This window comes from Amblyomma maculatum, chromosome 6, assembly GCF_055883805.1.
Source record: "Amblyomma maculatum isolate TAMU_Amacu chromosome 6, ASM5588380v1, whole genome shotgun sequence".
In the NCBI taxonomy this organism is placed as follows: Eukaryota; Metazoa; Arthropoda; class Arachnida; order Ixodida; family Ixodidae; genus Amblyomma; species Amblyomma maculatum.
The window spans coordinates 37315191-37367373 of record NC_139349.1 but is presented as its reverse complement, the minus strand read 5'-3'; the positions used below and the strand labels follow the sequence as shown (position 1 = coordinate 37367373).

At 45.3% G+C, this 52183-nt stretch overlaps 3 protein-coding genes across 3 annotated transcripts in view; all 3 read right to left on the bottom strand.

The window, feature by feature from the left end:
- Positions 1-1460: 1460 nt before the first annotated feature.
- Positions 1461-31079, bottom strand: LOC146185540 (sperm-specific sodium:proton exchanger-like). The gene is made up of 17 exons (XM_084606485.1): positions 30815-31079; positions 28109-28252; positions 25916-26087; positions 21653-21919; positions 18114-18200; positions 17564-17658; positions 15249-15309; positions 12928-13206; positions 11373-11576; positions 10435-10647; positions 8756-8893; positions 7872-7997; positions 7667-7762; positions 6230-6409; positions 5620-5757; positions 4801-4998; positions 1461-2165 (listed from the first exon to the last, which is right to left on the bottom strand). The coding sequence occupies exons 1-17, from the start codon at positions 31072-31074 to the stop codon at positions 1965-1967; spliced, it is 2859 nt and encodes a 952-aa protein (XP_084462611.1). The 5' UTR covers positions 31075-31079; the 3' UTR covers positions 1461-1964.
- Positions 31080-31579: 500 nt separating this feature from the next.
- Positions 31580-42069, bottom strand: LOC146185539 (uncharacterized). The gene is made up of 6 exons (XM_084607853.1): positions 42011-42069; positions 40819-40877; positions 37327-37581; positions 34778-34918; positions 32063-32161; positions 31580-31587 (listed from the first exon to the last, which is right to left on the bottom strand). The coding sequence occupies exons 1-6, from the start codon at positions 42064-42066 to the stop codon at positions 31580-31582; spliced, it is 618 nt and encodes a 205-aa protein (XP_084463979.1). The 5' UTR covers positions 42067-42069.
- Positions 42070-51606: 9537 nt separating this feature from the next.
- LOC146185538 (kinesin-like protein KIF28) overlaps positions 51607-52183 on the bottom strand; it is a 15199-nt gene continuing 14622 nt past the window's right edge. Inside the window, exon 13 of the mRNA XM_084606483.1 lies at positions 51607-51687. The gene's annotated coding sequence lies outside the window, so the exon portion shown is untranslated. The remainder of the gene's footprint in view (positions 51688-52183) is intronic.

Below are 52183 nucleotides of genomic sequence, written 5' to 3'. Positions count from 1 at the left end.
GTTTAGTAAAGCACTGTGATCTAAATTTGTTCCAATCCAAACTGTTCCCGAAAGCGCTCTCAAAGAATTGCGTTTTTCTTTTTTTGACGAACCGAAAGGCTTGCAATACACGTTGGCAAACTCCGGTGTCAATACGTGGTGATGGTAGAAATGAAGGTGATTGGACGCTAAACTTAGAAAAAGGTGATGCTTACAAAAAAAATTGCATCTAATTACTTGACTAGGCGTTGCTCATTACTAAATAGGCTGCTATTCGTAAAGCAAGGGTAAAGGAGCGCACGTCCCACAGGCGAGTTTAATGACAGCAGTAACGTTTTGCCCTGCTACTCATGCAGTTACCATAACATCAAATTACAACTTTATGCGGTGCCTGGTGCCTCAATGCTTACTGCCGGCATTAAGCCTTGAGGCACCAGGCTACTAGCATGATCGTTCTGACACGTGCGACACGGGTCTTCCTGAATAGAATGCATCAGCGAAATACGACCGGTTCTCGATATCAGGGAAGTAGCCAAATGATCTCATTTTTGGAGTCTGTAGCAGTCGCTATCATTGGTCACTCGGTAGCCATATTTTTTATACCAGCTGTAAATGTCGCAGATGCCCTTACATTCACTTTGAAATCCACGTGTTATGTGTGCGCTCTCACAGGTGTGGGTTCTACTTCGATAATAACTTACGCCATACAATGATGCTATAGTGCAGGATAGTATGGCCGTGCCGGGTCCAGTTCCTTTTAGGGAAGTGGCTTTAGGGATGCAGCAACCGGGCTGATATTGCTATCCTTTCGGGAGCGAATCAAGTTGAATGAAAAAAAAAAGCTCGTTGCACACCCTTAATAATGCAATATTTATATTGCAATCGGAACGGGCCTTGAAGCGTAAAAGTAACGTAAAACGCCGACTTGGAATGAATACTTATTGCGGAATGTCTTGATCGTCCAGACCCTACGAGAGCGCACTACGGGACCGCAAGATCGCTCCCTATGTCTGATTGGTCTGAGAGGAAGCAGCCGCGTTCTCGCTATTAGGGCTGATCAATTTCACTCCTCTGTCGGCTCTGTTCTGGCAGATCTGTCGTCTTTACAAGTTCTGCGTTATATGCCGCAGATACTTTCGTGAATAGCGATTTTCTTTGCTTGCGGCAAGTCGACGATTACAACTAGTCAAAATGGGAAACTTCCGATACTGACGGCGTCAAACTCGCTGTTATTTTTACTCTGCTCCTTCGCTTTAATACAACTTCAACTGGGCTGGCTATGTACTTACGTAAAATATAAAAGCAGCCAGAGAAGCACTTTTGCCATATTTTCTGGTCCAGCATGTTTTCTGAAAACAATGATTTCCGCTTTGTTTCTATGCGAGACATTTTTCTTCGGGTAGCCTATTTGCTTTCCCAGTTGTGTTTCATACAAAAATTCAGCAAAAATTAAAAATAAATAAAAACAAAAGCATGCCCAAGGACGACCGAGTAACTGCGGCTATGAAAACAAAGATGAAAGGCTGTGAAACTTGTCAGATTGAGAAAAACCTTGCTTCTATTTAAAATATTTAAAATAAAGGGCGGCAATTTATTTCTGCGGAATAAGGCGTTTTATATGAGCCAGTGACAACCTGTTCATAACTGATAACTGCCCATAAACGGCAAAATGTTTTCAACAAGAAGTGTGTTTATTTTAAAAACAATACATGAATCATGAAAATCCGCGCAAATCGCAAACAGTGTTGTGTGTGCTCTCATTGTAAACGTCGCAAACATGATATCTGAAATAACGCATGCAGATCTATAATATATAAAGTCTAGAAAGAAAGGCACAGATGAAAAGGGGGTGTTCAAATGCCACGTTCTGTTATGAACGCTAGCGATGCCCCTTCATAAAAACTCCTCTTCCATGCATATCTGCCCCTCTTTCGACACGAATGTTGTTCAAGATGCATGGGAAGGGAGGCGCCTGAGGCCACCTATCAGTGCGTCCCCCGGCCAGATTCGGTTGAGATGTCTTCCTGAATGTACATCTGGTCCTGCCCGAACTCTTGCTTCAGGTACTCGTCATAGTTGTTCTCCGCACCTTCGGTGCGCTGGAGCCAATCGATCTCCGGGGGAAGGCGGTACCGTTTGTCCGCCATCACGATCAGCACCGGTCGGACGCGGTGGTGGAAGATGCCCTGCGGAGTGAAGCTAGAAGTTAGCGAACAGTGTGTGGAAAGAAAAAAAAAACACAAACTATTGAACAGACTGCGCTGTCACGGCGTCCATGGAGTGCTGGCTGCACCTTTCGCAAAGAAGTGAGGTAAGAACAAAATCGCGGTCTATTATGCAAGCACATATGCACACGCACTTGCATTTTGCGGCCAAAAACGAACACACACAGGATAAATGCACACGCATTGAAATGACCACAGACTCAGTTGAGATCCGTTGTCTGCATAGTGCTAACGCCTGCAGAAGAAAGGAGACTGGTAGTGCGTAGTTTTCGAAGGCAGGAAAGAGCCTTCACAAAAGCAATGCTTTGTGGTATGCTGCTTATATATGCTTTAAACACAAAAAAATGAAAAGTTTTCAGGACGACTTTAATATTGAACACCAGACTGAATGAGAGGTTGAGGGTTATTTTCATTACATAATAAACCGCGATAAAGTATTCAAGAGGGATATCCATATGTTGATAATTTAGGGAGCGCTCTTCTTACTTTTTAGCTTGTAGCATCACCACTGTTGCGGAAGTCACCATCATCATGAGCCGAATTAAACCCACTGCAGGGTGAAATGCTCTTCCATATTACTCCAGTTAACCCAGGTGCTGTGCTAGCTGCATCCACTTAACCCCTGAGAACTTCTTAACCTCATTCGCCCACCTAACTTTCTGCCGGCCCCTGCTACGTTTTCTTTCTCTTGGAATTCGATTTGTTCCCCTCAGCGAATATCTGTAATCCTCTCTTAGCACTACATAGCCTGCCCATGCCCATCTCTTCTTGAAATCCACTAGTTATTTCTCTGACCTATGTGACGCGCTATGTGACATCATACCATCTGTGTAAAAACGGGGCCCCATCACACGCCGTCGCCTTGCGCAGCGCATAGCCACGGCCGCGGCCTGACTCCCGCTCTTCTCGTCAAGCCCATGAGATGCCGCCTCCAGCCTATACGCTTAGGCGGGTTGCAAAGAGAAAGCATCAGCGAGCTACGGAGGCAGAAGAAGAACGAGAAGAACGGCTTTCCAAGCGACGAGCTCAAGATGCAGCCAGGCGAAAAAAACGCTCAGCGTCTTCGGCAGCAGAATCAATGGCACAGCTAGTGAGGAAGTTACAAGTTTGGCCGACAGTGTGGAATGTGCATCTCGTTCCAGCACTACTAGTTCGGTTTGAATAAAAGATGAAAACGAGTAACATGTGTGTGTCGTCATTCGTGTCTGTGCGTGTTTACCCATGCCAAACATAGCACAGCCAAGAGTATCACCATAGCCATACTAGCATAAGCATAACCAGAACATCACCACAAGCGGTACAATAACAGAACCCACGTATTGCTTCGCAATTACCAGGCTTAACCAAGCTAAGCCACAGCCAATTTTTTTGACCTATTCAGAGATTTTTATCTGTTGTAGGCCGTAATTGCACCCGCAACCGCTTAGGTGGTGGACGACGGCTGCTGCGGCGCGCGTCTTTCTCTCCCTCTTCTTTTTCTTTCTTCTCTACTTTCTCACTTCTGTCCGCACGAGGCAGAGGAGGTGGCTCAGCTACAGAGCCAGTAACAGGCCCGTGCATTTTCTTTTCCTTCTTCCTACAGCCACAACAATAATCATTGTCTTTTCGTTCCAAAGCCCTCCGCCTCTCGACCCCACCATACTTGGAAGAAGCGGTGCGGTTACGCTGCCTGGCGTCGCAAGTCATATTGAGTGCGATGGTGTCATCCTGCCTTTTCCTCCCTATACGAGTTAATGTCAACATATATCTGCTGCAAATATCGAAGGGCTTTGAACTGGAAATTCATAATTATTCAATGATAAGTCTGGCACATTAACGGCTGAAACTTATCTTACATGAGGCTAAGAATTCCCTTAGCCTTTGGTTTCATTTTCTTGGTTGCTTTTGACAACTGATTTCACACTTGCTTCCACGTGTTGCGAAAGATGTAAATTTCTGCGTATACTTACAACTCTGCATAAACAGTTTGCGGGCAAACGAAATCCGGAGGAAGCGTCTCTCTCCGTGCTTGACATAAGCCTAGTCAGATAGCTTGCACGTTTGGACGTTTGTACGTTGGTATTCAGGAACACTGTCGAACTACGTCTGAGCTATTTTTGAGAGACATGTTTCCGGCTCAGAGGAACAACATGGCGACAAGTAATGTAGCCTAAGCCGGCCAACATAGTGAAGCCATTGACCGCCACCTTGTTAGTTGACCTTTAGTGTGGTATCGGAGGTCTCCGTCGATCTGTCTTCGCGAAGTATCACCGAAGTTAAAAAAGAACAAGCTACTACTTGAATTACGGAAGAAGAAATTTATGTCAACGCGGAACTCGCTGTCACATCTATGGATCTACCATAGCCTGCCGTGCTTTTACGCAGTCTAAACTTTACTGCTCATGATTTGTAAAAGCAGAGACGGACGAAAATAAACAATGTAGGGGACCGTGCTGGAAGGTTATGTCTTGCAAGCGAATACTTAACCTGGCGCCGCGAACTTTCTTCAGAGGGTAGAAACTTTATAATGGGAAACGAATCTGAGAGTATACATGGAGAATATTCAAGTCCTGAAAATAAAAATTGCTCAGATTTTGTCACAACGTGCGTGTCTCACCGGGAAACTGAGTCTGCGGGTGCTGTGGGGCACGTAGCGAGGGCCGATAATGCTCTCCTGCGTCTCGCTGTCGATGGCGACACCCTGAATCAGGATGGCGTCGTGGATGTCCGACGTCAATATGAACTTCGTCGCAATCTCCAAGTTGGGCATCAGGAATGAGTCTAGGCGGCGCTGGATCTTCTCCAGTGGCCACGTCTGGTGAAGCCGGAAATGGAGATAAATTGTCACGGTGAGACGTCATCAGATGTTGCATCGCGTCGAAAACTAGACTGACCATTAGGCTAAACAGATTACGGTAAGCTTAACAGGATGTGAACCTGTTCCACGACTGCAGCTTGTGTGTGTGTGTGTGTGTGTGTGTGTGTGTGTGTGTGTGTGTGTGTGTGTGTGTGTGTGTGTGTGTGTGTGTGTGTGTGTGTGTGTGTGTGTGTGTGTGTGTGTGTGTGTGTGTGTGTGTGTGTGTGTGTGTGTGTGTGTGTGTGTGTGTGTGTGTGTGTGTGTGTGTGTGTGTGTGTGTGTGTGGGTGTGTGTGTGTGTGTGTGTGTTTATTGACGTTTTCATGAGCGATGTGAGGGGACTGACAAGTGCAGATATTTCCGAAGCTATGATTCGCATAAAGCGCGGTTGGAATTCGAGAGGCAATGATGAGCGATCATCAAGAGTTAGTGAGCTAAATAAAATAATTCTAATTTATTTTGATTGCTACTAAGGGTCGCTTTTAACCTTGAATTTTCCTAAAGGTTCTGCTAACCACTTGTTATGAATAGGCTTTGCATAAGAGCGGTAAACTCCGCGATGTTTTGATGGGACACTTGCCTGGTACTTGGGGTGAGTTTGAAGCACCAAGAGACCGATGTTCTTCGCTATGTACGCCCAGATGTCATATAAAAAACTCGGTGCGTTCGTGAAGATTCCTATAGCTTCAATCACTCGTTCTCTTGGGATCATATAGGCCTGGAAGAGCGGATGAAGAAACGGACATCAGTGCAGGCGCCGTCAGCACCTGATGCTATAAAGTGATTTCATTAAGCAGATGAACAGACGCTACAATTTACGTTCCATGACACAAATAAGTAAAAAGAAGCGGATGGTCCGTGTTTCGGCAGTGTGTTATAAGAAGAACCAGTGCATGCAAAAGTGAACGGAGCACGCTATTTCCTTTTAAAAATGTTGCGGATGTCTACAAATTAGCGGAAGCCAAAAGGCGCTTTCAGTTGAGCGTAGACGACCTTTTATTTCAGTGACAGACTTTTCCGGCAGTTGGCGACAAAATTAAGTTAACTAGCATATAAAACTTATGGAGATCTATAATTTAGACTATCACTTAAGCAGCCAGGTCCAAACCTTTGTCAGCTTACTTTTGTGCTAGATTAAGCCTCATATATAAACACCGGCATGGTGTGGGAGAGGAGGTAAGGCTACTCACGTTGACCTGCGTCTGGGCGATGACGCGCGTGATGGAGGCTTCCTCGGTGACGAGGCCGAGGTCGCCGGTGCAGGCGGGCGCAGGCACGTAGTCGACGAAGTAGCCTTCATTGAAGAAGAACAGTGTCGACGCCGAATTGGGCAGCGACCCATCGTCACGTTCCTCGTACTCGCCTTCAATCTGCGCTCGAAAAGAATTTGAGTTTAAGCTAAGTGTAGACTGTCCGCCATTCTAAACTTCGGCGTGCATTAATTAATGCCGAAATGAATTATTTTAATAACTGCGAAAAAAATTGGCAGAGTGTCGGAAGGGCAAATGTAATAAAAACCGTTGTGACTATTCTGTTTCGCTCGCTCCACACACCGGGCTTTGGCACCAAAGAAGTGCTTGAGAAAAGACCAAAACAGAGAACGCTATCTACAAACAACAAAAACGAAGAACAGAAGCTGAAACAAAGGAAACTGCTTGACTTACAATGTCAGTGTACAGCCGTATTGCCGCCAGAAGAAAATGACTTGGACTTACGCAAATTAGGGATGATCCAAGAAGTGTAAAAATCCTTATACGTAGCTGGTGCTTGTTATGTTAGTTCTGATGGGAGCGCCAGTGACGAATCTTAGAAAAAATTACTTTGACGCACTGCTTAGGCTGGCTTCTCACCAGCCACGTGAAAAATATGAATTTAGCAGGCGTCTGCTGTTGCGGAAGCTGAACGCGCGTCAACGCTTCGTTGTCAAGCGCCAAACACACAAAAGACACAAAAAATCGGTTTTAGCCTCGGCGTGCTCAAGACATCAACTGTAAGGAATATATTTGAATCCTGCTGAATAGTTATGTTTCGTCAACATGGCTCAAGGCCCATGTGCTTGTCACAGAAAAAAAAAAGCATTTTTTTGCTATGCTTCTGTATGATTAGGCAAGTAGAGGAGAAAAAATAATTGTTTTGGCGAGCCGAGTTATAAATTGACCGTGACTCCACATCGCAAACCTGCAAGCAGACACTTGTGTTGCTATTATGGGCGTATTCGCTAAGTGTGCACTTCAAAGAGCGCTAGGTAAATCGTAATAATATGTTTTAGAGCTCTGTTGTAGAACGAGCCCTTTACATTTACTCTGAACGAATAGGTTGTTTATAAGCCAGGGACGAACCTTCCCGTGCAGAACTCTTTTACGCTAATTTTAGCTTATGTCGCTGTGTTGCGTTGGGTTATATGGCACACAAAAGGCTAAGGACGATATGCCCCAAACTATCGGCTAAAACTTTTTGCTTGTGCTTTCTATAAGACCATGCTACTAATCAAAAGAACCACGCACTATGAAGCGGCTTTATTTCACCATCTTTAACCGCGCTTACTCTTGCTATTTTGAACTTGTACACCTCGTGCCTGGTTTCTGTCCCCTCACGACGAACACAAGATGACGGGATCTCCCACGTACCTTTAATATGCCGGAATACGTCAGTATAATGGGGTTTTCTTCCTCCCGCTCCACGATGACTTCGTTTGGAGCGAAGGACACCGGTCGGATTCTTATCTGAAAGATGATTGAACACAAACCTTTGCACTGTGGCATAGCAGAGGCAGCGACATAACGAAAAAACACTTAGCTTTTAACGTACACTCGACCCGAGCCACCAACTCACCGCTAAAAATTGGCGAATGCTGTCCGAGTTGATCCACGGGATGACTCGGAGCATGGCGATCGGTTTGTAGCTGGTTGGCAAGCTACGCGCTGCGGCCAAGATGCTCATATGACGAGACTGTATGGCCTGAAGGACAAAACGGGACATGTTGGCGAGTATGAGTAGCCTGATTAAGAAGTAACGGAAATCATCGGGTCGATTGGTTGGCATAAGCCGTTTATACGAACGGGAGCTTCTCTTTCCGCGCAATAATTACTGTACAATATATGCGCCTCCAACGGTGTAGCCGCTAACATTCATGCCGATGAGAGAAGAGCTGCACGATGAATTTGATGGCACAGGCATTTAACATGAACCGCTCATCATGGCCGGCAACACTCCACCACCGAGTGTTTTGCGAATTTCGATTCCAACGAAATGCTGTCGCCGCCGCCGCAAACGGCATCGAACCTCTGTGCTTATATGCGGAAAGTCGGTGCCATTAAGCCACTATGGTGGGTGGATAACCCAGTAACTGCCGTCACTCAAATGATTTAATCTTACGAAGTATATAAATGGTCTAGTGCTGATGTAGTGATGATCTCAATGTGTGATCGTTGATGACGTTATGCTTTCGTTATTGCTATGGAGCGTCTGATCCCTGTGGACTACAAGTTAGTGTCCCACTGCATGCTAAGAGAATGGAGTTGCTTCTCCTGTGGAGAAAACGGTAAGTCCATTTTTTTTCTATCGCGTTCAATCTGCGCTGCTTTTCACCACAACTAGCGTCACTAAACGAATGCGCTAATTGCACTGACCTAAACTTTGCCATTAAAATTGTTACTATCGTCGCTGCGCCGGGAAGCTTTACGTAAGACGAACGCAGCCATGTCAGGTTGCCTCACCTGGCACAGGTTTTTGAAGTCCTCGGAGTCGAGAACGCCGTCGCGCTGCATCTCTTTGATCTGCTTGGACAGGTCGTTCAGGATCGTGCTGCTGGCCTGGCGACTTCGGAAGGAAACCATTATTCCCGGGAACAGGGACTGTGGGGCAGAAGAGACAACAAATACCGGTCTCTTCAATTCGTTGCTTTTAGGAAGAGTGCCGTTCTACTGACCCAACACAGAGTACTCGCGTAAATGAAGTCCGTAGAATTTGACAGGCGTCCGGAGGTGGAGCTTTCCAAGAGTTCTTCGGGGATTTGCCTCGATTCGCAAGCGATCTAAGGCTCTAAGAGTCCAGGATTACCTTGCACACACACATGCACGCACAATATGACTGTCACTGAAGGCGGCAGAACTCGAACTGCCATCTCGGAAGAAGTTCATGCTACGAAGGCTGTGATGGAGACTATACTAGGAAGTGCCATGGTCAACCTGCCACCGACTGCTCGTGCGGAATCTTTATTAAACAGCACCCAACTTTATTGGATAATTTTGAACAGTCCTTGTAACGGTTGCCACATCTGTTGGAATTATATATACATTTAGACCCCAAGTGCAGGCCAATGGTAAGAGCCACACATGTGCGTATTACCCGTCAGAAGCGAAACGTTGCTATTTCAGTTTCCATCTGTAGTTTAGCTCTTGGGATTGTGGAACTAAGAGGCGAATCACAAACGCAGTTAGCAGGTTTCAATTTGGTCAGGAAGGGAAAAAGTATGTTTGCCAATCAGTGAGCAGTTTCTTACAGTATTTCTGTCAAGAACCAGTAGTCAGTAGAAATTTGCGCTATATACAATAAAGGCAATCCAGCCTTTGGCAGGACTGTTTGCAGCATGTGTAGCGAGGACAACAGCTTGAATAGAAAGAGGGGTAAACAAGAAATATTCGACCTGGACCCAGCATTGAAATATTGAAATCTGATTCATGCCTAGTACCCAGAAATGTGGCGCAACACACACAATCACATGAGAAACACAACACAGGCGCACCATATACCAACTGTAATATGGATCTGAACACACACTTTCTTTTCAGATCTATATTACAGTTGGTATTGTGTGCCTATGTTGTCTTTCTTGTCATGTGATTGTGTTTGTTGCGCCACATTTCTGAGTACTATGCAGCACCAACTCGCCCCTTATGCTGTTAGTTTGTGATTCATGTACCCCCCTTCTCCGCCATCCCATTTATGCGAGAACAGCAGCTAAATCCTTCACAGCGCGTTCGGCGAAGTCACGGACCAATATGAGAACGCAGTCTTTTGCACTCAGAATTCAACAATGGCAGTCTCCAGCTGGGTTTACACTCAGCGCTCTATATTTTCGAGATTTTTCAGGCCGACGATCTCCATAACTTCATGTCAAAAGCCGGTAAAAAGTTAGACAAATTCGGCATGCGATCTATATGACTCGTTCGGAGCATATACAAGTAGTCTAAACAGAGTACGCGATCAATACATACAGGAGGCCCGGATTACGGGCCGACTTCGTCTGAAGAATCGCATTATGCGTAGGTGATTCGCAAAAGCACATAGAGAAAGTACTTAGAGTGCGGAAGTTTCCGCATATTTTCCCACACCATACGTAATTTATGCTGAATAATTTCATACGCGACGGAGAGTTTTCGTAGGGATTCCGCACCTGGAGGTCAGCGAGCTTCTGGAGGACTAGCAGGCGGTTGTACGTGGCTCTGCCGCGGATCTCCATGGCAATGTCGGCCGAGTCGACGAACTTCCACACGTTCCTCTGCACTTCCTCTTCGCCGGTGACGATGGCATGGCCTGCCTCGTACGCAGAGTAGATGATGGCGTCCAGGTACCGGTGAATCATCTTCGAGCATCGGACCAGGAGCAGCTGCGCCCAATGCGCGAGCAGCAACGCCCGTGAACTGTAGGCTCAAGTACCAGCGCACTACATAAAGCGCGAATGAAAGAAATTAAAGCAACGCGTCCAAAAATTTCACCACCCAGAGTGAAATAATTTCGCAGGAAGCTTGGAAAAATATCCATTCCTTTTTCTGCTGTCTAGTCGCTTGATTACTTCAGAGAAGAGAGCATGCCAATTCCATTATGGCACCCAGGTAATTAATTTATCCGGCTTGCCAGACCATGCAGAATTCAAATTTAATTTCTACCGATTGGCAGCTTTCTACGCCACAAGGAAAGCCTGGGAATCGCATTACCTATGCATGCTTTTATTGTGCGGTCCCAGAACCGCGGTGTTGGACGAAAACCACGACATTTAAGGAATTATTTCACCAAAGGTACAGGAAGGTGTATACGTTCTGACACAACACAACTTCCTACATTGGTCCCGATGCAGTTGAAACAATTCACGATTAACTTTTGTTATATCCGATGCGAGATTTGAGTTGTTTATAGCCGCTGGCGAGACTATCTGCCAGCTTATTAGCGCCTCTGTAATTTACCGAGACTGTGCATGAAATGAGAAAACGAAAGACGAGGTGCGGTAACATGGGTTAAAACAGCCTTTTAGGGCTGTTTCCGTCGCTATAAACAAGATGCGCTCTAAGTTGCATTACGCAGCTGACATCGTGTCCGGGAGAGGAGCTCGCGCACCTCGGCGTATTTGATGGCGTGCGTGAAGCGGGCCGAAATGACGACGATGAAGAGGATGCTGAGCATCTGCTCGTAGCCGCCACCAGCGTTCAGAACGCGCAGCACCACGTGGACCAGGAAGACCACCGTGCAAGACGCCAGCAGGATCAGGTCCAGCTTGTTGTAGTTGTCCAGGTTCACTACCTTCTGGCCGTACGCTGACAGCTGCGCGCAACGCGTTTTGAGTTGTCATGAGTCTTCCAATGTAATAAAAAGAAACAGTTACTTTAAGGCATTGTGGGAAGGCAAAACAATCAGCAATCAATACATACAACCATTAGCAGTCACATACAGCCTAAAATACGTTAAACAGCCACGTTAAATGCAGAAAAACAAAACAAAAACAAAACAATAACGGCGGTAGGTGATTAATACACTAGATAATGCGAAATTTGAAGAGATATGATGTAACAATTTCAGAGACACGTTTTTGAATTTCTTCTCACAACCGTCCTACAACTGACAGTCCCAGTATTTCTTGACTGATTTAAAGGAGACACCCGGTTTGACAACTGCCGACAGCCTCACTCCGTGCCTCGTTGACCTCGTCTCGAGCGGCACGTGGGTGAGGTAGGCGCTTCTCTCCGGCTCAGTCATATTGCACAGCGGCATATTACGCATCAGCAGACGCGAATAATGCGAGTACTCTTCTCAGCTGCCACTCTACACTTTCATGCATTTTCCACTTTCAGCTTCTAGATTGAGAGGCAACAGTTTTTCAATCTTTCGCCGCAGTCCTCCTCACTCTTCACATCACCCGTCTCCACATTTTGTTTTTTACCGCTTGTGACTACACGGCAACGGGCTCTTGCACAGCACTAACGAGCGGATATGTTCCGCTTGTATATCGACGGGCCTCTAAAGGCGAGGGGAGTTTGGCTTTTTTTGGGGCAGAAAGCAATATGTTAAAAGATCTCGTAGGATACAAAAGTATTCATTCTCTCCACAGTATGGGGCGCCTGTGTTGCAGACATTAAGGCTGTTTGCGGAAGGTCAAATAAAAGTTTTCGCTCGGTGTTGGCTGGTGTCAACTGTGACAGTGTGGCCATCTGCGCCACCCTTGTTTCGCGCGCTCACCGCTCACGCAGACGGCGACGCTGCTTATGCTAGGAATAGGCGCCTAAGGTTTGAGCCGTAAAGAGCTTTCATGTAAAAATACCGTTTTTCAAATTCCATGTAATACCATTAAAAATATCAGCATAAAAGAGCGACATTCATATAGGAATCTGATAGAATTCATCGTTGTATCTCAAAGTAAAAAAAAAAAAAAAAAACAACAACAACCATCGGCGCACCTTGGTTATGATAGTGGTGTGTAAGCCAAAAAATGTGTACCTCTCTATTCACACTTAAGAGGTTTCCAGGCAATCGACTTCTTGAAACGTTCGAGGTTTTCAACAGAGGCCTTTGAGGGTTTCAATAAATAATTTGAACACCACGATGCCGGCTAAGCCCATGGGAAACCAGGACTCGGCGCGAATGCATTTGTTGGGCTATAATGACTGCGCAGACTTACCATGGTAGCGACCTCGATAAAGAAGGCCGCCTGGTAGATGAACTCGACCAGCATGACGATCGTGAAGTATCGCTCGTTGCTGTAAGTAGCGGCTCTTAGCAGCCCTACCAGGAGCAGCACGAAGGCCAGCGTGGTATTGGTGATGATGACCTCGTAGCATTCGTGCTCGAACAGGTCCATGAGGCGCTCGTTGAGCGGCTTCACCACCTTCTCGGATAGCGACGCCGACTCGTCGTCCAGCTCGGTCTCCTCGTGTCGAGGCTCGCCCAGTCGATCTTTCTGCGAGAGACCACGAGGCACACAGCGCTGACACTCGCGCCTGAGCACCGCCTTGAAATTTGCTGGTCGACTCCAAAAAAGGCTTCGTTCTCGAAATTAATCAGCTTCGAACAAACTTCACGCCGTCTTTCTTGTTTACCAGGTGAAGTTTCGAGGATAAAACTATGGGGGGGGGGGGGGGGGGGGGGGGGGGGGCATTTGAGCTCTGCCTTGGAGCATAAAGTGACAGCGTTACTAGCGTCTATATGCGGATCCTATTTACAGCTTGTTTAGAGGACATATTCGGACATGGAATGGGAGCGCTGTTAGGCATCAGGGTTCACGAATAATATCTAAGTAATCGGCGATTGGCTGATGACATTGCCTTGTTAAGTGACTCAGGGCATCAGTTGCAACGAATGGTTAGCGATCTAGAACGTAAAATCAGAAAGGTAGGTCTAAATATTAATATGCAGGAGACTAAGGCAATGCTCAACAGCCCCAGGAAGGAGCAGCAGTTTACGTTAGGTAGAGAAGCACTGGAAGTAGTAGGCAATATGTCTACTTAGGATGGATAATAAACGCAGATCCGGACCATGAAAGACAAAGAACAAGAAGAATAAGATTCGGATGGAATACATTTCGCAGAATATGACTAGTAGCTTACCGGTCTGGCTCAACAGGAATGTGTACAATAGTTGCATCCTACCGGTACTCACCTGTGGGGCTGAAACATGGAGCCTAACGAAAAGGGTTCTATTTAAGTTGAGGACAACGCAGAGAGCTATGGAACGGATAATGCTGGGTGCAACTTAAGAAATAGGAAGCGTGCAGAGTGGGTCAGAGAAATAACTGGAGTTACTGACATTGTAGTGGAAACCAAGAAGAAGAAATGGACATGGGCAGGAAATGTAGTGTGAAGAGAGGGTAACCGATGGTTGCTTAGGGTAACAAACTGGATTCCAAGGGAAAGAAAGTGTAGCAGCGGGTGACAGAAAGTTAGGTGGGTGGATGAGGATAGGAATTTCGTAGGGTTCAAGTAGTTGCATCTAGCACAGAATTGGATCAATTGAAGGAAAATGGGAGAGGCCTTCGCCCTGCAGTGCGTATAGTCCGGCTAATGACGATGATGACATGATGCTCGTGTTGTGAATCCCACTTCGCGTAGATGCATTACCTACTCCCTCAATCACTGGTTTTTTTCATTAGTGTCTCTATTACCTGCAAATGCTCATTAGCAAACAGTCGCAAGTATTTGTAAAACATAGCACGGCATAAATGAAAAATCCCGATCTCATAATGCTGTATGAACCTGCCTGCGTGCCCCAAAGTACCGGGTCTGACTGTGAATCCACGGGTACTGCCGGGTTCGATCCCCGTCTAAGGTCCCAAGTCAAATAAGCTCAGTTTGCAGTTACTGCCACCTCAATCAAACAATGGGGTCTCAGGAAGATACATGGCCAACAATCAACCAGCTATGTCACCTACCAACTACAGCCGGCGACGTTTAGCTCATAACGGCGGCGCCGACAAAGGCAACCCCGTCACTGGATTTCCTACAGAACGCGGCCTTTAACGCTATCCCGTTAAAATTTAATTTTCTGCTAGCAGCAGAGCCAGGCTTCCATAATTTACAGTGGAATGTGCAATATAGTAACATGAAGATCTGTAGGAGCAATGCTATAATTAATATTAGGATACAATAAGCCGAATACTTGCTGGGAATCTGGAGCTCTACATTGAAAGCAGGCGAAGTGGTCTTTGTGGCTCTTCTCCGGCTAGATAGACAATGATGGATATGCTTTACCTCAGTACATTGCCAACCGCCTGTGTGCACAGGTTAAAACTAAGTAGTATTAACTAGTCAAGCATAGAATACTCCTCTAAATGCTGAGTATACTCTTAATCTGGTTCCACATGCGTTCCGGATATAAGTAGAATTTTTAAAGAAGCTCCACTTATAAGCGAAACTTTTTGAAAGTTCCAATTATAACTGGAAACTATGAGCAACTAGATAAAGAGTGTACAAAACGACCATTATGCGAAGAATTTACGAGACTTACCACCCAGAGAATCCATTGTGGAATATCGACAAGTGAGTTGATTATGTCCGTGTCCAGGTATCTGAAGGAAGAAATTTCACAGTATTAGTAAGATGAAAAAGGTGCCTGTTCTCAATTGTAAGGTAGATCATTTTCCTATAGGAAGACACCTTATGACATCTTCAAACGAAGCTGCAGTATTTAAATAAAAGAGAAAATGTGATTGAATAAATGAAACCTTTATTGGAACGGAAGGGATTTGTTCTCAGTCGTGCTTTTAAAAAATAGGAAATTGGTAATTAAAAATGGCCAAGGTTTAACCCTGCCAAACCAAATTAGGCGAAGCGAGGGCGTCGTTTTGCTTAGTTTTGCTTTGGTTAGGCTCGGGCAGACATGGGCAGACAATGTTTTGCAGCGATGAAATTTCCGATACTATGGAGTCGAGTACGCCGTCAACTAGGAGAGGGAACACATGATGCTGTATCTGCCGCCAAAGCTCAATTGGGGGTGCACCATAGGTTGTATCATGTTTCAGATATATATAGCCACACTGTGACCTCTGTCTGGATCGTTGAAAATCAAGCGGCCTGCCAGGTTGACCTTGGCTGATGAATGGCGTAGCGAAGCTTTCGCTTCAATGTGAATAGATATATTTCTGAGGAGACCACTGAAACAAACGGATCTACTTCTTAGCCGTAGAGGAAAGGTATCAAACGCTAACACTGGATGTTTCGTTTAGACCAGTACATTTGGGAAAAAGTGTTTGAAATTTAGTTTTGATGAACTTGCACTTCCATAAAACAAGGAACCTTTATAACTGATAACTACTAAATGCGCTATGAGATAACTAATTCGCTATTTCGGATCTATTGCGAATTCTGCCGTTTTGATCGCAGTCGTCAATGTGCTCCGTTCTAGATCATTCGTAGCCACCAGCTTTTCGTGCTGTCCTCTCCAAAACTGGCTCTGCATGCTTGTGCACAAACCTCCTTTAAGTGCGGCATGCTGCAGGCCCGATACAGATCTTATTGAATTGAAAAAAAAGGAAAAAAAGAAAAGGGATTCGTGACGTTTGTGGGAGGGATCGAGACCTAGGTAAACATGCGTTCGGATGCAGTCCTTTCAAAGTTTCACGGGAGAGCAGGGACCGGTTGCACGTGGTAAGCGCATCTCTGAAGTAAACTGACGAAAAGCTGGCATATTCTTCCCTACCGCATGAGATTTACCCCAGGCGGATATCCAGGCTTTTTCCCGGTGTAGCACGTGCCATCACCCGGCGATGCCAGAACTGTCCACTTCACGCCGGATTTTTCTTCGGCCGCTCGCTGCGCGTACACTCACAGAAACGAATGATGCTTTAGACTTTACCCGCTTGCCATCTTGTCCACACCAGCGAGTTTTCCCGACGAAATGACTTAGGTTTAGGGAATGCATCCTAATAACCCCTTGACACTCGCTGAACTGAGCGCCAAGTACTGTGGGAAGGACATTGGGCCAGGAAAGGAAGAGACATTGAATTACATTCTTTATTTGCATCAAATAAACTACACGACTATGGCGTTCCTAATAAGCCATGCCGTTTTGGGACGTTAAACGCAGTATACCACGTACAACAGCACATACTGATAATATTGTCACGTTAATGACGACGATGAAGGATTGTGATGGTGTGGCAGAAGAGGATTCATCGCACCATATTGTATCATCACCCATCACTTCCTGTTAAAGCTATATGCAGCAAGCTAACCAAGACGAATCTGTCATGAAGCGGATGGCCCTTGCTTCTTAAAGAGCCCCGTGTACCCTGCCTCAAAAGAGGAAGGCTAGGAACCGCTGGGGGGAGACCTCATTTGTATAACGAGGAATCTTCTATTTTTTCGCTTTCATTTATTTGTCGGGGTAATGTTGGCCAGAAAAAAAAAATTGATAAAACCAGTTAAGGTTTGCTACTACGTCGTGCATCACGCGACTAGTAACATAGCTACAAATATTAAGCGATGACTGGTTACGAAGCGAATTTCTTCAAATCTTCAGAAAATTCGAACAGCGGGTTCCGTGCTTATTACCAGCTGCCTTTTAGTGTTCAGAGTAAGAAAACCACTGTTCTGGAAACTGATGAAACGTACAACGCTTTCACAGCGTTATACCAAGACCGAGGGAGGCGGCACGCTTTGAAGACGAAGGTGGGCCGCTGGCAAAACGCGATTTGGTGTTCATTTATCCAAAGCCGCGCGGCAACACTTTTAATTGCCAATTGCCCAAGATTAACAGGAGCTCGTACAAGCCTTCCGGCATAACTTCAGAGTGAATGCTGAATGTTTCTATTTTGTGCTCACATTCTCTTGTCGTACGGGTACTGCAGCGCTGCAAGCAGGGCCAGCATCGTCTGCTTTTGGACCACTCCTTGCCTGTACTGCCGAGAGTAGCTCACCTGCGACAAAGGTGGCATTGAGGCATCTGTAAAAAAAGCCCTGGTGTAGCCAACCATGTCTGACGAGCAAGGAAGCTGCCAAAATGTCGATGGATGAGCCAAACTATGACGCGTCCCTGTTTAGGTTAACCGGTTTATAATGCTTGGTAACTCTTCGGTAAAAAAATTAAGAAATAATAAAGATGACAATAAATAATAATAAGAAATAATTTTTCTCGTTTAAGTTTCTCAGCTCGAGAACTGCCGGAGAACTAGTCAAGTCGAACAAGCGATGCTTTTGCGGTATATTGTGATATGCTACATAGAACTAATAAATAGAAGCGAGAATACAAATGCCACAAAACTGCGAAAAACCTAAAATACATTTTTTTTTGCAACAGATGCCGAAGCAGTTGGGTGAAAATATGGCCGATGCTCAGGAGAAGTAACTTATCTGAGCCACTTTGTCTACTTACTGATTCGATGCGTAGGACGTTCTCCACCGCTAGCGCCTCGGCGTGATGCCTCCTACGGGCGCTGCGCCAGTGGGATTTGTCCTGCTTCTGAACAAAAAGAAACAAGAAAAAAGTAAGTGTTCCCCTTATGCTTACAAGGCATGTAATATGCGATGTAGCGTGTAAAATGTCAGATTTGAGCATCGAAAACAACTTAAACGTTGGCGTCACGCCGCAAAGTATGTGAAAAAGGGATGACCCCTTTCACCACACAAAGCAGCGGTTTCAAGGTATGGAAATATTTCTCATTGATTTTGTGGTTAACTTAGAAGGAATACTATGTATCTGTGTAAGTTCACTTCGCGAAATCATTGCATTCAAAATACAGCCTAGAGCCTACTGTTGGCCTGTGATGGGCATAGGTCTACGACTGTGCAATACATACTGCGCTATATAGAAACACAGGATCTTTGAATCGTTCCTTATTATAATGGTTTCAATAATAAAGGTGCCTACAATAATCTTGTGCTGTTTTTCCATTTGGCATTTGGCATAGGATATCCCCCCCCGCCCCCCCCCCCCTCTCCCACCCACCACAAACACACAAAAAAAAGGTGCAAATTTAGAGGCAAATTGCACTCCGGATGGGAATGAGTTTAATAGATCGATTCCTGATAGCACAGTGGCAATCGTTTCTTCTTTATTTAGAGGGAAGAGAGAGGGAACAACCAGTAGGTAGAATTGCCAATGCGGTCAGATTTCAGTAATATGCACTTACTCAACATGATTTAAATTAGTAACAGATGCCGTACACTGAAAAATGCGCCGAAGCTCAGAACCGAATTTGACGCGCATAAACATATCTTGATTCGAATGTCTGGGCAAAATGAATTTTCTGATTGCTGTGGACGGACAAGCAGACAACGAGACCTAGTCTGCATGATAGTTAACTAGCGTTTTTTTTTCGTTTAAGTGTAAGACGTCCGCTTCCTAAGCTCCTCAAGGAGTTATGAAGCGATAGTACCGCCTATAAAATGTGTGAGGAATTTATCACTCGCTCAGTAGATCGATTTCGAAATGACAAGGCAATTAGGACACAAGCTGCAGTAGAGGGCGTGCGGTAAATTTTATCCCTGGGGTAAGGTTTCTTGAGCGCTGAAATATCTGCTTGAATATACACAGGATCAGAGAAAGTGTTCATAAGTAACTTCCATTAGAACAGATGCGCTTGTCTAAATTTTTGCGACAAGTGTGACAAAAATATATATTAATTATATTGACAGAGCTTCAACAGAAGAAGATGACCTCCTGATCATAGCGGCATCGGTGGCCGACCCCTTCATGACTGCAGAAGAAATCCGCAAGGAACTTGCACTGAATATATCTGCTAAAACTATCAGGCGGCGGCTCAAAGAAATTGGTCTCCGATCGTGCATGGCTGCCCAGAAGCCGCATCTGACAACTAAACAGCGCAAGGAACGGCTCGAGTTCGCCAACTCTCTGAAAGGGTGGACTGTGCACGACTGGTCCGAAGTTATATTCTCGGACGAGTCTTCTTTTTCCACCCGCTGGGACCAGAAGTGCCGGGTTTGGAGGCCAGTGAATTGCAGGTATGGATACCCTTTTTTTTGCGTCTAAGTAAATCCTCAATATTTTATATGAAGAATACGAATAAAGTAGGATATAGCGGCAAACTGCTGTCTTCGTGTTCCCAAATGAAATATACGTCGTAAACAATGCCGAATACTCCTCCTCAGCATGCAATATCTCGGAGGTGCACGATGTTGATAGAAGCGCCCTTCCGAAGAGAGTCCATTAGCAAACGCTTCTTAGTGCCGATGCCGCAATTTACTCTAAAGTAATTGCTCTTCCGAAACAACTCTTGTCATTTAGTAGCGTGGTTCAAGTACTAACTATTTAGAAACGATTCACAGTTGCTAATCAAACCTTTTTACACGGAAAAGTTAGTTTTCACTCGCGCTCAACCTGATGTATAAGACCCAAATTATAACTTTGTACTGATTTTCTTCTCCTATATAGATACGACCCGCCATACGTGCAAAATGTGTTCTCCAGTGGTCGCTGTTCCGTGGCTGTATGGGGCGCCATGTCAAGAAATGGACTGGGGCCTCTGGTGAGAGTCGATGGATCCTTCACCTCGGACGCCTACGTCGACATCATTGAGAGTGTGTTAACGCCATATGTCCTTGACGTACCATTCCCAGATGGATTCTACCTTTTTCAACAAGATAGGAGTCCTGTACACACGTCTCGAAAAGTGAGCGCTATTCTCGACGCTCGTGGCGTGCGGCAGCTGCCATGGCCTCCGAAGGGAGCCGACATGAGTCCCATTGAAAATGTGTGGGGCCTATTGAAAGCTCACCTGATGAGGTCTCACATTGGGAATGCCAACGCAGACACACTCTGGGAAGCTATCAGAGGTGAATGGGAAAGGCTTCGTGCGGACACAGATGTGGTTCGTTCCCTTTACGAATCGATGCCACGCCGGTTGGCAAGCGTCATCGCTGCTGATGGCGGTTTCACCAAGTATTAGGAATTTTTCGTTTGCCAGTGATGTCTGCATTGTTTTATTTTTATTTTTTGTTTTATGACAATAAACTTGTTGCTTAAGGATTATTTCTCTCTTTTACGCTTTTGGTCGGCACAATAACTATGAATGAGTTGCGATGCACGCTAACGCTCGCAGTTGAAGCATAAGGACCGAGTGTCTTTATCGAGATGTTTTCATCGCAGTGGGAAGTTTGCAGAAACGAGACCTTTATCGCATGCCAGAAGTTATGTTATTATTGAAAGAAAAAAAGAAACAGATCTAAATGATTCGGTATAAAGGTGGCGGGCCCCGTGCACGAGCGCTGTTATCGCTTTCGACTGGCTGCACGCCGAGCACGACGGCCGCATAGCTCGAGCGGCGCGAGCAGTAAACAGCGCCAGCCGCGCCCAAGTGCGGAATAAGCAGCGCTTCAAACAAAACGAGCGAGGAGAAAGGCCAGCGGACGCATATAGGACGGGCATGCGCCTAGTCATCGGCCCGCGCAACCTCGACGCGCGCACCACGCCGCCTAGTGGCCCAGAGGCAGCTTTGAAACGGGGCTCCGGCGTCTCGCAAAATATTGTCCATGACTGTACGTTTCCCAAGTGCAGAGGTAGATTTGGATAACTTAATACATGGAGTACTCATTATTGGCCGCAGAGACATATTCCTACCTCATAGCATAGTAACTGGATGCAGTTAGTGATATAAAGAGGACTTTAAAGGCAGCGTTGAAGTTTATGTGGTCAGGAACTTAGTGATGACAGAAACCGTGGTTAAAAGATTGGCAACCGCAAAAACTTCGCATGCGTTGACGAGGGAGTCTTAGTTAACGGCCATAAAGTATTCCGCATTCTTCATGATGGAAATCTGCCTCAAAGTTTAGGCAGGATATCCTGCCCCCAAAGAGGAGTGGGCTAGATGACAGTTAATTTCTTTTTACTCACTGCAGTTTCTTGCGCCACGTTACGCTGTTGGCTACCAGCGAGGAAGAGAAAGGCGCACTCGCCTTGAATCGGGGCATGACTTCGAGCGGGTTCCGGATGCGTGTGTTTCGCATAACCCATGCCTTGTCGGCCACCAGGAAGTAGGGGTTGTTGCGGCTGACGTGCGCCGCCACGTCCACAGCCTCCTGCAGGTACGCCACGGCGTCCTTCATCGTGTGCCACTCCACTTCAGACACGTCCAGTATGCCGAGCACCTTGAGAAGGTACGGAGCGATGGTGCCGTTTATGAACTCCGTGAGGATCATGTCCGTCGCGACGTACATAAACGACTGGAAATGAAGGTGGAGAGAGTTAAGTTAGCAGCATTCACAGATCATTGCTTTGAGAAGGCGATTTTCAAATTATCACCTCCAGACCATAATGACATATGATAGAAGGCTAGTTCGCCCTATAGGCAACTTAAGTGCCAAGTTCGGCCTGTGCGGGAAAAGCCTTCCTGCCAGCGGGATAACTGGCCTTTACCGTATGGCGAGCAGGATGAAAGCAATCTTAAATAAAGAGCTCGAGATAATGACGTAACTCGAGTTGATGACATTCTAGTGGAAATGAAGGAGAAGAAATGGGCATGGCAGGGCATGTAGGACGTAGAAAGGACAACTGATGGTCGCCTAACAAACTGGATTCCAAGGGAAGGAAAGCGTAGCAGGAGGCGGAAGAAAGGTGGGTGGATGAGGCTAAGAATGTCGCAGGAGTCAAGCGGATGCAGCTAGCACACTACCGGATTAATTGGAGGAGTATGGGAGAGGCCTTCACCCTGCAGTGGGCCGACTGATGATGATAATGAACGCTCAAGTATTCGCCCATATAGTTAAACCTGAGAGATATGTCAGATATTTTGAATCATTCGGTATATCAAAGAGAAGCTATATCCCCATAAAAATCATATTTTAAAGTAGGAAAGTTGTGCAATATAGCCTAGTGAACGCTAACCATGCGCCCTTGTGAGCGGCGCGTTGTATCAAGGCCCTCGATCACTATCCAGAGTGGAGATGGGCAGCTGCGCTGTCTTGGGTACCGCTGACAATAGTAGCGAAAAAAAAACAACAAAAAAAAACAGCGTAACGAGTTGAACGTACGGACTGTTTTTGTCTACTGCGGTCCGTTTCTGCATGACACAGCTGTTGCGCAATGAAGGCCCAGCGGCAGCATGTGCCTTCGTGCTTCGCCCCCGAAATTGTTGTGTAAACAAAATTTACATAAATTTAATCAGCAGTTATTCTACTCATAATGTACTGGTAACATAATTAACCATCTCATAACAGGTCGAGGCTAATTATAAATTAACGTGTGCTCCCAGAACGCCGGAAGATGGCACGTCGTTGCAGAAGCGCGTAGTTACCACGACTGAATTTTATTCTTGCTTCAATGTTGGCAACCAGCTATCTCTTGTAATTTTCCCCTATCGCATTATTTACACGATAAGCGCTGTGCAAAAAAAAAAAAAAAAAAAAAGAACGGCTGTACTTATATTAGAGAAATTGATAATCTGTCTATTATAAGTGCTTACATTAGAGAGATTATCAATCTCTCTAATATAAGTGCAGCGTTTTTTCTTTTTTTTTTTTGCACAGCGCTTATCGTGTAAATAATGCGATAGGGGAAAATTACAAGAGATAGCTGGTTGCCAACATTGAAGCAAGAATACAATTCAGTCGTGGTAACTACGCGCTTCTGCAACGACGTGCCATCTTCCGGCGTTCTGGGAGCACACGGCGTCTGCTCGCCATGTGTTCTTATACGCAGTCGTCGCGTCATGAATTTGCTCTACCACGGCGTTTGCATCGTTACATAAATAACATTCGTTGCCAGTGCATTTTCACACAAACTTCCGGGTATCTCCAGTAATACATTTTTGTTGAATAACTGTTCAAACACTATAATAACGCGCTGGAGATCTTGTTTAAACTTTCGAGCACGGCAGGCGACACAACTCGGAGCGCGCGGCTTGAGGTCATTTGGCGTTAAGAAGTTGCTTTTCATTCTGTTTATTTTTCGATATGAAATAATGTTTAGTGCCGGCTCGTCATCATGATTTTCGTGACTCACGCTACCATTCGCACTTCAGCATAGGAAGCGAAATATGTTTGACGCAATCCTGTAACAGCTCACTAGCGTAAGCGCAGTTCTGTACATTATTATGCGTTTAATTGTCAAGCAATTTCATAGGTTTTGAGAGCAGAGCAAAAGATGAAGCTGATGGACGTGAGGTGCAAGACTATTTGGGTAAAACACGGTGCTTCGACTCTCATAGTACATGTTTCTACTGGCATGTACGATGCTTGTCGAGAGTCTTTTGGGAAAATATTTTCGGGCTATTCCCAAATTACGTATGCATTACGAAGCCTGAAGTTTACCGAAGGTTGCAATCGCTCACTTTACCGTGTTTCATGCTTTTACGGCTGCAAACACTATGAGTTGTTTACATAGCCTGATGTACGCCGAAGCGGCTAATTGCTATCGGTGGTGCTTAAATGATGGGGACGTTCAATAAAGCTTCGCTTCTAAAAAAGAAATGTGATTGCGTCGTCGAGACCCGTTCGCATCACGTAATCACTAGGTTCACCTTTATTCAGCTATAACGAAACAAACCTCCATCGCCTATGAGCAGTGTGTCGTCCCGTAGCTTGAAGGTCCTGGGTAAGATTCCCATCACCCCCCACCCCTTCTCACACACACACACATTTATTTGTCGCTTAATTACTTTCCTTTACAGTAGTTTCATTTAGAATTTGGCGTCAGTCCGAATGATTTGATCCTGAATTTTATTGTTCTCTCAGGATTTTTCGGTCGCTAACCTTAAACCACAATTACGGCGAATTATTCGACACAGGGCTCCCAACTATGTCGCAATAATATTGTGTGAATTCGATCGGTGAAGCGATAGTTAACTGATGGCACAATGTCTTCAAATACAGAGGATCGGTAAATTAAAAACACCAGCCGGTGAAGCTTATCACAGTGAACCTGGGATCAATATTGTGGCTAGCTATTTAGCGCTTTGTAGGCAGCCGCTGGCACGCATGTGGATTAGTTACTTCTAGATGGCTGCGCTGTCATCAAAGTTTTTGCTGCTATACAGATGGGTTCATTTTAGCTGTAGATATCGCAGAAGAAATCGAAAGAAACAGCCTCTCACGTGCGGAGAATGCGTAAGCCTGCCAAAATTTGGGTTGGCCCAACTAAACTTCAAAGTCACCATTGAGTTGGCCACAGTGAAATAATGTTGGACACTAATTTTGGTCAAACTCGGATGATGCCAAACTCTGGGGGCCTAGTGGGCAAAGGTTTCTCGATGGCCCACTTAAATTTTGAAGTCAGTCCTGCGTGGGCCATGGCCTATTACTAAATTTACCAATTATGTAGTTATTGAATCTTATTGGTTTGCGGACACCTTCTGCGCGGAGAGACATTTCCGCCTCATGATCCTGCTAATGCTTACGCATTGAAAGAAAAAAAAAAAAACGCACGCGAACGTCGTTTGTCCATGCAGTGGCGTATGAGCAGGGACCACTCGTCTCCCAGATACACTTTCCAAAACGACCGCTAAGCGGCTTTTAGTGGTGCACCTATAGGCGGTGCACGGTGACTATAGTGTTAAAGAACCCGCTTTCCTGGCGTCCGCGTCAGCGTTGTCGGTGTTGAGCGAAACGTCACGGGCTGGTAGTTGGCAGGTGAGATGGCTGGGCACTGATTGGTCGTCGGGCTGTGTGACGTCACGAGACCACAAGACATGGCCGTGTTGGCAGGGGATGCGAGCTTGGGCAGCTAATTTCGGATGGGAGGGTGATGAAACCTAAGCCATCGGATCTCTTTGATCCCAAGTCAGACATGCCACTCTCAGAATCCGCAGGTACGCTCGCACGAATTGGCCAAAGCGCGACTATCTAATCTACGTCATGTGATCTCTCAAATAACGTGTTAGCTTACGGCAGTGTGCTAATTAGCACGTGTGAAATAAGTGAAAGAAATTAAGGCATCAGCGATTGCGGGAGTTGCAATATGTATCTACGCGAAATAGGATACATAAGGGAAGCCACAGACAGGGCCTTTAACACTGTCGGTTTGTCCACTTAAAAGCGCAACTCAAGTGCTGTCCAAATTTTTTTATATAGAAATAATGCGTCAACTAATATATCGAACTAATGCATGATCCCCTTAGAGTTTGACATTCCTGGGTTCGATTGCACTTTGCGGCGGAAACGCCGGATACTATTGCGGCGATATGATATGCTGTACATCCCCAAGTGTGGGTTGTGCAAGCTTGCCTTGGTCAAGTTCTCGGTGTGCACGTCCTGGAAGGTGATGTGGTAGAGCGTGGCCAGCGACACCGTGTAGGTGCCTTTCATGCCCAAGCCAGCGAGCACGATGGCCTGCTTGGCTGAAATGCGATAGCCGAAGTGGCCGATCACCGGGTAGAGCATCAGCACCGCGATGCACCTGGCAACGAAGAGTATGGGTGATAATGTCTTGGAGAATCTTGTTAGTGCTACAATGATTTAAAAAAAAAAAAGAAGCTGCTATGAGTAGAGCCGAAGAAAACATTTGGTTTGCTGTGTGGCCCACACTGCGCTCCAAGATTTCTGCTAAGATAAGAAACAAATACCTCGAAACGTTTTATTCACTGAAACTACAGTACACAACGTGCACCGCCCTTTACAGTGAGTTAGTAGTAAGAACCTTTAAACAATACACTGTTATTGTCTCACTGCACCGAGGTTCATATACGCGGCAACTGTTTCGCTGTTGGAAATCTTCTGCTCGTCGAAGGATCGCTCTTGACCGATTTATCTAATATTGATGAAGAAAAAATTCAAAGAACTGAATTTTGATCGAGTGGGAAGCAAGCGAGGTGTTGCAGAAATGTTTTATGAGCGAAATTTGACAATTGTTCTTTGTCAGACAAATTATTGTAATTGCTAGCATTGGGTGCGCCAAACAAACCTTGATGTTTGTTCAGAGCACGCCAAACTAAAGAAAATTTCTGTTGTCATAACAGAATTTTCGTGTGGTTTTTAACCTGCGATGACAATAGAAATTTCTGAAGTAATATAAGAAATTTTGTGGTCAGAACACGGACTACAGAACTAGAAAAGTACTGCAAAACTTCGAATAAACTTTGGCGACTAAAGTGATAAAAGGTGAAAGCCTAAGTGCTGCATTCTGCTACGAGACTGTTGCGCATGTAGCGATGAATGCTGCTACGAGTAAAGCGAGCGACTACTCTCTCACATTCTGCGAGTGCATTTATTCAGTGAATTCTGTTTGGCAGCGACGAGATCACGCTCCTTGTATCTTCGCAGTTGTTCTACGTTTACTGTTGTGTGGTTGATTTTACCGGGTGCGCGACATTTATTACGCACTGTCACTGATCAGTAATTATTAATTATTCAGTACTTAGTAGTTAATTATCCAGTAATTAATGAGTAATTATGAAATAATTAGTAATTGATTTGCATATGTCCATATAAGACACGCATTCGCGCATACTGTGATGGTGCTCTGTGATTGGTCGAAACCTCCATGACGTCATCCCGTATCGATCAATCAGAGCCGCCGCAAAAGCGTGACGCTTTTGCTAATGACAACGATCAGGCAATAAAGGCTTTCGCCTTAAAAATGGGAGACGTTACGGCACGCTAAGCCGATGTGATCGCGTTGACTCAGCTTCCCATTTGGGTCGACGACACAGCCTAGTGATCACTCTTTTAACGATGGTTTCAGATAACAGATGAAGACAAGCCCAAGCGCGCCCTAGGTTCAGAAGTTCCGGCTTTTGCAACTGTTTAGATGAGAGCATCAAACTTGTGAATAAGGCGTGGATGGGTTGCTCTTCTGCCGCAACGTCACGTTGACTTGTAGTGCACGGGTGGCATCTGAGGTGTCCTGGCCTATAAACAGATAATGCCCATCCCATCCTTCTGAAGAACAATATTCCCTTTTAATGCACGTTATGTGACACATGCAAACACTGGAATGGAATGAACTTGAGTTGCCGTAGTGGTCAGCGTCCTCGGTGCTGTTATAACGAGCTATATTCACTGCTCATTTCAGCGACTATGTATTTAAATAAATGTTGTGGGATGACTAGGTACTGCAAACTACAACATTTCTCGTTTATATCCGCCCATTTGCTCCCGTTGACGTCGTAAAAAACGGATTTCTGGAAACCCACTAGCGTTCGATATATAATCAGATATTAGATATTATATTTTGATGGCCACTAAAAGCTTGTTCTGTTTTCAAGGAATGTTGCTATCAGCAGCGTTTGTGAATATTTCAAAGCAGTACAGCACCTACGATGTAGTTGGCTTCTAGCATTAAGCTAAACCAAATGTTTCTCGACATGTGGCATATTTGAGTCGTCTGAATTGAGAATGCTCGTATTACGCACGCTATCAAGGAACATACGTTCGTATATGATGTTTGTCGACAAAGGACTCTGGGAAGTCTATACTAACCGCATGGCCATCTTGGCTACGTAGCTGAGGACTATATCCTCCCACTCGTAGCTGCGGAAGTAGTTGATGAGCATGAAGGCCGTGAACGTGGCGCAGATGAAGGTGGTCAGCGTCCCCATCCAGTCGAGCAACACCGACCAGAACCTGCGTAAACACCGCCAGGACATGTACGCACTATTGGGCAATTTTCTGGAGAGGCACTTTCTTTTTATATTTCAACGTATTGAGGAAAATTGACTTCGTGATTTGTCGTCTATTTTCATTTAATTGATACCACATTTAATGGTCAAACGCTTGAATTAAATCTAATTCGGCACACAGGCATCGTGTAGTCTAGCTTACGGTCAAAAATAACGCTGATACTTAAATGCGAGTTTGTTCGTATTTGCAGTGATGCCGCCTCCTGTGAATGTTTTGTATTTTTTTAGGGATCACCTCGAATCACAGAGTTTTCTTAAAACAAGGTGGAGGACCTTAGCATAGTTGAAATTTTTCAGATGCTGATGCTGCGTATCTGAGCACGGTAAAATATATATAGGTGCGGACACATCTGGCCGCGGCGGTGTCACATAAAGACCCCTGGTTCGTCTAAGCCCTATGAGATGGCAGTTCGCTCAGTGACCTGTGAAGCAGTGGGAGGCAATGCTTTTCTATAGAGAATACACGCTTTTTGAGGGCCATTTTCTCGTAAACTGAGACCAATGATGAGATAAAAATATTTTTGCAACGTTGTCTTTGTCTGTGTTCATTAGTAAGCGCAGTTTTGTGAATCTGCGGCTTCGTGCATGCTTAAATAAAAGCGCCGAAGGCGAAGAATTTTTCACATGGAGTTCGAACCTGCTGCATGAATAAGCGGCGGTACTTTGACAACAAAGCATTAACCATCGGTCGTTTCTCCCCCTCCTCTCACTTCCTCTAAATCATCATTTCTTTCTTTGCTTCTCTTTTTTTTTCTCTCTCTTTTTCTTTTATCCTCAGGGTACAGTACAGACTGAAAGGGAATTTCACAACAATGGAAAAGAACACTAAGCATAATTTATACAATACAAAACATTAACGGTACATATTATGGCTAACAGTTTTCTTGAATCTGCATTAGAGATTGACGATCAGTAATGTGATGTGGTGCGTCAAAGCAGCATATAAATCAGTTGATGAGCAAAAACAAATTACTCAGCGTTGTAACGAGTTTTTGAGCTGGATGGGATTATTGATGCTAATTGAAAATGAGGGGAAGAAATTCCATTAATTGCATGTTCTTAGAAAATGTGATTGTGGACATGTCACTGTATCGCAATGGCGCACTGAGACTGTTAGTGGTTACGACGACAAAAAGCGAATGGTGGTGGTTGCTGCACATACGGACCATGCACAGGGCCTAGTTCCTATTTTAAAGCGTAAACGTTGCATTACTTAACTAGTTCCTCACTTTCCCGCAGACGGTGCAGGTCAAGCTGTGCGCCGACAGCTTGTTATGTTAACGGAAGCGCCGGCGGTCGGCGCGCTAACTCGCTTCGTCACTACCTGTCTACAACCTGGACAAGATGTGTAAAAAGGCATGGCGGGAGCAATTGGTTAGGCGTCTCGAGAATCGCGCAGTCGTTCGTGCAGTCGAGGTTCGGGAATATATTGATGGCAGTTGGGCTTCCTTGAAGTAAAAAAGTCTTAAATCACGGTAGCATTTATACCGCTTTTCGTACCCGTAACTCATTCGTACTTTTGTTCGCTTGTTTATCACAATCGTTCACTCAGTCGTTTGCACGTTAGTGATTTGTGCGATATAGAAGCGGTACGAGGCGCTGTTACATTTCCTTCATTAAGTGGGTAAAAATACCCTATGAATTTTATTTCTATTTTTTCTCCCATTCGGCCAAAGAACGCGGTTTTCGCTTTCCCTGCCTATTTACGCTATCCAAAGGGAGAAAACTGTGCTTCTCCAGCGCTTAATGGCTGACTGATGTGCTGCTCACTCCACCATAATTCAACATAAAGTGCAACTTAGACCTTTTCATCGCTTCGTTCTTGGGATTTAAGTTACGTCAATAGTATTGACAAGGCAATGAGCTATTCTGGACTGCCTTTTTGCAGTGACGCAATGGGCACGGTTTAAGAATAAAGTGCTACGATATGCTGCTGGCGATGACGGCGAAACAGATCGGGCCATGCGAATGACTCGCGCCGGAGAAACACGCCGTGCGATATCAGCTGGTTGCTATCGCAACGACGCCGTTTATGTATGTGGTTTTTCTTCCGACGAAGATTCATCGCTACATCGATGCTGACGCTGTGATCAGCGGCCCGGTTTGGAGGCTCGTGGCTGGTACTTTCTCTGGAAACTTGCGTCCAGTGCCTCGCCCGTGCTGTGTCCCCACCTAAATATTCTTGCACTGTGCATCTGTGCAAGCAGCTATAAAAAGACGCCTTTATTCGACTTCTCCAAATGTGGAACGGCCTGAAGCAGTCCCCCTGAACACCTCATGTGACGTGACCATCAGGTGAGCTCCGACCTTTGTAGCATTCGGGGAGCTTATTTTGATACGGTGGCTATTTTATTTTCCACCTGTCCCCATAAAGTCTTTTTCCAGGCGCTTTGACATAGAAGGGACAAGGACAGAGTTACCAGTATCTAGCAGCTCTAAAGGGCTGTTGATAAATAGAAGAGGAATTGCTGCTTCGGTTCTCTTTATCAGCAGTAGCCGTGCTCACGATTCGAGGTAGCCCTCTAGCTCTGTGCACGAGATGAGTCGGTGCGAGGTGACCACCATGGTGTAGACGATGACGCCCGTCACTCCCGAGCTGTCGAACGTCTCGAGCAGGAAGAAGGTGAAGTAGGTGCCACACATGACCACCACGATGACCGCGTCGCTGCTGAAGGTGATCATTTTCAGCGCGGTCATGGTGGCAGCGCCAAGGACGCACCCTACAGCCACTGCCATGAGTTGGTTATGTATCGGAAATAGTATCATTTCTTGGTATTCTGCGAAAAGAGATAAAGTAAGAGGGGACTTAACACTGATGATCCAGGAGAGGATGCTTGCAGCGTATGATGCCCAACGCCAAGTTCAGCAAATTGGTTAGACAAGTATAAATAAACGGTGACCTTGGTGGGACATACTACCGCTCCGTTTAAAAAGAAATGCCCAAAAATTCCTTTGGCATGGTTAGAGCACGGCTGCTGTGGTTAGAACATGCTGCGGGCTCACAGTGGAATGCATCCACATATTGAACCCAGTGAGCACGCCTGCTTATTGTCAATCCTTTATTTCGTGCGTAGGGTTGAAACGCATTCACAGCAGCGTTTTCGAGTGAAAAATGTTTCATTAACTCAACTGGAAGCATACACGATGTAATAACCAACAGCCTTATCGGCACCTACGCGACAGTTTATTCTGACGATCGATAATACACCTTTGTCACAAGTTATTATACCCCCCCCCCCCCACACACACACACACGCACACACACATACACTCACAAGCCTATAGGCCGGGAAAAAAAAAATCGTCTGTCTGAGGTTTCGAATACGGTTTTCTACAAAGCGATGCGTACTAACACAGTGGTCGTAAGCGAAATAAGGGCAGCTACAAAGGTTAACAAGGTGTATTTGTTTTCATGCTGCTGCTTAAAGAGACGTGAAAAAGATCCATTGCTAAGGAACGATTCTTTCTTTTTAATTCCCTTTTTGAGGTGAAAAGAAGTCGCATTCGATATTCATGGAGAAATATGATCAACAGGCAGACTAGAAGGAACGACCTTTCGTTTGCGACCGGCCGAACTCGGCGTGCTCTTTAAGTAATAATGAATGATAGGTAGGCTAGAAAGCGTTTAGTTGTTTAGTTATATGCGCCGTTAATAGCGCTTGGAAAATAGCTTGCCGAGCTGTAACAAGGAGATTTTACGTTTGAAATTAAGTTCATTTGCATGCACAAATCAAATGTAGACTAGTTGACTTACGATTTGCATTTCCTTTGAGAAACCCAAAGACGCACCATGTCATGGCTGTACTGAACAGGGCCTCTGATTGGATCATTGTTGCAAGTACAGGATAACGACCTGAAACCACAGAACAGTTAAGTCAGGTTAGCTTTCAGCCATTTGACAATTTTAGTTATACAAAATGTTAGATAAAGCACACGTATCCACAGACCTCTTTAGCCCATGAGAAATAAGGCTGCTGAGAAAGGAAGTTTCAGTAAACATTTGGTATAAGCTGCACTGTTGTTTTCGACCAGAAAACTGTTAAAATTCATATGACCTGACCCAAAGGGTGCCGCCCTCTTGCCCTGCAGGTTCGTAAGCATTTTTTTTACTTAATAATGACCTTGCCAATGCCTTGAGGATATTTCCCTACGTACATACATTCATTGGGTTTCGTAAGCGATTTCAATAATTGAAACACCTGGCATGCTTACTGGTAGCCGATACGGCATACAACATTGTGCCGAAGAAGCTGCTTTTACTCAAGGGTACTATCATGAAATATTATCGATCAAACACTTGGCACACGCCTCTAATCGATAAATGTCGAAAAGTCGGCCCGTCACCTCCTTTCCGTTTTTGCACTCCAATTTTTAAACAGCAATGTGCCTTCAATTTCCAGCCACACACTGCCTTTACACCGCGACGAAAAAACAAAAATACGTTATTCTTCATTCAGCTTCAAGAACAGCATTGGCGTCCAGAGGTCGCCGGTGAGGAATCGCCATTCGTTATTTTGAGCCGGGATTCGGAAGCCAGACAGCAATCCAACCCGAGTGGTTCATTGGAGATAAGGCCGCACTCTTGACTAGTGATGACGGCACAGTATTCTCTGCACCAGCATTTTTGCTTATCGCCTGGTGCGACAGTGCCATTGCAGACACATGCGAACGCCGCAGTGACCACTAGCCAGCCGCAGAAGTTTGGTTTCGTCCACGAGGCGAGTATCTGACGTTGTCAGACACTGTCTTTCATCCTTCATTAATTTGCCGAGCTTGCTGCCTAGCCTCGTTAGAGCTGAATGCAGGCGGGCACAACGCGGCTTATCGTTATAAATTGGTCTCAGCAAAGCATGCAAGCTCTTTGCATTGTGCTAACGCGTATGAACACATGACTCGTCACATTTCACACTCTTCTGGCAGTGTTTCGTGGCTACCTCTGCATGGCGCTGAACCGCACCTGTTTTCCTCTATTCCACGAAGTGTACCGCGGCGTGCTGTCGCAGCTTCATTTCTTACATCGAGTTCTGTGATAGAACAGTCATCGTATAGATGCTATCAAGAGAGCATCCTTGATAGCTGGAAATATAGACGCGCATGTCGCCTTCTCTGTACCAGAGTAGTTCAGTCGGCGCTTGTCTGGTGTCGCACGACTCTATCGGGCCTCCGGTGGCCCGATAGAGTCGTGAACAGAAGCCATACTTCAGAAGCTACAACTTTGTATGACGTCAGCATGACGGCTGCGTCGAATAAGCAGCTGGTGGCTAGGCACACAAACGACAAGAATGCGGATCCTGCCGTCGTGGATAGCAATCACCACTCGCAGGACGCGCCGGCTAACTACTGGCTGCTTCACACAGCCATTGCCGAGGCACCGTCGCTAAACGAGCATGTCACGGACGCCTGAAAGCGGCGGCTTCATCCCCTAATCTATGCCAGAGGACCAAATGGATGCAAAATGAAAAATTGAAGCTTATGAAATACGTCCCTAATCATGGTGATGGCCAGAACTGAGGACAGTAAACGTGCGCACACAAGTTTCGAGTCGTAGCTGGGTCATCAAGTCGCAGGTAATGTGGACGTTGAAATATAGCTCTGTGAGCACTGAATTTGCTTTGCTTGCGCTTTCGCAGTGACAGTTACAAGGTGTGATAAGAATGCTCACCTCCCTAACACATGTCCTGCTGATTCGCAGTTCTTCTGAAGAACAATGGTAGCGAGACTGTTATAGGTCAGCTTTCTCTGCATCTAGACGTTTTAGACACGAATCGAGGGAGGGAGGGTTATAGGATGAAAAGGCATGGTAAACTGGGGGCATGGAATAAATGAGTTAAGAGAGAAAAGAAAGAGAAGAGAATATAAAAAAAAAACTGTAGTTTTCACTGCTCAGAAGGTACACACGGACAATGAGGAACACTATAGGGAGTGCGAGACTCCGGATCAGTTCGTATGACCTGGGTTTCTTTAGCGTGCGCCAACAACACGCAGCGCAGATGTATTGTTGTCTTTCTCTTCCAACTCAATGAGAGATGGAGATCAGCAGATGAATGTCGATACCACTGAATCACTACTGTTAAATGTGATTGTGTGTGTGCCCCTGACGAAGCACTGGAGTGGCGTACAGACTTCAGCGCGGCTCGGTCTTGAAGCGGATGCGCAGGAATATAGCAAGGGCAAAAGCATGTCATCCGATGAGCCACCGTTCCAGTTCTGTTTGCCTCATTACAGAAGCGAGATCCTCATCTGTGTTGAGTGTATGTCAGATAGAGAATAGCTCACCTAGAGCTGGAGAAGGTCAGAGGGTTGAGCGATGGTACGTTTTCTGCGATATGGCAGAGTATAAGTGTTATCTAAGCATTACGCTGTTGACTTCCGTATAGAATTAAGTATCTCGTTTGAACTCCCGACTTTTAGCTTGTGAATAAGGGGCAGTTTGTGGCCGCTCAGCGGCTAGGTGAAGTCGTCTACTGACCTTCTTCGAAGATGATGCCGCTCAGTGGCACCCGTTCGACGGAGCACATGAAGAGGCCGAAGAAGACGCATTCTCTCACGCTCCAAGTGCCGTCGGACACCTTGCGGAGCGCGTACACCGACGCCATCACGATGGTCATGCCTGGGAAGAGAGTCAGTCATTGCCATTTGTGCTTAAATAGAATACACAAGAGTTAGTGTGGAAGTCGTCATTACTGAAGAAAATGGCGTCAGGTATTCTACGCTTCAACCTATTCCAATCGCCCTTTCTTTCTCCATCAATGAGGAGCTTGAGGTTAGAAAATGTTGGCGCCCATTGTGAGTATAACGTTCATATGAAAAGCGATGTACCATTATTTTTTTTTCTCGCTCATTGTCAGTACTGCCACAGCTCCACTGTCACGCACGCATTGCAGTTTCTGCGACACCTAGATTGTATAGCTTGAAAAGGTATAATTCGTGCCGAAAATACAATTCAAAATTTAATTTCTACAAGTTGTTCTTTTCACGTACACTAAAATCTCAAACTGCTTTGGCGTATTTCGTTAGCCGGGAAAACATTTCGATTATAATGAGATTATTATGTTTAATTTGTACCAGCATGGGCAATATAAGGTTGTACGGATAGGCTAGAAAGATAAGCCTGCAAAAGCAGATTATAGGTACAAAAACGAGAAACGAAATCGGCACAAAACGCCCACCAGCGTGAAGAACGACACAGCTATTTAAAACTTGCTGTTTGCTACTAGAGGTTTACGCATACTTCTTTGCTTATGATATTTATGCCTGCGCTTTCATGAACTAGTGATCAAGCTATAGACAAGCTAAATGGAGACTACTGGGATAACCTTTCATCTTCTTGAGCGACCTGAAAGCACAAAATATGAGAGCCGGTGCACATTTCGACCGTCTAACGTTTCTGAGTACGTAGAACATTACGAAACCCACACTTGACCCCAAATTTTTTATACCACCGGAAAGGAGGCTACTAAGAAAGTAAGCTTCTCTAGAAGATACTAAAGATTTGCAGCGCTAAAAGACGACAGAGAGAAAAAAGATGCACAGGACGGCGCTACACTTTCAACAATGCTTTAATTCATGCAAACACACAGATTACATATGCAGCGGGTGATGGGAAGTTATCATGAGATGAGCTATAATCTTCCATATCTATCTAAAAAGGCATATTCATTACTGTGCAGCACCATGGTGACAGAACTCACGCAGCCAGACTCAGTTCTTTCAATATGATATGATTCTATGAGCTGTCGGGCGATAGCGTCCTTACATCGTTTTAATACGTCTGGCTGCGTGAGTTCTGTCACCATGGTGCTGCACAGTAATGAATATGCCTTTTTAGATAGATATGAAAAATTATAGCTCATCTCATGATAACTTCCCATCACCCGCTGCATATGTAATCTGTGTGTTTGCATGAATTAAAGCATTGTTGAAAGTGTAGCGCCGTCCTGTGCATCTTTTTTCTCTGTGTCGTCTTTTAGCGCTGCAAATCTTTAGTAACTATGAACCAACAAGCCCAGCTTGGAGTCTTCTCTAGAACAGTTACAATAAGCTGCACTCAGTTTCAGACCCCGTGTTTCTGAGGACCGACATAAATGAGGGAAACCAGATTCCTCACTTTCGTGCTCATTAAAACCAATATGGTTAAAAAAATACGTTTTCGTTAAGAATCATTAGTTTTAGATATTTAGCATCGATTTCGATGCTACACGAGCGGCAAGTTCAGTCTCAATATTATTAATCTAACATTACGATGTCTTAGCAACCATGTTGTTTCTCACAACCCGACTTCATTCACGTTGAAGCAGCGCAAGCGTTGCGGTGCCCTAGCTTTAGGGAGCGACTGCTGGCCTCCAGCGGGCGTAGAAGTTACGCAAAAACATTAGATTTTTAAAGTATGTTTTTTGCTGAGTGTCTGGATTTTCGCCAATAAGAAGCCGCTCTGCATGCCTGCTGTCAAAACTAGAAAATGACGTCATTATTTAGGGTTCACGCGTTCCCTAAGTACAAATGAGGTACGAACGTTCCTGTGTTCGCCAGCGGGCCACTGGAATTCGGCACCTGTTACTGCGTGATTCCCTTCATGAAATTGTTGGCAAGTTGTTTCGATCGGAATAGGGAAGGAGGGTGCACTGTAACGACGCATCGTCGTGACTTAATGCGGCAATGAAGCTGGGAAAGATTGCAGCCACTTACAGCCAAGCAAGTTAAAGCTGTAGCCAGTTATAGCCAATCATTCTCTACCGTTCCCCTAGATTTCGTGGTCGTCGTCGTCAAAATGAGTGGCCCCCTGACATAGCAAGACCACTTGACCAATTGTCAGCAATCACATGTGGAGACATTTATTAATATGGTCATTTGAACTGTTTATTTAGTAATAAGACCTATTAGCCATATCACATGACGATGTGTAATGATTCAGGGTTACACATGACATCCTTAGCGATTAAAGCGCGAACTCGTTTCGAATGATGTGAATACGCTCGTGGCGAGCGTGATGAGTGGCCTGGCGATGATCGTGAATCGTACTGAAGGTTCCGATGGAGAAGACCATGATCTCGACGTGGCAGCGGCGGAAGATGTAGTTGTTGATGCCCTGCGTGGTGTGCACTACGAAGGCGGGCACGAAGGCGCGGATGGCCTGCACGCCCACCACGGCGATGAGTCCGCTGCTTCGCCGCAGTGTGCCACTCGTCGACATGGTGCACAACAGCAGCGTGGTGATCAGCAGTAGCCAGCTCATGTACGGCACGCGCAGCTGCCTCTGGAACGCCTTGAAGAAGCCTGCATGCCGGATCCCGCTTATTATGAAGAATTCTATACTCTTGCGCAATTGCTGCCAGATATAAATTACAAATATTGGCAGCGCGCGAACATCATTAGGGAGATAGTTGGGCGAGTTGAATCTGATTCATGATCTAGTTAACGACAAGAACTAACTACATCATGAATCCTTACTAGAACAAGCATTTAAGTAACTTTTCTTGATTTCCTTTAAACCCTAGTTGAAATTGACACATGCAATGATACATTCCACTCTATCGCGTGCGCTATAGAGACTACACTAGACTGCCTATCATTCCCCTGGGCTTCGTTTAAAATGTATGCCAAGCCGTGGTGGCACAGTTGTTAGTGTGGTAGGTTTTTGACCTTGATAATGCGGATTCGATTTTGGTAGTGGCGGCAGCGATTCGATGAGACGAAACGCAAGGCGCGCATGTACTGCGCGATGCCAGCGCACGCGAAAGACCACCATGCGATCAAAATATGCGGAACCCTCCACTAGGGCGTCTAATATAGCCGATGTCACTTTTGAACCCCCCCTCCCCTATTTCCCAAGACAAAAAAAGAAGCGAACCGAGTTTAAAAAGTATGCTTTCGTAGGCTATTTGCATGTGGTACCATTAAAGTTCCCACTCTCCCGAAAATCCGACGTTAACGTTATGTGCGAGATATATCACGGACATTGCTCTGACAGGTTAGTAGTTGGTGGCTGGCGTCTCTGCTTTAGGATGGTAGGTATATCCGAATCCAGCTTTCCAGGACCCTCGCCTTCTGAGTCAGATTCATTGCACATAGGTCATACAGGTACGTTCATGCAGCTTCGTTAAGCGGGAATTCATGCTCGGGTGTTCTTTAACCAGGGACGTAGACAGAGTTTGATGGAAGAGCACCTCCCGAAATTTTCTGAGTATTTCATGCTCTTCCTTTCAGAATTCTTTTTTCTGTCCTTTCTGTGGACCGACGGCGTGCAAGTCAAGCTGCGGTACTGCCCTTCGTATAATATTGTGAGCTAAATAATATGTGCGAAGTATTAGAGCAAGAAATTAAGACATTAGTAATTAGGGGAGTAGCAAAGCCCGTTTAGACTAATAATGATCTGCGATGGAGTCGGCAAACGGAGAATGCAAGGCGAAAAATGGATGACATAGAAAAATAATCCTTCGTTTTCATTTCGTAATTTTATTCACGCTTCGTGATAACCTCTGCGTGTTTGGAAGTCTTTTGTAGAAAAAAAAAAAGAGCGGATAAATGGAATTTCGATTTTCGTGTGTCTGGGCGCTAACAAGCCTCGCTATTTCGCCTTCCCTTTTGCCGCCTAAATAAAATCCTACCATGTGAGTGTGTGCCCTTCTTATAGGCAAGCAGGTAGTCTCCTTGCTTCTAGAGAGTTAACAGAAAAGCGAGAAAAATGACTATGTTACACTGTGCGCAGTTGTCATGCGCTGAGAGAGTATTTTTTGCGACATGCACGGAACTAAGTCAGAGAGTACCTTATTCACACATGCGCTGATATTTCGCGCGACAGTCAGACAGCTGTCAAAAGCGGGTCCCGATTGAAGGACGAGACATTTACCACAGCTGTGCTGTGCTTGTGGGAAGAATTATGTAAATAATTACATGGAGGAAATGTCGAGCGCGTACGCTTGTTCTCGCTACTTTGCACGCTGTACGCACCAAGACGCTGACAAGTCTGCCGGTAGACGGTCGCTCGTCGCAGCTAATTAAAAGGCTGAGTTTACGTTGACTTCACACGCTGCTTGTCAGAGGCATTGCGTGGTGCAGCCGCTGCACCGTAATCAAATTCACTGCGACGTCACGGACGTCAGCGTTCGTCTAGAAACACTCATGTTCCTGGTTATAAAACGCTGCTAACCTTTACACACTTTGGAAACTGGATAACGTCTGCTGAAAAAGCCGAAGTAACCATGATCTTTACGACCGAGAATATGGCTAGTTGGCAAGATACTTTCGTGGGGGATTTCAGTTGCTATTGTCTCCTTTACAATTTCAGCAGATTAAGAAAACTGCTGTTTCAGTGACTGGGAAGGCCCGTTAACCGAGAAAATCGGAAAAAAAATTCAGAGGGCACTTTGGCTCACTAAAGTGCTTCAAGGCGGAAGCCTTCCTCGCCGTGCTGCTTAGGCATTGCCAGCGAGACCGTTTGGGATTGACTAGAATTGTGGCAGATGCGCCTTTGCTTTGCTGTCAACTAATTTTCTCTCATCTCTGTCAACTCTGTCAATTTTCTGTCAACTCAGGCGTCTCTCATAGCCTGAGTTGCTTTGGGACGTTAAACCCCACAAACCTAATTTTAAACGCCGTTGATGCCTGCTGCCCTGCGTCAATTTCTATATATGCTCTGTAGTGCGGCGTTCGAGAAAGATGCCTTGCTTGTGACTATTGATGAGATAGAAACTTGGAAAGGCGCCGCACGGACGCCTGGATCGAACGCCCGACGGGGTCAGCTTCGTATATGCGTGAATCTCCTGGTGTCGTCATCACCAGTCATGACGTCATGACCGGATGTGGCGGCATTGTCACTTCTGGTTACTCTACATGACCGCGTATGACGTCACGATGACGTCACATCCGGCTATGACGTCACGGCCGATGATGTAACCATGTGACGGCTATGGACGTCTCGAAACGTCTAACTACTACTATTGGTTAGAAATAGTTAACATTAACTAGCACTTTCAGAGTACTAGTTAATGTCTGGTTAGTGTTAGCTAAACACCCCTTAACTAGTAAGTGACGGTTAGTGATAGTTACGATGACCTCCAAATGCATGGGCGCCTACGGGCATCTGCTTAACTATTTTATTATTAGTCGTAAATTACCATAAAATTATCTTAAAATGCCCTAATCATGCCCCAATATCATCCGATTGCTATTGATTAAGTATCGATTCAATGGTGATTGGCATATGCCCATATAAGGCATGCACCCGAAACGCAGACACATTTGCGGACGACAGCATGAGTCATTAAAGGCTTCCGCCTTAATATAGCGACAACATCCCACTATGTTTTCCCCTTTCTTGCTTTGTGCTATGCAGCGAATAGGGTAGTGAACGTAATAGTATTAGCATTTTTCTAAACTTATTTGCTTTTGTGCTGTTTTATAAATGGATATCTGAGTAAAGACATATTTATCTTGGTGCTGAGTTTGTCTCCGTAGTGTTTTTCCGCGAGCGTCTTAACCCCCGAGCTAAAAGTAGTCAGTTGTCGTACTCACAGGCGATCAGAAGAAAGATCATAAACCTCAAATAGTCCTGCCTGTAGTTCTGTTCTTCACTGGAAAGATAAGAAAAATGGAATTTGAGTTGAACGAGGAGTTCATGGCATGGTCATCTCTAATATAAAGGAGGAAAAATTGTTATAATCATTATCGGGACACGTTCGTGCTCCAGCTCTCTCATGTCTTGAGGAATGCGCCGCGATGTTATGTAACTGAGAAACAAATATAGACCAGGCACGAATAGTTAAGTAATATTCACTGGAGCTGATCAGTAAGGTGGAATGTAACAAAGAGGAAAAGTGAATATATTTAAGATGTGCTCGCGTTTAAATCCTGCCTAATGGTGCAGATAGCGATAGTGTAATCAAATATGAGACAAGTTATCACCACTCAAACAACAGATAATTTCGAAGCATGAGCTAAAAGTACAATTTCCTTTGTTTTAAATGTATCTGCCATGAGCGAATAACTTGTGTGCGACATTTTTCACTGCCGCGTAGAAACAACATATGGCTGCTCTGTTTAAGTAAGGCGCCCTGCATATCCCGCCTTCCTTAATTGGTGCCCAAGAGGACCAAACATTTCCAACTATGTACATTCGACATTGAGCGAAAACTTCACAAAGCACGCGATGTTGGCGAGAGAACACTAATTCCATCTTGAAAACAATATATTCGAAAACATTTTCTGGGCAAAAACCATAATGCAAACTTGCCTATAGTTTCGTATTAAGACATCTCTCAAATGCATAATTCTCGATTAAAAAATACATATCTGAAAATAAAACGATTGAGCATCCTTGGTAGACGTGGACCTATTTTCCGACCTCGGCACGACCAGAAGACACATTCCTGTTAGAGATAACAGTTACACACCTACAGTCCTTTTTTCTAGGGCGAACCGGGTGTTTTGCTGCACGATGAAGGAGTTAGTGCACTTAAATTAGCTGAGAAGAGCAGGCAGAGACTGCAGGACGTATCTTGGAAGCATTGTGAGCGGCGGGACCGTAATAACGTGGTTGTATTGTTGGTATTCGCAGCGGCAAAATCTACGCCTCACGTATACGCTGCGATTGGCTAATGCTGCTTGACTAGATTCGTTTGCGGGTAGCAGGCGTTAGTCATACGTTGAATAAACGCGTTTTACAGCCTTTTTAGACCCGAATGCCATACAAATATTCGAAGCTTACTCTTCTTGAGGATCTCGAGTGTAGTATGTGTTGACCGGCTCCGAGACTTGTTCCATAAGTTCATCCCTGCGAATAAAAAAAGTCTTTGCTCAGTTAAAAGTGAATTACGAGGTGAAATACCAGGCGAAGAGAAAGTTCAGCCAAGATTGCATTTGTAAGTAGCCGGGGTGAAAAAATTATGGAGGACACTAAAGCTCCGCCTGTAAGTGTATAGCGCGATAGCTTAGGCTACCGGCCCTCATATAAGCTGTGCTTTAACCACGCCGTATGAACGCGCCTGGGTGGCTATAGGGGTAACGTGAACGCAAGTGTCATGACAGGCTGATTGCGACATCACCTTCCCATGTGGAAGGACAGGCCTGAGTTGACAGCGCGTGTTGAACGTCGTGTCGGACAACCCTACAGCCACTTAAGCTCAGCCGTGTCAGCTGCAAGTTACCGCCTGCGAGCTCGTAGTTTTTTACTCACGACACCAACGTAGGCGGACGATGACCGACGCAGACCGATGTTCGGTGAACTGGGTCTTTAACGTTATTGCGTTAAAAACGACACAGAAAAGTGAGCATGAGTGGCTAACGCAGCCGCTGCCTTGCCGCAATGCTACTTGTGATGCAGAGACGAACGTCGCGATCGAAAATTTCACAGTCGACGTATACAATGCGAACTAGTTTGCGCCGCCGAGAGAAAACCCGAAAAGACCAAAAAACCAAGATGTGGCAGGCGGTACGGGTCTGACAGAAGCGAGAGCGAAGTCAGCGTCAACGCGCAGAGGACGGACTTTCAGATCTCGCAACTGCTATCGGGACGAACTTCATGCTAGAATGGCGTCGTTAGAACGATAACGCAGGAAGCGTAAGCGCGAAGCAATTGCCCGCTCACCCCTACTGTTTAGCTTGGCCGCTGCCTAGTTCAGCCAATGTAGTTTTGCTTATGCTGCGATACACATGCCCAATCTTTAATTGCGGAGGGGTTCAAAGCGAGAATGCTAGCGTCGGGCAGCAGTCTCTGGTCGCAGAGACCAACGGGAAGCCATTTCGACTGAGGAAGCTGGCCGACACGACTGCCGTTCGTTCGCCACGACGCGCCCCCCTTTCGCGCCTGCCTCTTTTAAGACACTAGCTCCGGCTTGTGACCAGAAAGGAAGAGGGCAGTGGGACTTACATGACGGAGAGCTGGGACGAGAGCCTGCAGCACCGAGGAGACCGCGTTCTTCCTGGCTCGCGGCACGTGGACGCACGTCGCGAGGAAGAGAATTCCTCTTCTTTCTCCCTATGCATCGCTCGCGCCTTGGACAGACATACCCAAGGTAGATATACCCAGAGCCACATAGACCTAGAGCACTTAGGGGTTGACCTAGACTAGCCTAGGTGGCTCGGACATACCGCGTCTCGGCCAGACCATACCAGCCCTAAAAAAAGTTTTATAAAAAAATCCTCTTTATCAAAGAAAGCCATTGGAATGGCAATGAAACATAGACAAATAATTTCGAAGGTCTGAAAGGCAGCGCTAAAAAGTGAAATGAATAACACTGAGAATTTATTTGTTGCAAACGAGACATAGAGAAAAATTAAACAATGTAGGAAAATAGTTAAAATTGAGGATGGGCTCCCCTGGTTCAAAGGCCTAGCTCCGGCTGCAATTTATCACACACGCCTAATGGACAGAAGATTATATAACCGGGCAAGGCCAGCTTTCTCTCGAGACTCTCGAGCTGTTACGGATGGTCTCCTGGGGGTTGTTCACACCTTCACATGATATTGAGTCTCGGTGGGCCTGTACATAAGGTGCATGTTGGAAAGCTGTCGGTAAAGCGACGGCCATGTTCGTTTTCAGTAGAGTAGAAGATGAATGCCTGTAACTATCAAAATACGACAGCGCCTTCTATTGGGAGTGTGCCGTGAGGTGGGAGTAATGGGAGTAACATGCGGCGATCCTCATGGCGCTTGTGTAAATACTCTGCGCATGAAAAGTAAGTACTTAAAAGTGACCTGCTATCCTTACCAAACATGGAACTGTCACCGAAACGACCTAGTTTTGTTAGCAGGCGAACGCGTGAGACTTTTTAAGTGATAGCCGAGTGCCCTGAAACTAGGGCGATGCAGTAACAGCAAGCAGGTCTGGCAAGCGCACGATGTGTCAGTTGTACTGTAATGTGGATGAACTTACCTTGTTTGAAGGGTTTGCACGTTTCTTGTGACTCGAGGAGGTGGGCAACCTCATAGGCTTCGACCTAGCCCACTAACTAACCCAGCCATCTCGTCACCTTAAACATTTTAGCAAAAGAACGACTTTGAACGTTTGCAAATCTATTGCGCAAAACTAGCATTCAATGACGATTGAAGGAAGGCATCTTATAGCTATATTTATAGCCACGCACGGTACCCTGATATAGCGTTGTACAGAGTTTAGCGACCTCAAGAGGTTCAAATCTAACTTCATAAGGTCCCCCACCTCTGTCTATGTGTCTGAGAGGATTAAACCGAGCTGTTTGCGTTATTTACATCCGTGTAACGTGCTACATTGCATACAGTTCTTGCTGCTGCGAACTTCTCGAGGTCGTATTGTGCGTGTAAAACATGCTTTGTCACATTTCGTTGTTTCCTGCAGCACTACTGTACCTGGAACCTTGAAATGGTATTTGTCGGAAGTTGTAACCTTATTACGCATGCTTAAGGCGTGTTTCTCTCAAGAGTGCCTAAGCAGTGTGAAGCGAAAGAAACTTCAGTGTGACCCAGTTGATATATGTTCCCAGGATATAGCAGGCCCGAGTCTAATTTGACTTCGATTCCACATACTAAACAGAGCGTTCTGTTTTCGTCTTGTTCTACTTGGTTGAATATTGCCTGGAGCTGAAAACCCTTTTTTACGACATTGTCAGTTGTTCGCGTGAACGTCAAGATAACACAAGCGAAAGCCTCAAAACCGCTAGTCTATTTACCTTGGCCAAAAGGAAGGGTTGATGGAGAACAGTTCTGTTCTGGTTTTACAAAACAGGTCGGTGAGGGATACAATGTGCAAAGCTGATATATGCGGAACGTTTATTAATAACATGATTACACGTGCGTGCTTTGATGTACACAGGAAAATCGCACACAGGTTTCTTTGTACTCGGAATATAAAAGTAAAAATACTCTGCTAAGTGCGCAGGTAATGCCGCGCTCTGACACCATTAGTAGACACGCATTTGCAACAGTTCACGGCCATACATGAATGCAACGGTGGGAAGGCACCCACAACATCTCGGCCATCCTCCTATCAGCGTGCTGCAGAGTACCGCATAAAACGTCTCTGACATGAAACAGGGCGTGCAAAGCGCGAATGATGCCTGCACACATCTGCCTGAAACTTGAAGGCCAGCTCCAGTCAGGGACAGGCACTTACAAAAATATCTGGGTAGCAATACAGATCTAGGAATTTTTCGCGGAATATCTTGGCAACTAGTCGGAGTTGTGGCACTTATTGTCTGGTGATGTAGGTCTGAGAGGAATGGTCGCCAACAAGAAAGAAAATCTGCGCTGAGCTAAACCGAGCAGCAGGTAGCATGAGTGAACGATTCACGTATTAGAAGTGCAACATTTGGAGGCAGTAGCTCTAAGCTGCTAAATTATTTAAGTTACAGAGTTAAGAATAAAACAGCAAACTGATTGATGGGCGCTAGTTGAAATCCTTGGAAAGTAAGATTGTCTTCTGAGGGTTAAAATGTTCAACGTAAAAACTTCATGATAGGTAAGTGTACCAGCTAAGGGCTGCCGCTCTGGCAGGAAATCATCGTCCCTGGCGAGGACGTGGTAGCCGTGTCTATCGTACTGAGCATGTGAAATGACTACAAAAAGATATCTTCCATGAAACATTCGCTTTAGGAGATTGTTCGAACCGCCCTGTGTAGCTGGGTAAGCTCTACTCTGCTGTAGAAAGTTAACTTACTGTGCCGGTGATATAGTCACATGAATTGAACGGATGCCCTGCTCTCGTAGATCCGGCTAACTTTTGTTTACGAGAGCGCTGACAAAATACCCCCCCCCCCCCCCCCTCGATCGGTGAGGTGACCAGACTTCTATATATCATGTAAGGTATTATTTTAACTACCCGTTTGTCACACTGCGAAACTGTGCATTCCTGACTGATGTATACTTTCTTGAGTATTTCGCGCATAATCTGCATATTTCGGAAATAAACAGCGATGTTTAAAACAGTTCCCGCAATACTCATGAAACAGAGATCTAATATGTAATTTAAATGAGCAGCGCCCAACATATCAAAACAACATATCCCAGAGGGCTACATACAAGCCCCCGAATTCAAAAAACTGCTTATACGGGAGAAAAGTAAGCGCAAAAAAAGACAAACACAAGAGAGGAGACAGGACAACGCGCTTCCTGTCTCCTCTCTTGTGTTTGTCTTTTTTTTTTTTTGCGCTTACTTTTCTCCCGCACGATCATGAACCAACTAGCCCAGCAACAAGTTTTACTTCAGCAAACAACTGCTTTTTTTTTTTTTTGCTTATGATTCGTATACCAAAGCATTTACCTGTCGAGGCGGATTTCAGTGGAAGTAGTTTTAAGTGGCGCTCTGTAGTATACTGTTGATTTTTTGCATGTTCTTTCTCAGCTGCTGTTCTCGTACATCTTTAAGGAGTTGCACTTCTTATAAAGTAAGCTTAACAAGTTAGTTGTTCTTGCTTTTTTGCTGCAAAATGTCGCGCAGTGCTTCCCTAATGAAGGCAGAACAGGGTGAATGTAATTTGCAAAACACAATACCACTGATGACAAGTTTCAGCACATTAATGAAGAACACGCGGATGGTGAATATATACATAATAGAAACATCAAACACGGCTAGCTCTCGTAGGGAGTCCAGCTGTGCTTGTCCACAGTTTTGTTTACATGCGAGATGCATTGTTGCAACGTAGACGTCACGTGCGAGGGTAACTGATTGACGAAAGCCGTTTCCAAGAGCACATCACTCCTCCGCTGCGCACGAGGAAGGTCTCGTTTACGCCGTACACACCGCACAACATTCACAGGTGGACGACTGGAAGGCGAAGCTGGTGTTAGGGAAACACACGTCACGACAAGGTGCACGTCGACGATCCTTTCGCGCGTCCAGTTTCGTTGAAACCTGGAAGTAGAAAATGTGGTGAGCAAGGATCAGATTCCAGTCGTTATTATTTTGCTATTTCACTACATGTAGGGTTGGAGAATATGGCTAAGTTGAAAATGAAAAGTATAATCGTCGAGGGCTGAATTGATTTATCGGGTGTTCGCGTTAGCCAAAAAAACATCAGTATCATTCGCGTGCACTCTGTGCAGCTGTTGCTGTGGTTTAGTTCGATCTGCAATAAGTAAAAAGAAAGAATTATCAAAGTGTTGAAGTAGGGAGCATTGGGATACAGCGGAATCATCAGTTGAAGTAGTGTAGTTGTGCGTCTTTAAGCATTGTTGCGCAACTTAGACTGACAACTACAGGCCGTGTCACTCTACCACCTTGTAAACTACGTCCGCTAGCATCTGCTCACATATTATCGTTACGTTATCGGAGTCTTCACTTGGTTAAATATCTTTCGCAGCGGATGGAAGCGACGCCAAAAGTGTAATTGTAACAAGCCGCCGCTGAAAGCATCCTCAAGCGTGTCGAAAAAATACCGCGTTATGGTTTCCACGATGGCTGAGCAGAATTTCTATCGTTGCCGTCATTACGTGGACTACGGGATCGCAGGCCTTCTGGTTCCTTCAGGATTTCGGCCGCGGCTAGTTTTTTTCGTTCTGTTCAATCCAAAACTTTGTATTCGTTCAGTTTCTTGAGCGACTAAGAAGTGAGCAGCGTGCCGTTAGGTGCACATACACGTGCATTTATCACAACAAAATAACACTATTCGTATAGTGGGACGACTAGAAAGGCATGGCTGCATTTAACTAATATTAAGCGATGCTTGTGCACATGTGTACTGGTTCCCTGTTTCCATCTATTTTTTGTCTTTGCTTTCATGCTGTTTGGTTTCATACAGAAACCAGGGACCGTATTCTACATAAGCGTCCTTTTTCCATTCCATTTGGCCGGATGTCAGCGTGACGATAGCATCAGAGGAAAGCAGTGAGCTTCCAGGCACACAAATTCCAACACGTTGCTTCCCGCCGTCGAAGACAACCTCCACCACTTTCTGCATGTGCAAGCTCAATACTGGCAGCGTAATGCAGCCAATGCAGGAGGCGGTCGCTAATGGGGCCCTACAGCCGCATCCAATAAACACTTGAACGCCGCAGCATTGTCACCCAGCAAATACTAGGGGTGTCAAGAATGATCCGAAATGCAGATGGAAGCTTATGAAATACGGTCTCAGATATCGTAAAACAGCCTGCGTTTTCGCTCCAGGCTTCGATCGCTTAAATTCACGCTATTGCATTTTGCATGCAATCGAAGGTCATATAACCATTTAAACACTACCATCTGTGCATTTATTAGGGAATACATAAAATGCACCTGCTAACGAACTACCCGAGGCAGGCAACATGTTACTTTTCAAGGCATGTAGATGACCCTTCTGTAAGCGGAAGAAAAAGCGCCAATACTTAGTCGACAAGTGACATTCACTGAAAAAACAACAACCTGAAATTGCGTTCTGAAATACACACAAATAACCACGCAAATAAAAAATAAATAACAATGAAACACCTAACCCTTAATTCGAAGTTACTAGACGCTCGAAATTTGAGTCGCCGTTTCGGCTTTAATGTGTTGGCTCCCAAAATTACAGCTGAGTGCAGCAGTAGAACAAAGGGCACGCTTGTACACCGTCCACGAAACGTAACGAGATCTGCATGGGGTAGTAACTAATAATAGTTACTGGCAAATAGCGTTTTTCTTAGTTCAATAAATATATTTTTTCGTCAATCTTCACGCCTCCTTCAGTAAAACTGGGCGCTTCGTGGATGAATGGATTTTTTTTTTTATGTAACGGTCGACCATTATTGAAAGGTGGCATACTGCTAGAGACTATCAATGTTGCCTTTGAGCAAAGCTTGAGAAAAAGAAGTTAGTGTTTTTTTGCTATAACTCTGGAAAGTGCATATATACGGGCATGGCTAACGGCTGCATCACGTAAGATGGACGCACAACTGCATACGCATACATTCATTTTTTTAGGACTAAATAAGAATATTGCATCCATGATCGCACATCGTAAATGATCATTGCGTATTGAACGAAACTGGGACAGGGTGAATAAACGCCTTACCAAGGGCTAAAGGGAATTCCTCGCGACACGAAGTGCGGTATAAAATATATATTGGCCATTTTTAAATATTTTTACGGAGCAGGCGACCGTCATTAGAAATATATAAAAGAATTGGTGCATAAGAATGGAGCTAACATTCAAAATGACCAAGGAAAAAAGATTATTTTTATTAGTTGCTGATCAATGCGAAGCGAACTACAGGCCGCCTTTTCATTTTATTTCGCAAATTTTAAAAAATGGTTTAAGGTGGGCTTTGTGGCAAGGAAGGCGCCGTATCTGACTCACTTCTCGGTGCACACCTCCACTTATAATGAACGGTATGCAATTGAATGTACTACATACATATGTCGTCGGTTAGAATCCTTATTGCAATTTAACCTCAAACGCGACTAGCACGTGGATGCTAAATGAGACGCGAAATGGTGTGACACCACCCTGAACGCTGCATAAAGAACGGTGGAGTCATAGTCTTGACAAGAAGTCAAGTGCGTATTATTGATAGCACGTTTGGAACGATGCCAAGTTTTCTCTTCGACAATTGTGGGGTACGGCAATATCTTCTCAGTAAAGTGAGGACAATACGTTTTCACGTGAAAACTAAAGGAGTTTAATTATCGTTAAACCAAGTTTAACGAGCTTTAGCTATCACGCGCAGCCATAGTCGCTGCTGCTGCTGCTTCAGTCTGCCGCTGTCAGATTTGGAGGAAGGCTAGGCGCCCGAAAGTGGCATGATCCGGAGACACATAACTGATCAGCCTATCCCCATCCATACATCTCCGGAAACCCCCTCCCTTCCTCCTTGGTTAATTGGGAACTGGGGGAGTGTTTTGGTTTCGAGGTGAGAGCCCTGCCCGGACAAGCGGGAGACCGCCCGATGCCACCAGAAAAGTGGGCTGCGTCAAGCACGAAGACGACCTGACGTGTCATCGTGGCAGTGAGCCAACGACGCGTTGAAACATCATGAGCAAACAAAAGGCCTCATCGAGGGCTAACATTGCCTGCAATGCAGTCTTATCGAAACAGAAAATGTTCAACCCATAACCGGAAAAAAAATCATCACACCAGGCTGACATAAGAGATATGAGAACCTCCGCTCGCCGAGGATGCGACGTTCCCACTGTATGTGAAACCGGGCCTCTACCGTTTCAATCTTGGCTCGCTTCCTCGCTTGGTAAGCTTCTCGGCAACGAACTGGCCTGACTTCTCTTTGTACGAAGGTATCAGCAGCCTGTCTGGAGAGCTGCTGTCTCTCTTTAGCGAGATGGCTTAAGTGTATGACCTGTTTACCTAGGTTAAACTAAGCAGCCGCGAAGATGGAATTTCATAAGATGACGATGGGAAGTGCACAGTGCGAAAGAATTATTCATTTACAACATATTGAATATGGTGACATCTACTGCACAATGTGAGAGTGTGTCGCAGTTTTACACGAGGCGTGATCGGCTTCAGTGATGACATAGTGTTCTCGTACCTGGGCACGACGATAGAGACGAAGACGTTTGCTGCTCAGCGCGAGATGAAACAACATGCGGCGCAAGAGTACGTGATGCCATTGGTGGAATGTATGAGGTACTAGGTCCAGAAATAACGCGAAACTCGTGAATGAATGCAGTAGAGCTAACGTTCTAGATATCCCCTGTGCTTTTCGTTGTCAGTAGCTTTGGCGCCCTTACCCACCTGTCCTAATACACGACATCTGAGGCAAATAAAGTTGTTTTTCTCTCTCTCTTTCTCTTACGTATCTCATAGCAATGAACCTAATCCCCTCCCCTACCCCCTAAAAAAACAACTAAAGGATGATGTTCGTCGCATAATAATTTTTCATTTTTGCAAATTTCTGCTTATTCACAAAAGGAGGTTACTGGGAAAGGGGAAATGATTACCACGTGTGCGGAAGTATTCACGCACCTTCCAGCTTTGACAGGAGCTCTTCGGCTGCTTGAGAAGAAGACACCAGAAGCAAGTCTTTCACAACGCTGACGGGAACGCGTTTCTGTTGCTGCGATTCCGCTGATTCCACCAGCCGCCTGAGGTTTTCCTGCAGAGCGGAAGGTACAAAAAACGGCTGTCGGGAGTATGTGCAGTATTTACCAAAATTAGCCATGCTACCATCACCCCTGAAAAAGTGGTCTGGCGTATGAGCACAAGTATTCAACAATGTGAACCACCTCCTCCAAGTGCTGCCTCTGGACTTAGCTTTCGCCTTCGAAGACCATACCAATCCAAACCTTTTCCTTCGTCTACGTAATGCAGAACATTATTTTGTCGGAAGCGGGAAACAGATATGAAATTCTCGTCAATTATTTGTGCACTGTCAGCAGGTGTGCTTGTACAACCCATATCTTAAAATGCTTGATAAACGTACCAGTTTTTGGTTTTGCCGAGCCTGCTGTTTCTTCATGAGGAGTAATTCGACGATGATACTTTGCTTGTTTGGATCCACATCCTGCAGACCAGGAAGAAAACAGTCCGAGAAAACAAAGATTAGCTAAGAAGTATGACGCAATATTAAATGAAGATGGTAGTCCGTTATCTGCGTTTTTCTAATGCCTAATGACCTAAAAACGTGTGTAAAAGTGGTACATCTAAATGGCGAAAGAACAGGGCGAAACAAACAAGGACGAAGACGCAAACACAGGATGGGCGCTTACTACTACCTATTGTTTATTTTCTAAAATCAAGCACGATAATTACCATACACTTGACCATGAGCTAGGCCACATAATTAGGCAAAGGGCGATAACACATCCAAACTTCAGATCGCAATTTCAACGAATGCAAAACTGATGTACATCGGCTCGCGTTCACTCTAACCAAAGAAGGATGACGGATGGAAACGGGGTGCAAAGCCGCAGGAAAGATAAGCCAGAAAGTAAAAAAGTGAAAAGGCGAAATAAAAAGCGTGAAAAAAGCGTGTGACGCATCTACTGTTTGAAGTATGT

Bases quoted from the DNA above. Each gene is read 5' to 3' on its own strand.
- LOC146185540 (XM_084606485.1), bottom strand. From the start codon at position 31,074: ATGATACTATTTCCGATACATAACCAACTCATGGCAGTGGCTGTAGGG. The intron at 15,310-17,563 runs GTGAGCACAAAA...TTCTTCCTTCAG, and splicing joins TACCCGTACGACAAGAGAAT to ATACCTGGACACGGACATAA. The intron at 4,999-5,619 runs GCAAGTGTCCCA...CGGCTTCACCAG, and splicing joins AAACTCACCCCAAGTACCAG to ACGTGGCCACTGGAGAAGAT.
- LOC146185539 (XM_084607853.1), bottom strand. From the start codon at position 42,066: ATGGAACAAGTCTCGGAGCCGGTCAACACATACTACACTCGAGATCCT. The intron at 34,919-37,326 runs GTACGATTCACG...CTCTCTTCCCAG, and splicing joins CTTCTCCATCGGAACCTTCA to GCATGACCATCGTGATGGCG. The intron at 32,162-34,777 runs GTCAGTAGACGA...CTGTGGTTTCAG, and splicing joins CGGCATCATCTTCGAAGAAG to GTCGTTATCCTGTACTTGCA.